Source organism: Cucurbita pepo, unplaced genomic scaffold, assembly GCF_002806865.2.
Source record: "Cucurbita pepo subsp. pepo cultivar mu-cu-16 unplaced genomic scaffold, ASM280686v2 Cp4.1_scaffold000193, whole genome shotgun sequence".
Lineage (NCBI taxonomy): Eukaryota > Viridiplantae > Streptophyta > Magnoliopsida > Cucurbitales > Cucurbitaceae > Cucurbita > Cucurbita pepo.
In genome coordinates, this window is record NW_019646460.1 from 23358 (window position 1) to 94930 (window position 71573).

Here is a 71573-nt window from a genome sequence, read left to right on the forward strand (position 1 = left end):
GACGATGCAGGATGATACAATGACGTACATGATGTTATTTTCTTAATACGATGTTATATTCCATATTAAGTTGAGAAGCATGTTGTGAATTTCATAGTGCATTACGACGATAATTATGCCTAGGACACAACCCTAGATAACGTTAATAATAATGATAAGACGGAAAGTTAATGCACATATATTACTTATTGTAATATAAGGATGGAACTAGGGTTGTGTCATGAAAATGTTTTAAAGACGAGAAACTATAGGGACCTCATGCATTTCTGTATGTACATAAGCATCAGGATACTTCTCCTTTTATGATGATGAGTACAGACGTGTATGCTACGATGATGATAGTGATCATGCCGAGTATGAAACTCAAGGGTCTGCTGACCTCCCAGACGTCGCTACAGACAACTAGCTCGACTATGATGGGTCCAGGAGTGCGAATCGCCTGAGAGATTCACACTCACATATGCAGGTCGTGTGTATGGAAGTACTGCACATTCAATTTAGTCGAAAGTAGAGGCTACTCTAGGATGTTTTTAATGATAGGTCTCTAGAACATTATTGCATGCGTTTGCATTTTTACGACTCCTATAATTGGGTCACTTACTGAGCATTCCTTGAAATATTCAGGTCTTATGCTTCATTTTTAAGGTAAAAACAAGGCGCTCATGTACGATTGACATTAACGACAACATCGCAATCAGAGACCATAACGTGTATAGGTTAAGATGCTACCTTCGCTTTTTGAAACATTTATTGATTTCCAAACTGAAAAGGTAAAAAGAAACACTCATCCACTTACCTTTTATTGTTTGCCCCTTGGATTTCCTTCCTCCAACTCAAACACTTCCCCCACAAACACATATGATCCAAACCAATACAAAATTAACACACCAAACCCCACAACAGCTTACACAAACATCAAAGTGGAAACTTTTCAGTCTCAAATTTATAGTCATAAGTGGTGACACCCCTGAATATCCCATCCTCCAAACGATGGCTCACCTGCCTTCCATCCTTTAGAGTGTCCTTTTGAGTGTACGAAAAGGGCACATCACAGCGAGCCTGAGTTACCACTGCACTGAATTTCACCTTTGACATCGGAGGTATGGTTATGGTCTCAGCTGTCTCTACAAATGACTTCTCCTCCTCCGTCGTTGCCTCACTGCTGCCCTTAGAAACCTCCATTGAAAGCTCAAACTTCAATTTCCCCACCGTTGGAATCTTCGCTGACACCTTCGTGGAAATCCCAAATGTCGACGACACAGATGAACTCCAACTGGTTTCCACCTTCTTCTCGTACCTGAATTTCATAACTACCTTGTCAGCAACCTCCGTGTTGTTAATGGCTACCCCTTTTGACACAGTGAGTATCTTCTTCCCATAAACCCTCGCATCATTAACACGATACTCCACATCTTCAATGCTTCTAGCAACAACAATCTCCACCACTTCCAAACGTGCAGTGTCTGTAATGGTCACAACGGCAGCATTAAGGCAATTGGTCTTTCCTTCCGTTGTGAGTCTCTTGCAGAAATGGTTGTTGCCTTTGTTGCGAAGAGCTACGATGTTGCTGTCCACTTTGACAGGCCAAAACAGAGCATTGGGGTTGTCCTGTCCTGGGTTTGTCGATTCACACCATATCCAATTCGGGTCTCGAACCCAATACTTACCGGAATTAACATGTTTGATATGAACATACCCATCTTGTTGGGATATGATTTCAAACACGACTGATGAATCCTCCACGTTAGAAGCAGAGAATTTGAGGTATTTTCCAGAGGGTTCGAGATATTCGCCGTTGTTACCCTTGAAAGCTACGTATTTTGGGAGTATGAATATGGAGTCCCAATCCATGGCGGTTAAGAGAACAAGATTTTCGTCGATTGTGGATATGTCTTGAATTGTTGCTGCTAGGCAATCGTTGTAGGGTGAAGGGTGTGATTCGGCCAGACATAGAAAGGTATTGAGTTGAACATGTCGGATGTAGTGTTGTTTTTTGTCCGGTAGGAAAATGGGTTCGAACAGAGTGCAGGACCATTTTGATTTGTCTTCTTGTTCTTCGTTGGCAATGGCTGCAATGTAGTTGGAATCCTCTGACAAACGAACCCAGAATTTGTTGTTGTAACAGCATCTTATATGAACCAATCCTGGCTCTGTTTGGGATGCGCGAATTGCAAATTTTGAATATGGGCCGACAATGTTGTTGCCGGAGAATCGGAGAAGCCCGTCGGTGTCGTCGCTTTCACTAATGTAGCGAAGGTATTTGTTGTTACGTGTGGATTTGAGGGAGAAATTCTTGGGGATTGCCTTCGCAATGGCTTCGTCATCGTCGTCGGAATCGCCGGTATCGTCTCCCACTGCTCTGTTTTCATCGTTCATTAACTTCTTCTCTGCTTCATCTATATCGTTGTCGTTGTCGTCGTCGTCGTCATTAAGTGGGTCGAAACCTTGTTTTGGGTTATTTTCATTCCTGTCAAATACTTCTTCTCCGAAGTCCTCAGTTTTCTCGCCGATGTTTTCAATGGCCTGTCCGGTAGCCTCGACGACAGTGCCTACACCACCGACGATTGGGGCCTTCTCGGCAACGTCCCCCACGGTTTCGACCAGCTTCCCGGCTCCTTTGATAACTCCCCCGAGAGTGTCCGTCCCAGCTTTCCCTAGTCCTCTCAAAAGATTCATCTTTTTTTGCTTCTTTTTTGTGAATGGAATGGTGCAATTGGTGCAATTGGTGCAATTGGATGTGGATGGAAGAGGGTGTTTATAGGGTAATGGGATGAACAATAATTGTATGGATTTTGGGTGCGTGTCCATATAATGAGTGATGGGTCAAGTAATAATGCATCAATTATTATTACTACTCTCCATATCCATCACGTGTTCAAACGTTAAGGCCAAAAGTCGACTTTGGGGGACCTCTCACCCTTTGGATATAATCACCATTCATAAAATTCAAAAAATGACAAAACAATGCAGCTGGCTACTTCAATAATTTTCTTCTTTTTTTTTTTTTTTTTTTTTTTAAAAAAAATTGGAATTTAATTTGGATTTTAAAGAAAGGTGAAAGTCTTACCGTCTCCTGATTTAGGGAATAATCATGAATTTATAATAAAATAATATCAATATCAAATCATTATGGAGAATCGTATTCTTACATGTGGTGAGAAATCCAGATGTACAAATGATAGTCTTCCATCTTTTTCTCTCGGCATCTCGTGCAAATAAGGTCTGTCGTGGGTTCGTTGCAGGCGCAGGTTCTTTAGCTAAGATATCCTAATATATAATTAACTAAGTTGAATCTCCTCCAAATTTCAAATATAATTTTATTTAAATGTATCTAATACATGTATCGAATATAATAAATATTTTTTTCTCTTTTAATATATATCTAATATATTAATATTAGTTTGAAGCCCTTTAATTTAAATCTTTTTTTTTTTAATTTAATAAATCTAATATATTAAATAAATTAAATCTATTTTCTCTCTATATTTAATATTAGATTGAATCTTTTAGAATTAGTATAAGCGGGCCAGAGAACTTTATAGATCTCTAAATAATTAATTAAACTCTTTAATTAATTAATTTTCGTTCATTAACGGTAGGTTACTCTACTATAGACTGGTTGCACTCAAATGCATTATAGGACAAGTTATGTTCATTTATATAATCATTACAAGCAAGTTAGTCGTTCATGAGTTGTTTATAATTTTACAGCTTTGTCAAAAGTTCGTTTTACTCCTATAATTACATCTTTCACCTTAAGTACCATTGATTCTCTAATAAACAATTTGTTTATGATCCAACCGTAAACCAAGTCTCTCTCAAGCCAATAAGAGAGGGAACCCATAGTTCAAGTCCTCGAAATCAATACTTAAAAACAACTCATCTACTTTTCTCATATGGAAATGAGTGAATTCCATCTTGTGATATTATGTGCTCAACTCCCTATTTGGTGTTCCCAAAATGACAGACATTTTTAATTGGCTACAAGAGTCGTTCTCACTCATGCAAATCAAAGGACAACTCTTCACAAGAAAGAGTTCATAACTCACTCAGGATTAAGATCGAGTCACATATGATAATCATGTGAAATATTAGTATTTATTAATAGATTTATAAAGAGAGATCAAATATTCTTGGTCGAGTCTGGTACAAACTCATTTTTAGGATACCTCACTCATATGTCTCCACATGAATGATTTTAGATCAAACCATATGTAAAGATTACAAAGTGGGTCGTGTTACTAAGATAAGATTCAATCTTATCCATATACTATCGATCCTTTAGGTTATTACTTGAACATGATCTTCTTGTATATCAATCACGTACTATTCAAGATGACATTAATAACTTTGAATTTTCATACAATTGATAATATTAAATTGTTAGTAAGATAATAAAAATTAAATAATTAATTAAGACCGAGCACAAATCACAATAGTATCTCTATTTTATTAGAAATAGACATATCTTAAATGAATTCTGTAAACGTTTAAGTCTCTATTTTATTAAATGAATTCTGTAAACGTTTAAGTCTCTATTTTATCACAAATCACAAATCACAACTTTCTTTTTTAAATGAATTCTGTAAACGTTTAAGTCTATGACCTCATTTATTAAATATCTTAAATGATTTTTTTCCGTGCATATTAGACATGTCATGCATATACTAGCATCTCTATTTTATTAGAAAAAAATATGTATGCATGCGTGAACCATGCATAGAGTAAGACTCCTATGTGACTACGAATAAGACAATGTAAGTTGCATTACTTACCCTCTTTGGAATTTCCCTTATTAAAGTGGAGAATACACAACTGAAAGTTGTTCAAGGTCCAACAAGCCCAATACTTCAGAACAATCCTAGTGTGGGTTAACTCGAGCCCACCCAACTCTAAGGCCCAATTGAGCCCTGACAAAGCCAAACCATGGGCCACTGCCCTATGTTGGGAACCACGGTTGGTCCAAACACCTTTCATGTGGGCTCACATACTTCTAAGAGTAAAAATTATCCTTACAGACTGACCCTCACGCATATGCTTGCTAGAAAAAATCTTAAAAGATCACCGGACGTAAAAATGCTCCAAATACATACTTAACTTTAGAATCTATATAATTTAGGTCCTATGTGCAACTCGGCCATTATTAATTTATAATGATTAGCTCGTGAAGAGAATATAGTCTTTATTTCATTCACATATTCCTATTTTACTCCACCCTCGTACTCCCTATAAATAAGATAACATACACGGGTGTGAGTGTAATTATTGAAATCCATCAACTATTGGCGGATGAAAAATAAACATTGGTTATTATTATTAAACTAAATTAGTTAATAATGATTTTTTTTTTCATTAGTAATGGATGATTTTTGAAATAATACTATACTTATGATAATTTTATTACAAAAAATAAATTTATAATAATGTTTATAAAAAGAAATATATATTTATAAATATTTTGGAAAATAGAGATATCATTTATTATTATAATTAATTGTTGCATAAATAAAAACGTGGGGTAATTGTGGAAGAAGATACGTGAAGGACACGCCACCTCAGCCAAACATGTTTGAGATTAAAAAAGTAAAAAGTAAATAAATAAATAAAAATGTTCTAAAATTCATAGGATTTGCATATGATGATGATGAGCTTTGTGGCCTTACTCAAAAATGAACAATTAAAGAAGTGAAACTTGTGGAAGGATAAGGAGAGAAAAAGTATTAGGAGTTGGCCAATTTTGGCCCCTTTTGAGTCTTTTTTTTAGTCCCTTTTTGCTTCTTACCCGACACCCCCTCTATTTACGTAGGAGCGCTTTATTTAAAAAAACAAAGGTAGCATGTAACATGAGTATTGTAAGAAATACTCGATAATTAATCTCGCGGTTGGAGTCAAGTAATGTAAACATACACATCTATATATATATGATGAGACCTATCTTGTGAAACAACGTAACATGATCTTGAGCTCTTTCCAGTAGAAGAAGAGTTGGATGTATGGTACTTCCCCACACATGATTCACGCACGGGTACATGAACCTACCAGGCAAGCCGCATACGTACCCCCTGGGTCTGGTTTTGTCGGACTAAACGCACTAACGTGTCGTCAGACACTAGAGAGGGAAAGACTAGCATGATATCATGACAAACGTAAATATAGAAGGCAACCTTAATCCTCAGCCCAACGATCAAAGGGATCCAAGCTTTTAATGAAGCAAGAACCCTTGGATCAAAGAAATTAACACCTCCTACAAAATTAATTAACTAAGATTTAAGGTCATTTCTTCACTTTGCTCTCCATTTCTAAGTTCTAAGTTCGTAACCTTCGCAGTAGCTTCATCGATGTTACCTACCAAATAAAAGGCTTGTTCGGGAAGACCATCTAATTCTCCGGAAAGGATTAATTTAAACCCTCTAATTGTTTCTGCTAGCCCAACGTATTTCCCCGGGGAACCCGTAAATACTTCTGCTACGAAAAAAGGTTGTGATAAGAAACGCTCAATTTTTCGTGCTCGTGCTACGGTTAAGCGATCCTCTTCGGATAATTCGTCCAACCCAAGGATAGCTATAATGTCCTGCAGTTCTTTGTAACGTTGTAAGGTTTGTTTAACTCTTTGCGCAGTTTCATAATGTTCTTCACCAACGATCCGAGGTTGTAGCATAGTTGACGTTGAATCTAAAGGATCTACTGCTGGATAGATACCTTTGGCAGCTAATCCTCTTGATAGTACGGTAGTAGCATCCAAATGTGCAAATGTGGTGGCAGGAGCAGGATCGGTTAAATCGTCCGCAGGTACATAAACNCTCTACTGCTGGATAAATACCTTTGGCAACTAATCCTCTTGATAGTACGGTAGTAGCATCCAAATGTGCAAATGTGGTGGTAGGAGCAGGATAGGTTATAAGGCTAGAATTAGATTACCTCTTGCAATTATAAATCTATAAACAAGATTTTGAAACTTGTTCTAAATTTAGTCTCTCTAGATAGAACTTCATTAAAACTTGTGCAAATGTGATGCAATCTACCACAAAAATTACTTGAAACATAGAAATGACAAAGATGATGCTCTGATTTCTAACGCGAACATCTCAACTTGAGAGATCAATTTCATTCATCACAAATCTGATTTTTACCTCATAATTTGTGGGTATTTATAGTCTCCCCGAAGTTAGTGGTCATGGTTTAATCCAATCCCCTTAAATGTAAGTCAATTTAACCGTTACAAACTTTATGAAATTAAAATAATAATAATAATAAATAAAGTTTTCTAACAACTCATGAAATGATGCTTGCAATTTCATCCGCTACTTCAACCGTGCAAATATTCACTTCTGAAGCTCCAAATGGTCCTTGCTCAATCAAATCAGCTTGTAACACATGAAATGATGGTTGAACCGAGTCTATCCAATTTTGTAGATGAAGAATGAATGTTTGTTGAATCTTCTTGGCATTGGATCGTGTAATAGGTCCAGTTTGAACATTTGAAACACCATGATTCTTATCAAATACCAACATGATATCATGACAAACATAAATATAAAAGGTACGCATCTGTACCAACATAACATAACGCAGAAGTATCCCGATGCACATGACATACATAAATGCATGAGGTCTCCCATGGTTTAAAATCGTAGCATATAATAAATCGTTTCGTTCTTCCTTTCATCCATGTCATAGTACACATATGAGTCATGTATGCATAGTAATTATCGTGACTTTCATCTTGCATCATCATATAATCTATAATATGGCTTCACATGACAAGACATAGTATTTCATTTCATCATATCATAACATAATAGAACATCACATGCATACATAACATGACATCATACGTCATCACATAGCATAACGTAACATTATGATGCATACAAGAGTCATGGGGCATGCGTCATCATACATCATACAATTCTTCCAACACCAATAGTAAAGTTACTTATTCGTTTGGCCATGGTCGGACTGCCTGATTATTTTATTCTATTTTTTTATTATTTTAAAATGACTAAATCTCAATTAAATAATTCTCTATCTTATGGGTAACCTTTAATGTTAAGCATAAGAAAAATGATTAATTGAGAGGTAACAATTCCTTGTCAAGTGTTTAGGTAACAATACTTAGTATGCAAATGTTTTTAAATAACTCTTTTTCAATATCGAAATTATACGATGTTTTAAAATGTCGAGATTCTATTTTTGAGAAAAAATGTCGGTGAAAATATACATAATATTTCAAAGTCCATAACTATTTTTTAAAAAAATATAAATATTACAAATTAGTGAAATTTCAATTTTTTTATTTAATAAAATCTTGACATTATTCTAAAATTATTAAAAAAAAATTGATCTTTCGAATGTAAATTTAAATTTTATATTTAATGGTACCTTAAACTTTTAATTTTATATCGAGGATTTACGAAAACAAAATTAAAAAATTAAGATATTTATTAATTTAAGTTTAAACATTTTTTTTTATGCAAACAATTTATAATTAAAACACTAATTTCTTTTGTTATTTTTTTTTTAAAAAATACTTTTTGTATATATATATATTTTAATTTATTGTACACTCAAAATACTTCTACAAAATGTCAAATTATTACCAACGATTGGTTGTCCCTAAAGCTTATTATCCAATAAAAAAAGAAGATAAATGGGAGAATATTTTAAGTCATATTATGGAAATTTGTTAAAAGCACCAAAAAAAAAAAAAAAAAAAAAAAAAAAAAAAAAAAAAAAAAAAAAAAAAAAAAAAAANAAAAAAAAAAAAAACATTCTTCTAAAATTTGGATTTAAGTGTTTCACTAATTTCTTTTTCTTTTTTAATCCTTTTTTAAAATGTTATTTCATCGACATTTGATGAATCGACCAAAGTTAACCATCGACATTTGATGGATCTAAGTGTTAGAGGAACACAACTCTCCATAATGGTATGATATTGTCCATTTTGAGCATACACTCATGATTTTGCTTTGGGCTTCTCCAAAAGGCCTCGTACCAATGGAGGGGGTATTACTTGATTATAAACTCTGATGTGGGACTTTCATCATCCAACACCTCCCCTCGAACAAAGTGCGTCTCTCCTTACTGGAGAGAGTATTCCTTAATTATAAACTCATGACCATTCCCTAAATTAGCTAATGTGGGACTTTTATCATCCAACACCTCTCCTTAATCGACGCTCGGCTCCTTTGGAGTCTTAGTCATTTTTTACTGCCTTTGAGGAGGCTTGACTCCTTTCCTTTTGGAGTCTTTTGTTCGATATTTGAGGATTTACCAATCTATTGACACGACTAAGTTTAGGGCATGACTTTGATACTATGTTAGAGGAACTCGACTCTCCACAATAGTATGATATTGTTCACTTTGAGCATAATCTCTCATCACTTTGTTTTGGACTTTCCAAAAGACCTCATTCCAAATGAAGAGAATATTCATTGATTATAAACCCATGATCATTCCCTAAACTAGTAGGACTTTTATCATCCAACACTAAGCTACATTGAAACGAACACTAATGGCGTGTTGAGAGACCAACTCTGCTTTAGAGATGGAGACACCAAATTAATGAAGAAAAAAAAAAAAAATCCCCATTAGAAATTGAAGGGAAGAACCAGTGGGTGAAGTTCAAATTTGTGAAGAACTTGTATGTTGTATGTGTATGGTGGGTGTCAGACACTGACAGCTTCTCTACTTAATCATGTCTTACTTTTCTGTTTTCTCTGTGAGATTTTCCATTTCATTTTTCACCATCCCCACACCCCATGTTCTTTGTCTCAATCTCTTAAAAAAAGGGTTTAAATTTCACCAGAAATTCCCAATTTTTTCCTTTTCTTTTCACATGGTGTTTTTGTTTCTGCCTTTTTGTGTAAACTGCCAAATGGGTTTGTAAGTGTAACTCGTTTTCTCATCTGGGTTTGTGAGTTTTCCTGTTCTTCCCTGTTCTATTCGTTCCATTTCTGAGAGCCATGTTTTTGGGTTCTCTGCGTTTTCTTCTAATTTGATATATAAGCTTTGTGTTCATCTTATTTGCTGGAGATTTGTTTGTTTCAATTTATTTTTGGTAATGATTTTAATTTCTATCTTAAGGGTATCCATTCATTTTCGTTTTGATTTGAGATTTCTAGGGTTTTTAGAGTGATGCCTTCTGAAGGTATCAACAATGGCGAATCTCGTTCCTGGAGTGCTTCTCAAACTGCTACAGCACATGAACACAGATGTGAAGGTTGCTGGAGAACACAGGTCGGCGTTGTTGCAAGTTGTGAGCATAGTTCCGGCATTGGCCGGCGGCGATCTCTCTCCGAATCAAGGTTTTTATCTCAAAGTCTCTGATTCTTCTCATGCCACATATGTGTCACTCCCTGATGAACATGGTGAACTGATTCTTAGTGATAATATTCAATTGGGTCAGTTTATTCACATCGAACGCCTTGAGGCTGCTTCCCCTGTCCCCATTCTTCATGGTGTTCGACCTGTGCCTGGTCGACATCCTTGTGTGGGTACCCCTGAAGATATTGTTGCTACTCATTCTCCTGGGTTTCTTAACAATAATCCTAATCTGAAACCTATGGACAAAGTCAAACCAACCCCAAAAGTTGGCATTGGCGTTAGTGGGGAGAAGGAGAAATCTGTGGCTGAGAGGCTCAATGGCAATGCCAAGGAGGATAAAATTGAGAAAAGAGCCTCACCCTTGTGTAGATCCAAGTCTCAGTTGTCGTCGAAATTGACAGTGAATATAGATGTGAAGAAGAAGCCTTTGCGGTCGATGCCTTCATCTCCGACGAGCTGTTATTCGTTACCTTCTTCATTTGAGAAGTTTTCGAACAGCATTAAGCAGCAGGGGAAGGTTAAGCCATTGGCTAATGTAACAACCAAGGTAGGAGCGGTCGAAAAGAACTCGATTCGTTCAGCTAGTCCTGTTGCCAAGAAGATGGGAATGGGACATCAGATCCAACATTTAGTTCAGGGCATTGAGGTTGGAGCCAAGGGTCTGAGGAAGAGTTGGGAAGGGAACAACATAGAGACAAAAAGAAGAGACAATTCGATATTAAGAGCTAGCAAACTTGATGCCAAGCCCGAAGCTCGGGTTACTGTAAGTTTTAGTCTACCCAATACGATCGTTGTTTCGTATTTGATTTGATGAGCTTAAAAGATCCAGCCAAGTCCATTGACTTAACTTATTTATATTTTTCAGACTCCTAGAAGAAGTACATTGAGTGACAAGGTAGCAGCAAAGTCATCTAAAGATGATTCTTCAAAGAAGAATGCTGCCAATGGAGCTCTAGATAATGAGGAAAGGTCGAATAGGAAAAAATGTTCGAATGGAAAGAAATCATCTTCAAGTGATGCAGTCGGGTTCCCCGGGAACTTGGTGAAGGTTCCTCTTAGTCATAGAAGATTGACTGAAGGGAGTGGTTCATGGGCTTCACTTCCATCATCTCTTGCCAAGCTTGGAAAGGTATGGAATATCTGATGTTTTGATAGCCAAAGATAAGCTCTTTTATAAAGTGTTAATGTATGTCTTCTTTTTGTGTTGCTTCTTCCCATTGTTCTTCTGTGTATGCTACAATAGGAAGTAATGAGGCACAGAGATGCTGCACAAACAGCAGCAATAGAGGCTATGCAAGAAGCTTCGGCGGCAGAGAGCTTACTACGATGTTTAAGGTATGAAAGCTTAGTTGGTGCTTCACTTGTAGCTCTATCTGCGTTGTAGTTCTTTTGTGAGATCCCATGTCGGTTGGGGAGGAGAATGAAATACCTTTTATAAGGGTGTGGAAACCTCTTCTTAGCAGACGCGTTTTAAAAACCTTGAGGGGAAGTACGAAAGAGAAAGCCCAAAGAGGACAATATCTGCTAGTGGTGAGCATGGGCTATTACAAATGGTATCAGAGCCAAACACCGGGTGATGTGCAAACGAGGAGGCTGAGTCCTGAAGGAGGGTAGACACGAGGTGGTGTGCCAGTAAGGACGTTGGGTCCCGAAGGGGGTGGATTTGGTGGGGGTCCCACATTGATTGGAGAAAGGAAAGAGTGCCAGCGAGGACGTTAGGCCCCGAAGGGGAGTGGATTGTGAGATCCCACATCGGTTGGGGAGGAAAAGTGTGCCAATAAAGCCGCTGGGCCATGAAGAGGGGTAGATTGTGAGATCCCACATCGGTTGAGGAGGAGAAGTGTCCCGATAAAGACGTTGGGCCCCAAAGAGGGTAGATTGTGAGATCCCACATCGGTTGGGGAGGAGAAGTGTGCCAGTAAGGATGCTGGGCCCTGAAGAGGGGTAGATTATGAGATCCCACACCAGTTGGGGAGGAGAAGTGTCCCAATAAGGACGTTGGGCCCCGAAGAGGGTGGATTGTGAGATCCCACCTCGATTGGGGAGGAGAATGAAACACCCTTTAAAAGGGCGTGGAAATCTCTCCCTAGCAGACGTGTTTCAAACACCTTGAGGGGAAGCCCGTAAGGAAAAGCTCAAAGAGGATAATATCTACTAGCGGTGGACTTGGGCTATTACATCTTTATTCGAAATGCTCGAAATGCAAGCCAAAGTTCTTTGGCTGAAAGCTGCTAGAGCTAATTAGAAGACAGAAAAGATTTGAAACATTCTTCTGTTGCCTTATGTTGTTTGTTTTGCAGTATATTTTCAGAGTTAAATACTGCTGCGAAGGAGGACAACCCACAGCCTGCGGTAGAACAGTTTCTGACCCTTCATGCTAGCCTAACCAATGCTCACATGGTAGCTGAATCACTTTCAAAAACTACTCCATCTGGTTCGACCAATGAGACCGAAGAAACCGCTTTGGAAGAACCAACGAAGGTCACATTAATGGCAAGAAGACAGGCATCTGCTTGGGTCCAGGCTGCTTTAGCCACCAACCTTTCATCTTTTACAGTTTACAGCCGTGATCCACCCTCGACTCTAAACCCGACCTTACGTCTATCTCAAAACCAAAAGAATACATCTGCAAATCATCCTATAATGGTTTTAGAAAACTCATCTAAGAACAGCTCGTCAAAATCCCAAGGGAAGATCCGCCAGATGATAAGCGCTAAACCCGTTGGATCAGGAAATCCAAGTCGAACAAAGGAAGGAGCGACGACACTCGGTCAGAAGGTGCAGCCTCAACCTCCAGCAGAATGGATAAGAGGAAGTGGGGTTGACGAATCAGTCGAGTTGGGTGAGACGTTACGAGTGCAATCCCAGGACTGGTTCTTGAGATTCATGGAAAGGTTCTTGGATGCAGGTGTGGACACTGCAGCCTTGTCGGATAATGGACAAGTAGCAGGAATATTGACTCAGCTGAAGAGTGTAAACGACTGGTTAGATGGAATAGGTTGTTGTAGCAAGGATGAAGAAGACACAGCTCACATTCAAACCGAGACGATCAACAGATTAAGGAAGAAGATCTACGAGTATCTTCTGATGCACGTCGAGTCTGCAGCCGCTGCACTGGGCGGGGGATCCCAGCCAGTGCCANATATCTGATGTTTTGATAGCCAAAGATAAGCTCTTTTATAAAGTGTTAATGTATGTCTTCTTTTTGTGTTGCTTCTTCCCATTGTTCTTCTGTGTATGCTACAATAGGAAGTAATGAGGCACAGAGATGCTGCACAAACAGCAGCAATAGAGGCTATGCAAGAAGCTTCGGCGGCAGAGAGCTTACTACGATGTTTAAGGTATGAAAGCTTAGTTGGTGCTTCACTTGTAGCTCTATCTGCGTTGTAGTTCTTTTGTGAGATCCCATGTCGGTTGGGGAGGAGAATGAAATACCTTTTATAAGGGTGTGGAAACCTCTTCTTAGCAGACGCGTTTTAAAAACCTTGAGGGGAAGTACGAAAGAGAAAGCCCAAAGAGGACAATATCTGCTAGTGGTGAGCATGGGCTATTACAAATGGTATCAGAGCCAAACACCGGGTGATGTGCAAACGAGGAGGCTGAGTCCTGAAGGAGGGTAGACACGAGGTGGTGTGCCAGTAAGGACGTTGGGTCCCGAAGGGGGTGGATTTGGTGGGGGTCCCACATTGATTGGAGAAAGGAAAGAGTGCCAGCGAGGACGTTAGGCCCCGAAGGGGAGTGGATTGTGAGATCCCACATCGGTTGGGGAGGAAAAGTGTGCCAATAAAGCCGCTGGGCCATGAAGAGGGGTAGATTGTGAGATCCCACATCGGTTGAGGAGGAGAAGTGTCCCGATAAAGACGTTGGGCCCCAAAGAGGGTAGATTGTGAGATCCCACATCGGTTGGGGAGGAGAAGTGTGCCAGTAAGGATGCTGGGCCCTGAAGAGGGGTAGATTATGAGATCCCACACCAGTTGGGGAGGAGAAGTGTCCCAATAAGGACGTTGGGCCCCGAAGAGGGTGGATTGTGAGATCCCACCTCGATTGGGGAGGAGAATGAAACACCCTTTAAAAGGGCGTGGAAATCTCTCCCTAGCAGACGTGTTTCAAACACCTTGAGGGGAAGCCCGTAAGGAAAAGCTCAAAGAGGATAATATCTACTAGCGGTGGACTTGGGCTATTACATCTTTATTCGAAATGCTCGAAATGCAAGCCAAAGTTCTTTGGCTGAAAGCTGCTAGAGCTAATTAGAAGACAGAAAAGATTTGAAACATTCTTCTGTTGCCTTATGTTGTTTGTTTTGCAGTATATTTTCAGAGTTAAATACTGCTGCGAAGGAGGACAACCCACAGCCTGCGGTAGAACAGTTTCTGACCCTTCATGCTAGCCTAACCAATGCTCACATGGTAGCTGAATCACTTTCAAAAACTACTCCATCTGGTTCGACCAATGAGACCGAAGAAACCGCTTTGGAAGAACCAACGAAGGTCACATTAATGGCAAGAAGACAGGCATCTGCTTGGGTCCAGGCTGCTTTAGCCACCAACCTTTCATCTTTTACAGTTTACAGCCGTGATCCACCCTCGACTCTAAACCCGACCTTACGTCTATCTCAAAACCAAAAGAATACATCTGCAAATCATCCTATAATGGTTTTAGAAAACTCATCTAAGAACAGCTCGTCAAAATCCCAAGGGAAGATCCGCCAGATGATAAGCGCTAAACCCGTTGGATCAGGAAATCCAAGTCGAACAAAGGAAGGAGCGACGACACTCGGTCAGAAGGTGCAGCCTCAACCTCCAGCAGAATGGATAAGAGGAAGTGGGGTTGACGAATCAGTCGAGTTGGGTGAGACGTTACGAGTGCAATCCCAGGACTGGTTCTTGAGATTCATGGAAAGGTTCTTGGATGCAGGTGTGGACACTGCAGCCTTGTCGGATAATGGACAAGTAGCAGGAATATTGACTCAGCTGAAGAGTGTAAACGACTGGTTAGATGGAATAGGTTGTTGTAGCAAGGATGAAGAAGACACAGCTCACATTCAAACCGAGACGATCAACAGATTAAGGAAGAAGATCTACGAGTATCTTCTGATGCACGTCGAGTCTGNTAGGTTGTTGTAGCAAGGATGAAGAAGACACAGCTCACATTCAAACCGAGACGATCAACAGATTAAGGAAGAAGATCTACGAGTATCTTCTGATGCACGTCGAGTCTGCAGCCGCTGCACTGGGCGGGGGATCCCAGCCAGTGCCACAGCAGATCGAGGCAACCGAAACAAAAGCAAGAAGGTGAGTGTTGTTTGAATCATGTACATAGCAGAAGCTAAGTGGCTATTTGTCTTCTCATCTTCTTAATTTATGTGATTTGATTACTGAAAGTATACGGATCTGGGTTTGTTCAGTTCAGGATTATACATACATTCAATTGTACATTCAGTTGTTAGTGAGAGTGCATATTGTTGATGTTCTTGAAGAAGCACATAATTTATTCCATTTGTTTTTTCTTTATCTCTCTCGTTTGGCCCGCTAGTAGGTATTAACGTCTTTGAACTTTTCATTTCGAGCTTTCCCTCAAGATTTTTGAAACGCATCTGCTAGAGAGAGGTTTTTATACTCTTATAAAGAATGCTTCATTCCCCCTCTTTATCGGAGGTGAGATTTCACCATACACCCTTTTCAGGGTCCAGCGTCCTCGCTGGTACTAGTTCCTCACTCTAATTGATGTATCTCACAATCTACCATTCGGGTCTTAACGTCCTCGCTGACACTTGTTCCTCCCTCCAATCACTGTGGGATCTCACAATCCACCCTCTTTTGCGCCTAGCGTTCTTGTTGACACTTGTTACTGATAAGCGCCAACAATGCTGGAATTTGCAAAGCTAGAGGTCCTTCTAGAATCCTTGCAAAACACTCACAGAGAAAGCTAACTTAACGGATTGATTCCAACCAAGAGCTGGTTAGAAGATGAATGACTCTTAGATCGAACTTGGAATCTATGATGGTCACTCTTAGATACCAAGACAATTCACTCCAGAATTAGCTTGATCAAAACTAATTCAATGAATCGGTTTAAACATCAAACCTAAAGCAAGGTTTGAAAAAGAATAACACCAAAAGGGTATCAAGAAAACACAAAGGTTTTTTCTGTATTCAACCAAAATCCCTCAAACATGAATATTACATGCCTTTAAATAGGCCTAGAAGATAACCCTAACAAAATAAAGTTCAGCCACCAACCACTAATAAATGCTAATAAATGCTATTAAATACAAATTGAAGAATATAAGGCAATTCATACAAACTATTAATAAATGCTATTAAATATAAAATGAAGCAAATAAGGCATTAATAATTTCCTTAATTGGTAATTCAACTACCAAAGGCAAGTCTTCTAATTACTTTCCAATATCAGCCACTCCATTATCTTCTTGATTTGATATGCTAATGCTATAAAGATTTTTGGGCTCAAAAGTCTTTGTTTCAACCGGTACACTAGCTAGCTTTTGAAGATGCAATGTATAGGCCTCTTGAATCTTCTTAACCTTGCTTCTTGTAATCGGTCCTTCGGGTACATGCACGTGATCAGTTGTTGGATTCATATCAGTTACTCTCTCCAATTGATGTAAGACCTCACAATCCATCTCATTCGGGCTCAGCGTTCTCGTTGGCACTTATTCCTCTCTCCAATTGATGTATCTCACAATCCACCATTCGGGTCCTAACGTCATCACTAACACTCGTTCCTCCCTCCAATCAATGTGGGATCTCACAATCCACCCCTTTGGAGGCGCAGCGTTCTTGCTGACACTCGTTACCTCTTCAATCAATGTAGGAACTCACAATCCATCCCCTTCAGGGCCCAGTGTCCTTGTGGGATCTCACAATCCACCCCTTTTGGGGTGCAGCATTCTTGCTAACACTGCTAACACTCGTTACTCTCCAATCAATGTAGGAACTCACAATCTAAGGCCTCAGCATCCTCGTGGGATCTCACAATCCACCCCTTTTGGGGCACAACGTTCTTGCTGATACTCGTTACTCTCTCCAATCAATATAGGAACTCACAATCCATCCCCTTCAGGCCCCAGCGTCCTTGTGGGATCTCACAATCCACCCCTTTTGGGGCGCAGCGTTCTTGCTAACACTCGTTACTCTCTCCAATCAATATAGGAACTCACAATCCATCCCCTTTAGGCCCCAACGTCCTTGTGGAATCTCACAATCCACCCCTTTTGGGGTACAGCGTTCTTACTGACACTCGTTACTTTCTCCAATCGATGTAGGAACTCACAATTCATCTTCGGACCCCAACGTCTTTGTTGACACTTCCTCTCTCCAATCGATTTAGAAACCCACAATCTACCTCTTCGGGGGCAGCGTTCTCGTTGGCACTCATTACTCTCTCTAATTGATCTCTAATTGATGTGGGATCTCACAATATTCGTAGTTATCCTGAGCATGAATAAAAATCATGTATATCACAATTACTAACATACCCTTCCAATATTTTTAACTAATTAAAAAAATAACGAATAAAAATTTAAAATTTTTTAATGATTATTTTATTTGATAGCATTTTTAATTTAATAATTATTCATTATTAAAATAAATGTGTCTTTTATAAAGGGAAATAAATAAATAAATAAATAGACAAAATAAGAGAGAGAAGAAAACTTCAAAATTACATTTTAAACCCTTCATTTCATCATTGAACTAAAAGGTTGTAAGCAACGAAGGGCGTCTAATATGGTAATTTTGTCATCTTGCTGAACAGCCAAACCGTTCCCCCAAATTTCATCTCCAAATCCCTATTTCCCTCTGCAAAACCTAACCCTATCTTCAATACAAGAATTCTTTCTCAATCTCAACCTCAACCTCAAATCCTCTCTCTCGTCGACACATTTCCTTTGCACTAATTCATTCGCTCTGCAAACTCGGTGACAAAAGCCCAAAGGTGAATTTAGTCTCTGTTTCTTCGTTTTTGATTACAATGCCGCTTCCTCCCAAACTGAGCCGACCACTACTGCACAGGGACTCGGACGTTGCGGAGATGTCTTCCAACAGCTTATGGGTTGGAAACTTGTCCATGGATGTCACCGATGCGGATCTCATGAATTTGTTTGCGCAGTTTGGTGCGCTTGATAGTGTTACTTCCTATTCCTCCAGGAGCTTCGCTTTTATCTACTTCAAGCATATGGAGGATGCCCAAGCGGCTAAGGACGCTCTTCAGGGTTTTTTTCTGCGTGGGAGTTCTATCAAGATCGAGTTTGCGAGACCGGTTTGTTTTTGTTCTGATCTCTGTGTTGTGTTGGGTTTTATTGGATTGGCGTATCTGTATAACATGACTGACGTGCCATTAATTACTCGCTTTGTTTTGCAATTTCTTGATTTTGATTTTGCTCTTCATTTGGACCCTTCCCGTTTGATAATGCGACAACCGTCGAGATAGGCGTTATCTTCCTATGATGAAGGTTTTTCCTTTTGTTGATATTCAATATCGAATATAACAAACCCAACACCGACATTCATGGCATAAATAACGATCAAATACGCATGTTTGAAAGAATCTTAATAATTGGGAGAACTTATCAATAATTGATATAGCTCAGGAGGATCATACGATATAAACCTTTCAACCTGATAGCATTCGGCTACATTAAAACCTTTCAACCTGATAGCATTCGGCTACATTAAAACCTTTCAACCTGATAGCATTTGGCTACATTAAAACTATGTATAATTTAATCACCAAAACGATATAAACCTTGCAATTATATCCAACCTCGGGAAAATCTGAATTTCTTGCTTAAGTTGTGGTACTAAAATTTCAAATTCTTCAAAAGTATTATATGATTCCATTGCTATTAAATGTTTAGAAGTAATGAGATTGGGGTGGGTGTGTTCTCTGGTGGTCTTTGTATATCCTTCCCTCTTAATTAAACATGTTATTGGTACTATCTAGAGAAGAAATAGGCTTAATTTTTTATGCTTAGCTTTTTCTTTGGTTTACAATAAGAATTTTCAGAAGGTCAACTCATATAATGTATGGAAGATGGTATCAGTGTAAAGATCAGGAAGTGCTAGAAATCAGTCTAGTAATGTTATATATTGGAGCAAATATTCGAGCTCGTATGTAGTGTTTATTAAGCGTGAAACGGATTGAAGAGCAAGCGCTCAAGTGCAACTTGGGGAAAAGAAGATACGATGGCTCCAACGAGGTTAAGCACACAGTGAAACAAATATGAACACCTATATACATGGTATTCAAACTAATATGAAGCTTTGGCCTGAGAGAATAACAATGAACTTTTTCAGACAATCAAAAGCAAGTTTCTAAGTATCATAGGATTTTCAATAACTAAAATCCATTAAGTCACGAAACTACAAAACGATGTTGCAAACCTACAAGTTAAAACTCATTACCACTAATTAGGTCATTATCTCAATTTTCCTCATCATTAAACTTCTTCCTCTTTAGCATAGTTTCTATTTTTTTTTTTTTTTTTTTTTTTTTTTTTTTTTTTTTTTTTTNTTTTTTTTTTTTTTTTTTTTTTTTTTTTTTTTTTTTTTGGACAAGATATGTATAGAGAAGCATATTTCCATGTTTCTCCACAAGTATTGGAAGGGGGGAGATAGCTTTGAGTAAGGTTAAATGAAGGACATGAACAAACAGTTTCTTGTTCAACTTTTTCTTCTTTTTATTATGCTATTTGCAGCTTTAGTTCATTAATAAACATTGCCCTTAAGCATCATGTAAGAGACCACAAGGATGGGTCAATTCTTCTCTTTATTTAGTTGTTGCCAATTCTACTAGTTGATGGATAATGATGAGAAGAATTTCAGGATTCAAGAAGTACCAAATTTATTAGGTTTAAGGACTTATTAGAATAGTAAGGGTTATGTATCTAATTGTGTTAAAATAGAAATTAGTCTTGGTGTCTTAGCTCTGCTAACTGTCTGCCTAAAAAGACATTTGACATGTTCCTACTTTGAGAGGAGTTCATTTGTGCAAGTGTTTTTAATTTGGAACACTTAAGTAGATAAGCTACTCCTGTTTGGTAATGTTTTCTGGGCATGCTATGCCTTCAAGCTTGATATTTATGCAATAGCCTTTCCTCTTAATATCATTCATTGAACAGCACTTTGACCTTGACCTACTGGCTAAAAATATAAACGAAATCTCCATTGTTTTGATGATTCCAGGATGAGACATTAGTGAAATTCTGGAATCTGTCTCCCTTTAACAAAATAAAATATAATAAAGATTCAAGGATGACACCTACGATTACTCGTGTTTTTCAATTTTGAGAGATTTTAACTTTGAAGACAAAAATACCATGAGGAAGCACTAAAGAAGACATCTTATATTTCATTAAAAAATAAAAAATAAAAAAATTAGAAGAAGAAGAAGAAGAAGAACAAATCTTAAGGGCTAGGGGTAGAGACAACCCTTCCCGCAAACAAAAGAACTGATGCCAATTTCTAATAATTTAAGGAAGGCTATCGGTACCACCAAAAATCTTTGTGGTTTGAACTCTTCCAAGAAGCCAAGTGTTATATACCATAGATAAAGGAATCTCCCAAGCTCCTCCTACCTTCAAATAGTCTATAAGATTTTGTTCCTTTCATGTCGTCCATATAGTAGATTTAACAGTGCAGCCCTATAGGATATTTGTTTTTTTCCCTAAAACAAGTTCCCATCAAAGCCTCGAGCAACATTTTTCCAACCTTTTTGAGGAGGCATATTGAGAGACCAAAGTATGAAGTACCCCTTTAATTTATTACTAATGACTATTTTATTTGGTTTGTGTGTGGTGGCAAATTTTTGATCAATAGATAATACTCCAGTAGGTTGTGTTGAAAATGTCATGTGATGCTTGTTTAGGGACCATGTTGGGAAAAGAGTATGACTGTACCTGTCTCTTTGGGCTAAATATTTTCTCAATGTTCTCATCTTTATGATATTGATTAAAAAAAGTAGTGTTTGTATTTTGGATCGGTGACATTTCTAGTCTACCCTCTTGGTAAGTACCTTCTCTTGAGTTTCCCAATAAAGTAGAAAAAGGAAGAATGTTTATGAGAGATTGTAATCTTTATTCTTTTCAATTTTTCATATTTCTTTTGGAAAGCCACACTTGTTTTTGCGAAATTTTCTCGTGTAAAGACTACTGATATATATGTATGTTATTCTTTACATATGTTGATGGATTATTCATGATTAATAAACTTGCTTTGATTTACAAGTTATGTTACATTATAAATTGGGAGTGTGACTATTCCCCTTTGGGATTGCTAAGCCATTGGTGAAGTTTACCATGCTTATACAATCTCTTTCTAATTATATTTTCCTTGGGCTTCTAACCATTGTGACGTTTGCTGCTCGTATCCTTTATATTTACGTATGATTTAACAGCCATATTTAACCCAGCGATTGTAAGTAAAACTTGTTAACTTAGATCTTTGGTCAGGTTGTGCCCGTCCTTTTTCTAAACATCAGCATTCTGTGGTTTCCACGTCTTCTGATAAAAATGTAGGATGTATGGTAGTCTCATTAGGTCAGTCAATATGTGAAAACACGTTTTTGAATACGCTATTAGACAAAACTTCTTTAGGTCTATTGGAACGCAATATTGTTTTTATTTTTTAAGAAGTTTTGATGTTGAATAGATGTTGGGTAGTTTCTAATGAATCCTTCTTGTTTGTATACCTTGTCTAAAGGAATACATTTTTTTAAAATAAGAAAAATGATCATAAATAATTATTTTTATTATTAAGTTCAATTAATCACTCCTCAGCCTAATGGGCCTGTCTAGTAGTTCCATGAATCACGTATATTCTTGGTGTTTCTATCAATTCAATTTCTCATCTTCAACTTTGTGTTGTATTGCCTTTAGTTGCTTAAAGTTAATCTTGTATCTTTTGGGTATGTTATTGAGAAAAATTCTTTTATTTATTCTTTAATTTTATGCATGCATGCATGTCATTGAGACGCATCCATGCATTAGGTTTCTACTGGTTAGTTCTAGAAACTGGAATTGACAATTTTTGTTTTCAGGCCAAACCTTGTAGGAACTTGTGGGTGGGTGGTATTAGCCCAGCTGTTTCAAGGGAACAACTTGAAGAGGAATTTTCCAAATTTGGTAAAATTGATGAATTTAAGTTTTTGCGAGATCGGAATACAGCATTTATTGAGTATGTTCGATTGGAAGATGCATCACAAGCTTTGAGAATTATGAATGGAAAACGCATTGGTGGAGACCAGATTCGAGTTGATTTTCTTCGGTCACAGCCAATGAGAAGAGTAAGCATGTTCAGAATCTCAATGAACATCAATGTGCTCTATTAAATATGTTTGCAGCATTTACAACTAGTTAATTACTTTTTGTATTGACTTTACCCTTGGTTTTTTACTAAACCTTTTGAGAAATTTTTTTTTATTCATTTTGAAATTAGTTCATGTGACCTCTTCTTTCTCTCGCTAATGTAATTAATCTGAATCTCTTTAGGATCAGTGGCCTGACACCAGAGATGGGCATGGACAGCTTCAGGGTAGAAATGTGGGGATGGGTGATTTCCAATCTGGTTATAAAAGACCACTGGTGAGTCTTATTGACATGTGGCCTTATGTAATCATTGATGTTTTACCACTATGTATAGTTGCTAATACTTTACAAATACAAATATGTGGAAGCTTTTACGTACCTGTGCACATTGTTTGTGATAAAGTAACTACAAATGTACCTGGGTCCTGATGTTATTTTCTAAGTTTTGTTCTTAAGATATGATAAAAGACTAATTCTACATCGGATAATCTTTTTCTCACTTTTAAAAGCTTCTCATGGATCAAGATCATCAATACAATGAAATTGACCCTTTGATTGACCATCTTAAGAACCATCACATATGGGGTATTCTTCTCACTCCTACAGATGGAAATGAGGTAGCCATTTTGTTAGCCACCCATGCTTGTTGAGCGATCCATTTAGAAGTTTGGTTAGAATCATATCCATTTTGGTCCGCCGTTCTCCACCCTCTCTCCCACGTGATGCCAGTGGATTTTCTGATTTTTGCTTCATTTTGTTCTTGTATTCTTCCTCAAAAGGAGAAAAAAAAAAAAAGAAAAGAAAAGAAAAAAGCTCACTTTATGAATTATAGTTAGTTTATTGTTATCATAGCAATATAACCATTTGATAATCGTTGCAGCATGCTCAATCTTCGGAGTTGCGTAGAGATGGACCTCCCAGTAAGGTTTTGTGGATTGGTTATCCTCCATCTGTTCAAATTGATGAGCAAATGCTCCACAATGCGATGATTTTATTTGGTGAGATAGACAGAATTACAAGTTTCCATTCTAGGCATTTTGCATTTGTAGAATTTAGAAGTGTTGATGAAGCACGGCGTGCAAAGGAGGGTCTACAAGGACGGCTTTTTAATGATCCTCGGATTACTATTATGTTTTCAAACAGTGATCCGGCACCTGTGAAAGAGAACCTTGGCTTTTATCCTGGTGGTAAAGAGACTAGGCCTGATATGTTTTTCAATGAGCATCAAATCCGTCCTCCACAAATGGACCTGTTGGGACATCCTCACCCAATGGTGCAAAATAAGTTTCCTGGACCACTGCCATCTAGTGGCATTCTTGGACAAAATACGGCAGTAAGACCACCGCCCTTCGGTCCTCCACAGGGTATCTCAGGCCCCCCAGAATTTAATGACTTGATGACATCTCATAGTTTTCAGGATGCAAATTCAAAAAATATGATTGGTCCAAATTGGAGAAGGCAATCTCCTCCGACACCAGGGATACTTTCTTCTCCAGCTACTGGTATTCGTCCACCTCCACCGGTCAGGTCCACTCCAAGTACGTGGGATGCTTTGGATGTAAATCAATTCCATAGGGATTCTAAACGTTCAAGGATAGATGGTCCAACATCCTTAGATGATGCTGCTTTTCCTCCAAGAAAAATGGATAACCGGAGCATGGGTTTTGATCAGCAATATGGGGTTCGTCCAATAAGTGATGGAGGTTCTTCTCTTCCATATGCCAATGCTCCAGCAAAGACTCCTGCTATACCTATAGTTGCAAGGGCTCCAGTTAGTGGTCGTGGCCAGAGCCATGCTGAAAATGATTTTGTATGGCGTGGAATAATTGCCAAGGGAGGAACGCCTGTTTGTCATGCTCGTTGTGTTCCAATAGGCGAAGGAATAGGAAGTGAGCTGTAAGTATCAATTTTCTTTCTGATATTTTTTAAATAAAACTTTCGTATTAATATTAGCTTCTCACTTCCGTAGGATGATTCTCATGCCATGTAGTTGATTAATTCATGCGGTATCTGGGAACAAAATGTTTTGGTGCACACCGCTTGTACAAATATTTTTGAATGCTGTCTATTTAAAGTATCTTTTATCTTTATCTTTTTATTTATTTTATTTTTATATATAAACTGTATTTGTACAAAAAATGGGGCCTGCTTACATGGGATTAATAGAAATTATAAAAGAACTCAAGGACATAGTTGTACAACCTACAAAAACAAATCATGTTCAAGTAAGCTCGTGGTCAATTGAAATTATAGAAAAGAGCACCAATTGTTGATAATATGAAACAAAGGATAATCACAAAAAAGATTTGATGAGCCAAGTCCTGAAGGAACCTTAAATTCTCCCGTTTCTTTCTAATTATAAATTCCACACAAAAACAGGGAGTCTACCTTGCCAAAGTGTTTATGATCCTTACTGGAAATGGAGATCCACACAAGTTTCCTAAATCATGGAGATTATTCCGATAGCGTGCTTAAACCAAGACCCTATCTTAGAAGCTAAAGGGAAATTCCACATTCTTGGTTTCTTTAGAATTTAAACCAAGAATCCTGAAAATAACTGTTAAATGAATTAGCAGATATTATAGAACAACCTATACAATTGAATGAATTTAAACAAAACAGATCCTGTTCAAGTAACCCCATGATTAGTACAAATTGTAGAAACGAGCCCCAATTGTTGGTAATAGGAAACGAAGGATGATTACAAAAAAATTTGATGTGTCCAATCGTGAAGGATCTTTAAATTCTTCCGTTTCTTTGCAAGCATAATTTCCTCACAAAAACACAGAAACTACCTTTTGCCAAAGGGGTATATGATCCTTACTGGAAATGGAGGTCCATACTTGTTTCCTAAATAATAGAGATCATTCTGATAATGCTTAAATCAGCACCCCATCTTAGAAGCTAAAGGGAAACTCCACATTCTTGGGTTCTTTAGAGTTTAAACCAAGAAATCTGAAAATAATTATTAAATGAATTAGCCAGATGTTTGCTGCATAGCTTTGTTATGGACGGAACATTGTTAGAAAAGCTAGTTTGGATGTGAACTTAAAAATTCCAACTAAAGATCAATTTCTAGTTGGTACAGGTGATGGTGTTTGGAATCTTATATTCTCACTAACCATCTATTTTGATGTTTTTGTCTACTATTTGGCAGTCCTGATGTAGTCAATTGTTCAGCAAGAACTGGGCTGGATCAGCTCACTAAACATTATGCTGAGGCCACTGGATTCGACATCGTCTTTTTCTTGCCAGATAGCGAGGATGATTTTGCATCCTATACCGAATTCCTGCGTTATCTAGGTGCAAAAGATCGTGCAGGTGTTGCTAAGTTTGATGATGGAACTACAATGTTTTTGGTTCCTCCTTCAGAGTTTTTGAGAAAAGTCTTGAAAGTTTCTGGTCCAGAACGGCTTTATGGTCTTGTTCTCAAATTTCCTCAGGTGTCTATTAGTGAACCTACTCACCAACAATCATATCTACCCATGCCTACATCTGACTATGGTGAGAGACAGCAGGTTTTGTCTTCACAAACTGAATATGGGTCAGTGCCTTCAAAGCAGGAGCAACTTCCGATGGATTATAATAGGGTTTTGCATGATGAAATTAAGGAGCCCCCAAAAACACTTCTGCCCGCAAGTGAGCCATCAGCAGTTCAGCCATTGCCTCAAGAATATGTTGCTAACAATAATACGGCTGCAATCTCACAAGCTGGGTTAACATTAACACCCGAGCTTATTGCTACCTTGGTTTCCCTACTGCCTGGTAAGTCACAGTCATCTAGTTTAGAAAGTGCCAAACAACCGGCAGCCTCACCACAACCTCCAGTTCCTCCTGTTGTTTCTAATAAAGGGGCTACATCTGAGGGATGGATGGTAGGTCATCAATCTTCTGATCAAACCGGTCAGCCATTTCAGCAAATGGGAAATCATTATAATCCTCAGAGTCACAGCCTTTCTCAATTTCAACCTTATCCACCTCTCCCTCAGACACCTAACCAGCTTGCACCACAGGCCACGGGAACCACCCAAATCCAAGAAGCTGCTGTCAGTCTGCCACAGCAGCAGCAGCAGCAGCAGCAGCAGCAGCAGCAGTTACCTATTCCTTACAGGCCTTTATCTACGTATTCTGCCCCTCCTGAAAATGCACAAGCTTCTGGTCTGCCCTTGGTCAATCCTCAGTATCATCATGATAATTCGCAAATTAGCCAGAGAGGTTATGGGTCGGTCAATGGAGTTGACACATCTGGCTATGGTGCACCAGTTATGCAGCAATCAGCAAATACTGTGACCTTATCTAATCAAGGTCAGGGTTCTACGACACAGTCACAACCTATTACTCAATTAGCATCTGATAGGGTGAATTCCGAGCCTCCTTATCAGATGCAGCATTTGCAATCTGCAAACCTTGGCACTGGCACTGGGAGCAGTGATGCTGAGGCAGGCAAGGACCAGAGATATCGATCTACACTCCAATTTGCTGCCAATTTACTCCTCCAGATTCAGCAGCAGCAGCAGCAGAAGCAAGCAGGCTGGGGTTCAGGAAATCAATAATGAGCTGCCCCTTGCTTAGGTAATCCCTCATACTTTACTTTTATTCTTTGATGGCCTAGCTCTTTTAGTAGATATTTGCATGAGCTCTGATTGGTTTATGATTTTCTATTTAAATGCAAGTTTCTGTTGGCTGAAATAGAGTATGTTTTAATTCGTATGACTTCGGGTTCTTTAGCATCTTTTATTATAGCTGGTATATGATACATGATCCACTGCTTTAACTTTTTGTGTAGGTTGTTTAAAAGTTGTGCTAGTGTTTAGGATTTTAATTAGGTGTTATTGTTGTCATTCTGAAGTTGCTGATTAAAGAGTTTAGAATGACATTGCTGATTGAAGAGTTTCGTGCATGATCTAATTATCTTCATCGAGGTTATTTCTTCCTAATCCTAGGCATTTGTTTAGGAATTTTGGGGGTATCTAACTTCCTCTCATTTTGTGCTTTTCAATATAGACTTAGGTGTGGAACTTTTTATGGAACAAAATAAAACTAGTCAGTAGGTGACGGGAGTGATAAGAAAGCTCTCCAAGTTCTCCTTCTAGATACAAGAAATAGCTAAATCCTGAATTTGGAACAAATTCCAAGATGTACAAGTTCCTACCACCACCTAGGAAATTGACTTATGTAACCATAAAAACTTTTAGATTTTAGTTTCCATGCTTCTGGAAATTTCATTCAGCAAGTAGTCGGGAGATTGATTGATGGTTTGTTCATTGTTGCTCTATGGTTTTTGGAGGTCATTTTTGGATGTGTGTTTCCTTATTTTCTTATACATATTTAAAATTTTAAAATCTAATCTAGATTTCGTGAACTGATTTTAGAAATTAGCAAATAAACCCACAATGTTGTTACTAAAAATACTTGGGCCCCATTTGATAACCATTTGGTTTTTCAAAATTGAGCTAAAAAATTCTACCTTCATGTATTGATTTCTTGGGTTTGTTATCTACTTTTGTATTTTTAAAATCCAAGCCAAATTTTGAAAAAAAAGAAAAAAGAAAAAAGTACTTAAAAAAATTTCTTTTTTTTATTTTTTTTTATTTTTGGAATTTAGCTAATGGTTCAATATTTTCTTAGGAAAGAAGAAAACCGAATTTTTAAAAATCAAATGGTTTTCAAACGAGGCTTTAGTTTTGAGTTTATAAACATTACTTCTGTCTAGGAGTTTCTTTGTTTAGTTATCTATATTTTAAAGATGTTTTAAAAATCTATTCCAAGTTTTGAAAGCTAAAAAAATTACTTTTTATTTTTGTTTTTGAAATTTGGCTTAGAATTTAAATCTTTTCTTAGGAAGGATAAAAATCATGTAAAGAGATGTAAGACAAAAAAACTATAATTTAAAAAAAATCTAAGAGTTAAGCAGATGGGCTTAGTTTCTTTAAAAGCAGAGAAATGACATAGAAAACGAGCTCTGGTCAACTGGGTTGGTTGAGTTAAATCAGATAACGGATTGAAGCTGGTGGCAATGACATAATCTTTAGATTCAGTGTGGTAATTGAAGTTTAGGAACCGGTAGATGGTTAAGTAATTTGATTTCATAGAAGTCCAGTCCATTGTGCATATAATGAATCGTAATATCACAACCGCCTCCTGTTATTCTTTGAGATATATGTTATTAATTCTCTCTTGAAGGCATCTTGATTAGTATCATGCATTCATATCTTTATTGGCCATGTCTGACACGCTTAGTTTTACTTATTTGTGGCCTATTAGCTATTTTTCTGTGAAAACTTTTGCCTAGTTTGTTAGCATCTGTAAAACTTTATGTAAGCAGGATTTTGTTTTGAGGGTAGTAAAATGTTTAGTCTTGTACAATACTTTTAATGTGTAGCTGACATTCTTTTCCATTACCTTTATGAACTATGATCCAAAATGCATACAAATGAAACATAAAAGTATTTAAATACCAATTTTTGAAGGATACATGTTACTTTATATCTTAATCGAGAAGCTCAATATGAGAAGTTATAAAGTTCCAATTTTCGTTCCACCCTTAATACCATTACACGTTGGCCCAATGGTCGTTAAGATGTAAGCTTAGTTTCTTTGCGGTTATGGTACAAACCGTAGTGACACCTACGTTTGATTTCGAAATATCTTGAGTTTCTTGATACTAAATATTATAGGTTGAAACGAAGATTCATCAAAGTTCACGGAAATTTTTATCATTATTTTGTAAGTCTTGGTGTATATATATATTCATCACTCTTAGATTGAATAAACTCAACCAGGAGCACTATTTTGATCTCGTGTAGAATCTTTAGCTTGACAGCCTTACCTTCGTAAACCAACCTCCATTACTCTATATCCTAGAAGGCAACAGGAGTTCCTTTCACAATGATTTACGTAACATGAATTAAAAAATATCGATGCGAATTTTCAGAATTTCGACTGCTAGTTCGTGAGAGTTCCGTGTAAGCATAAGATCTTCTTTGTTCACAGTTGGCTAGTTTTGACAATGCTATCTCGTTGTTCTGACTTGTTGATTTACATTAAACAAAAAAACAAAAAAGTTGATAAAATTTGTGTTAGCTAGCTGCAAGTTTTCGTTTGCAATTGTTCCATTGTATTGTGCAGGGGGCAACCGTTTTTCCTTGTTTTTATGAGGTAAGGTTTTAATGCATCAATTAGCTCTGGTAATTGCGTACGAATTTTATGGAGGATATCTTTTGCGCCCATCGTTATTAGCTTGTTTCTTTTTCTCCTCTGTTTTTTATGCTGAAAAAAGTGAGATTTTGTGAACATTTTGGAGATCTTGTTTTGCTTCTGAGCAGGACTTGGTTCTACCTGGAAGGGAGAAAGAAATAAATCCCTTGAAAACTAGGAAACATGGACTTTCTCTGTTTAGAATAGTGTTCGTCGTACACGGTGCACACTTAGAATGTTTCGAACTATTATATGTGCATGATTTTGATTGAGAGAAGATAAAAGTGTTGAGTGGAGTGATTCAAAGTCGAGACGAGTATTAAACCGGGTTAATGTATAGCAAGTGCTGAACTATCTTTCGGGCCTAACTTCTCTGCTTTTGAATCTCGAAAAACATAGCATTTAGGAGTAAATTTTCGATATTATAAAAAGGGTATTGTATCGACCTTTAATTTAGGTAGGCATGTGCCTGTTTGTAGTGATGAAACTGTGATTCTTTTACCTATCAAAGTTGAAATGGTTCAAATGTTTTTTTTTCCCTAAAATGAAGCGAAAATGCATGTAGGTAAATTGCGAGGGTGAAAGGGAAACAAGTTTAGTTATGGAATTCGTTTCAGAAGAAGTCGATGGCTGGACGCACGCGCTCGTTCTTGCACACCTTCGTTTTCTCCTTTCAAACTAATGTACGTACGTGTCGCATCATGCCTTTCTCATTTGCCCGTTCATCAACACCTCGTGCGATTGTATTATCAATTTTTGGAATTTAAGTTTTCTACAATCTATGTAGCATAGTTTAGTAGTTTTTACAAACATTACTCTTAAACTTCCACAATTAATTTTGGTTATTGCTGAAGATGGCCTGAAAACCCACTTTCTAAGTTGTTATTTCATGCTTCGCCTACGCCACCTAACCATACCATTAGTGTTTACTTTATTTTTTTTTTAATTTTATGGAAATATGAGTTTTTCTTGGTTACCTATTATTGGTAAAGGATATGTGAAAAGTGGAAGAGTTTGAAAGTTAGTTGATGGGTGTAGTTTGACTTTTAGTTATTAAAAATTTTAGTCTATTTAGTTCAAAATTCTTAATAATTTAATTTATAACAATTTGGTTTTTTGGGTCAGTACTTTTTTTCGATTTAAAATTCTCATGGCGATCGACCCATTTTTTCTTTCTTTTGAATATTTTTCCTAAGTACGATTTACTTTGAAGGTTTGTCTCCACATTTTGGTGAAGTTATTGGTTTGGAGTATTGCTACAAATAAACTAATAGAGTAGTTAACCTAGTTCTAGTAGTCACACAATACGAAGGTGACACAAGAGGGAGCAACCCTCATGCTTGCTGACTCTATGTGGTCCCTTGCACTGCTCTGGCAAGAGCACGACTAACAAGTTAGTTGATAACTTCTTAATCGCACCCACATAGTGATCGTAGGACACTATTAAGTGCATCCACATCCTACTAAGATTGTACATGCTATAGTGGTTCTCATAACAAGTAGTGAATCTATTATAGAAGATTGTCTAACAATCCACCTATAACTATCATGACGTACAAACATATGACATACAAGAAACATAATATAACACCTTATATTATATGATTTATTTAATTGCATGCTATAGCATGAATCATATGAACTATACTGACACCAATATGTTAAACTTAAAACTAGCACTTTACTATGGTTGATATACTTAAAAAGTCCAACCAAGTTATTTAAGTTCAACTTCTAACATGGTTAAGACAGGGGAGAATAATAAAACATGACATTCATGTATTACAAATAATTATTGAATAGACTAAACCAAACCGCTACTTACACGTATCGGTATTGTGTTTTTACACAAAAAAAAAAAAAAAAAAGTTTCCGAACTTACTTTAATTTCTCTCGATTTCTTCCAAAATGTCCTACCATAAGAGAATTAGAAATGTCATTGAGATTGAAATAAAAAAAATAAAAATAAAAAAATAAAAAAAGCAAAAAGAAGTTGTGCAGGCGAGAAACTCATCCTCATGCGCTCATACACATGCCCACATGCTAGTTACACGTGAAAAGTCCCATGCGTCCGAACTGCTTGACATAGTTAGATATTTCTGGTATATTTTAAATCTCTCAATTTTCTTCTGGCTAATATCTCAACGTTCTTCGGCAAAACTTCGAACAAAGTTCTTTCTTTAATCTCTCTCAATTATCTACGATACCTCGACTATCTTGAATGTCCATACATCCTACAACTTTGCATCGTCAGTTAGATCTATTGTTATCAATGTGATTTTTGATTCTTATGTCATAGTATTTATGGCTCGAAAATATTGTTTAAGGTAAAAAATAAAGTTCTCTAGAGGCTTGACATCTCGAATTCCATAGTAGGATTTGAGCTTCAAGACTTTTACCCTGTTATATTGGACCGCATCCTCTATTAGGGTTTGGTTCCCTACGGCTCTCAGGGTGAGATTTCGTCTAGCACTCAAATATGCCACTTCATTCTAAACTACATCAAAGACAACTTTTACATCTTCCGAAAGTTGTAAGATTGTCTAAATGATTGCTTTTAGGGAGTTGTCTAAATTCTTAGCATGGCTCTTGATGTAGGCAATAGAGTCGGTTGAGCTATCCATACGCTATGAAGTGCCCGTTCTGATGGGTTTGTCTTGTAGGATCTCAACCTTCAACATCAAGGTTGGGCATCCCATCAAGGCAGCTTGTGCATTAATGGTATCAACTTTATTGGTAATCTCCTTCATGAACATAACTACCACAAATAACTCCAACAGAGACAACAAACAACTCTCGACCAACAAAGGCTTCCTGTCTTTTTCAAACAAACAAAATAGAGTACAAAAACAGTCTTATATCCTTAATGAAACACTCTCTCTATTTCAAAGTAGTGCATTTCTGATGTCCCTGATTTGTTTGGTGATCAATTTTGTTGGTTTCAATCAATTTTGAGATCAATCGTTGAAATTGATTTCTTAAAATAAGAGATCAATTCAACACTCATTTTTAATTATCAAACTTGAAACAAATTTTTATTAGAACTACAAAATATAGGTTGTATTGTAGCAATAATTTAGTACGAGTGGATATTACCGATCCTTACCATTTAGAGCTGGTTTGTGCATTCGACTATTAATCGAATTTCATAAGCTTGAATTGAAAAGATGGTTACTCAAATTAAAAGTTTGGTACTGTCATTACATTAAGGCCCTATGTTCCCATCCAATTTTTGTATTCATTTCCCCTCAAAATGATTGAAAATGTGAAGAACTACATGAACTACTCGATTGCCTTCGAAAAATTTATGAAAGGTCTCTTAATAGATCCCCGAATGAATATATCAAAAAATGGCTCAAGACGAAACTAAAAGGATACATCAAACACCTCTAAAGTTTAGATATGTATTACATTCAAATAAAATTTAATTACATTCCAAACATTTTATATAACCTTAAGCAAACCATTGAACATTTAGTAACAGCGCAAATATTTTCAAGTTTAACAAAACTATAGGAATTCTAACAAAAATTTTGCAACTATCCAGACACCAAATCAAAGCCAATCTCTGACTCTCTATATGCTAACTAGACACGAACATAGTAATTTAACCTTAAGTTCATAAGGATGTTTCGCCAATGACTAGAAATGCATTTAATTTGGAAATTTTGAAAGAAAACAACTTGAAAACACCATAAAAGAAACCAAACTATTCCCACTGAAAAGCCCTTTAAAAATCATCAAAAACTCTAAACAAGGGAGCTTGTTGCTAGGCAGTGACATCAAATGTTGAACAATAATCCACACAACACTTGGCTAAACTACAAGAAAAGGGAATAAATAAATAAATTAAATAAATAAGCAAAGATGAAATTTCAGCCTCAAGCAATGCAAATTATGATACATATGTGAATGACAAATTAAATTTCTGTATAACTTCTTGGCTGGACCATTGTTGTTAATCCATACAACCGATAATCCCCGGTCAATTCAATCCCAAAGAATGGAAGAATTGCACACCAGTAATCATGATAAAGCCTTGCTAACTTGAACAGATCTCAAACAGAGGGCATCTCGAGACCGAATATATTATCCTGGCACAAACAACAGGATTCGATGGTCAACTTCAACATCTTAAGTATGCAAATGACTCCTAAAAAATCATACAATCTCGACATCTCCTGTTGGCAATGCATTCATCTGCAAGGTCCTACCATTTCCAGCTGAAAGAAATCGAACAGACGGCAATGAAGGGTCCGTCACAGATTCAATCTCCAGAAAGTCGAAGTCGTAGGTGTTAGATTTCTTCAAGCTAAATATAAAGACAAGAACAACCCATCCTAGCATGGAAAGTGCCCAGAAGTTATTCATTCCGTGGATCAAACCCCAAGCTATAGCATATCCAACAATTATTCCAGATAGATGTCCAAGAAAACTTGCTTGTGGGACAATAATGGAAGTAAAGATCAGTGATTCAAATGGTGCAAAGCTGATGGGTAACGAAAGAAAGCCAAAGAGTTCCAACTTCGAAGATGGTTGCTTCATAGAAAGTATAGTCATCCACCCGAAAACAACACAAGAATATCCAACAGCGGTAACTCGTCGAAAGTATTCGAGCTTAAACTTTTGAATTAAGAGATGGTACATTCCTAACACTAGGATACCAGAGAGTATGACCAGAACAAGAGTGTAGTGGAGATAATATGCAACACCTAAGCCCATATGCCCAAGCTGTTCTAAGACCCCAAGACTCCAAAGAGCACTCATGTTGAAAACCAAATGAATAACACTTATATGAGAAAAGGCAGAAGTTATTATCCTCCAATGGTGTCCTTCCATGGCAGTTTCATAACTCAGCCCCACATGTGAATATCCAATGTTTTTCTTCTGAATGTAAAACCATATAGCACAGCAAATCCCTATAATCCCACTTGTGGCTGGTTTTTCAAGAATCTCGTAAAATAAAGGCCTCCCCATCTGAAAATTGCCCTTCAAAACTCCCCTGTTTACACAATTCCTAAATCAATACTACTCATACAGAGACTAAAATTTCTTCATCAGAATCAGAAAATGAACAAAGATTTAGTACCAGCCATTAAGTAACTTCTTGAAGTATATCAGATCAAAAAAAAAAAAAAAAAAAAAAAAANTTCACAATTTCTTCATCGAAGCCCAATCACGAAATTAAGAGACTGAAAGGCAACCAGATCGAGAACAGAACGACAAAATCAAAACAGAAGAATATCCAAGAAATAAAAGGCACCACTCGAGAAATTTCTGTCGGTGAGAAGAAATTCAAATCTGCGACAGAGGAGAACCTGATCGGAAATTGGAGAGTTGAGCAATGAGCGAATGCGAAGATTCAGATTGTATTATCGAGGGTGAATGATTCGAGGAAAGGAGGAAAATTAGGGTTTCGGGAAATTTCTTACTTGGGAGCACACATTCATGTTCGTGAAGGCTCTGGAAGACTTGGCTTGCTCCCAAATGTGCATTTCTCCCTTTATTTCACCTTTTCTTATTCCTCATATTAACATTCTTAATACTCTTTTATTTATTTCTTTCTTTCTTTCTTAAGTTCGTATCGTGTCATATCCATTTAGGCATGCTTCATTGGATTTATTACGTATATTTTAGAACGTTTCAGTTAAATTAGTATTAAAGCAATCGAGTTTTAGATGTTGTAGACTTGTCTAGGTAGAGAGTCGTACATTCACTGTGCCCTAGCGCTACGACATGCCTAGTTTTGACCCGGTAAGTAAGTCAAAATTTGAACAGTGGTTAAGTCTCATGAGATCGTACTTCAATTTTCATTTTCTCGATTAATTGACGTGTTAGGATGAGTTTAATGTCTTTTAATAGACCATGGCTCCTAAGAGAATGATCGATTGACGGGTAATACCTAAAAGGAGTAGAAAGAAGGTGGCAGTTGGCACTACAAAGAAGATCTCTGAGGTTGAAACGATCAAACCTCAAGAGGCAACGAGAGAGAGCCTTTAGGTGTCAGTGCCTACCCCAGAGGTGCCACCGACATAGCCTATTGTGACTTCCATGCTAAAGTCCTTATAGTCATTTATGAGGTTTACATGTATATGCTAGAAGATAAGACGTAGAAGATGCTCAGTCTTGATAGAGGGCTAGTGATTTCGTCCCAGTTTAAAGAGGCATATTTCCTGAAATAGTATCTCGTTCTTGCCAAATACAAAAATGAGATTCTAGATATGGGGTAGGGAGATAGAACGGATGAGGAGTACAATATGGAGTTTAACAGGTTGGCCAAATTTGCTTTAGACATCGTAGCCATAGAGAAGAAGAAGACAAATTATATTATCTAGGGTCTCAGAGACAAGGTCTAGAGCTTTGTGATAGTCCAAGCTTCCTCCGATTGCAATGTTGCGTTGCTACCCTAATAGACATGCACATGCATGAGGGAAAGCAGACAGAGATGGTTCAAGCTTCCTCAAGTTAAAGGAGGAGATCAGATAGGAACTGCTCTAGGTTTGACCGACATTTTCACGGACATTTAGGTAATTATGGTCAGACACTAGATGAGGTAGAGCAACATGAACGTGCCTGCTAGCGCAATAGAGTATTTTGGATGTGGCTAGTCAGGCCACAAAGCTGCATAGTGTCCATACCAAAAAAATCAAGACGCCAACCCATTGGTAATGTAAAACTGAGAGGTTGGGAAGCTCAGCAACATAGCCCAGCAATAGCCCCTACGACTATGACTAAGAAGGCAGATGAGTCCGACACAGTGGTAATAGGTACGGTGCCCATCTTTGATCATTTAGCATTTGCGTTGTTTGATTCTAGTTCCATGCACTCTTTAATCTCTAAGAGATAGATTGAACATGTTCACTGAGAACTAGAGCTTTATAAATCACCCTATTAGTTTCCACACTTGTGGACAAGTTGTTGTTGGTCACTCGTAAAGTTAAGTAAGATAGTGTGACAGTTTTAAGATGAGTCCTAAAGGCAACACAAATTGTCCTGAGTATGCAAGACTTCGAGATCACCCTAAGGATGAGCCGACTAGATGAAAACCACGATTTGATACACTTAATGCTTGAGTAGTAACCTTTAGACCCTCGACAGGGGAGAGCTTCACGTACGAGGGATTAGTTCCAAGAGTACCATTAAAGTTATTACCTTCTTGAAAGCCAAGAAGATGATTAGCTACGATGCATGGACATTTCTAGCTAGTGTCACGAATATCAACAAAGTACAGCGAACAATATCTTTAGTACCACAACTTTGGAATTGAGCTTGAATTAGGAATCACATTGATCTCAAAAGCAACCTATAGAATGGCACCCGTGGAAATAAAGGAACTAAACGAATAGTTGAAGGTGTTGCTAAATAAGTCTACATATGACCTAACATATCATCTTGGGGAGCTCCCGTGTAGTTTGTAAGAAGAAATATGGATCTAAATGTTTGTGCATATATTAGAGTGAGTAAAATAAGGTCATTATCAAGAATAAGTACTCTTTATCCGTACTAAATGACTTGTTTAACTAGTTCAAGGTGTCAGTATTCTCTAAAATTGACTTGAGGTTAACTTATTATTGCATGGGGATTAGAGAGGAGTGTTAAGTTATGGAGTCTGTATATATGGTAAATGACATGGATAGTAAATGACGATATCTAGTAAAGTTATATATGGTAAATAGTTATATATATATATATATATATATATAGTAAATTGAACTATATATATATATACACTTTAGATAGTGTTTATACATACTTGAAGTCATCAATATAAATCTAAATCTAATATTTCTCATTGCATTTTCTCTCTCATATTCTTTGTGCTCACCTATATCGAGTGTGAGTTGTTGTGCTGTCTTAACAACTGATATCAGAGCTATGCAAAATTCACTACAACCTGTGAAGATGAAAAGCTCAAAGATTGAAATTGAGGAGTTTGATGGATCCAATTTGAAATATAAACATTGAAAATTATCTGTACTAGAAGATCAGATGGAAACTAAGCTACATAATCGAAGTAAATAAATTATGGAGCTATAAGGATCGAGATAGACGAACGTCTCGCTTGAAGGAATTTGCCAATATCATAATCTTTTGGTGAGTACCTTTTCTACTTGGTAATGATAACAAAAATTTTACAAAATGTGTCTTTCACTTATATATCCATACTCGTAATTAGTCAACGTGGAATTCCAAACATTCTTAACGTTACACGATATTTATCAAATATTTCGTTAATAGATATAAACATGCCCAAGAGGGCAGGAGTGTCAAACATGCATTCGACGGAAAACTAAATCCATGATTTAAAGTCCCTTGTTGATTTACCAAAATTAATATATTTAATTATTTAATTACAATAAATCAATAGTAATTTATTTAAATATATTTTTTAACTCATTTGGACATAAAAATTTATTAAATAAATGAATTAGTTATTTACTAAATTATTAATTAATTAGCTAAAAATATCTTAATTAGAGTTAGTGGCTTTTGAATAATTATAATTACTTATTTATTAGCACTAATTTTAATTAGCTCATTCATTAGTTTATCATGTCTTTAAAACATAATTAATTGGTTCGATTTAAAATTAAAATTAGTAATAAAACATATAATTATTTTTTATTTTTTTAGTAATAAGTTACAATAATTATATAGAATTAATCTGATTGTAATGTATTAAGTAAATATTTGCAATCAAAAGTTTATATAAATTTATTAAAATAATTTATTTGAATATAATTATTAAATTTGATGACAGACTAAACTAAAAAAATCTAAAATATGGTAGATATTAAATTAGTTAAAATTATTTTAATAATTTAACAAACATTAATTATCTAAAATTAAATAAAGTAATAACAGAAAAAAAAAAATATATTATGATTTCAAACATATCAAACAAAGCTTTAAACAAACAACCCTTTTAATCTTTACAACATGAGTTACCATTCTTTAATATAATCTTATATTTTTCATATAAGATCCAAAAGTTATAATAAGGTAATAAATAAGGTACAAAAGCAAAAGAAAATGTTACAAAGACTGAACGAATATTCTAGCCACAAGATCAGAGCAAACTACTATAACGCATACTATCAGATGTCCATGTCGATAATACTATACATAGACATTTTGTAAGATTATAAACTCTATTTTTCACAGGCATACCAATTCAACATCTGTGCATTTCTTCGTTCATCCAAGATCAGGAACTGTAAAAAACTCCTCATCGTCTACCATCTCGATCCTGGGCTTTTTGTATGACGTGCTCGACTTCGTCGGTCTGCATGTGAATGCACTACCTGCGTGTGAAGTAGGAAGCTCCGGAACTTCAGCAGCAGCTAAAGCTTCTTCAGGAACCTGCTCGCCAAAGAGGCCCATTTCTGCTAGCCATTCTAACTCCCCAAACTCTAGTTGTTCTTTCTGCTGCAGTAATGAAACTTGGGGATAAGTGTGACAACCCAATAATCATGATTACAAGAAGTAACTATAAATCAAGTGATGTAATGCAATTCTTCGTGAAAAGTTTGCCTCTGTGTTAGAAACGGTAAGGAACAGAAATCTCTAAAGAAACTACAGGCATGGATCCAAAACAAAGCCAGCCAGTGTTCTATTATTGTTTTGGAGATTCCGCTTCCCATTGGAAATACAGTTTTGCATCAGAATAACCAAATTTTGGAAAACGGTGCACGATATGAATTTAAACTAACAGATGTTGTGAGATCCAAATGAATCAATTTTTATAAGGGTGTGAAAACCTCTCCCTAACAGATGCGTTTTAAAAACTTTGAGGGAAAACCCGAAAGGAAAAGAAAGCCTAGAAAAGACAATATCCAATAGCAATGGGCTTGGGCCGTTACAAATGGTATCAGAGTCAGACACCAGGCGATGTGACAACGAGAAGGTTGAGCCCCGTAGGGGGTGAATTGGAGGTTCCACATCGATTGGAGATTGGAACGAGTATCAACGAGAACACTGGGTCCCAAAGGGGATGGATTGTAAGATCTCCCACATCTAGTTTGGGGAAGAGAACAAAACATTCTTTGTAGAGGTGTGAAACCTCTCATTAGCAGACGAGTTTTAAAAACTTTGAGGGAAGCTTGAAAGAGAAAGCCTAAAGAGGACAATATTTGCTAGCAGTGGCTTTGGCCGTTACAGATGTTTAGAAACTTTATGCTAAACTAGTTTCATCTTTGGGAGAAAATGCCAGAGTACCTCTGAACATATGCAGGAAGGTTCAAAAAGTTATGGTTTCTAAATATGTAGAATTAATTAAACAGGAGATGTTGGTATAAACTACATTTCACTTCATCTCCACTATTTTTCATCCAAAGAAGAACAAAAAGCTCACTTCCTTTGTTGCAGTATGATCAACAAAAAACAAACAAATGGATGCGTAGAAGGTGAAGTATCTAGCTTTTCTTTACCTTGTCAGAGGACTCAAGATCAGAGAAGTGGAGAAAGTCATCAACAGCCCATGGGGATGAGAAGTTAGGAACTTGTTGTGGAGGAATTTTAGCAGGAACCTGAGGGTTCTTCGGATTCGGAGGTTCCATCTTCACCTTGTCGACGTCCTTCATGCAACTTGAGCTCATAGCCACTCTGATTCCAGTGGCTAGGAACCTCTGGTGGTTTGCTGAAAGACTACCAGTTGAGTGAATTGGTTCATCACAATCTTGACAAAATAGTGCTCTGTCTTCAACACAGAAAATGAAAGCCGCCTTGTCCTGATACCGAATGAGATATAGAACACTCAGCATACCGAACGACATCCCTCAAGCGAAATTTGAATATTTCAATACCGACTCTCTACAATTAAACTACTTGAATCTAACAAACAATGATGATTTATAACAATCAAAGTATCATAAGAACAAAGTATGATTACGTATTTGATTTTCTTGGTTATTCAAAACAAATACCAATTCTGGATCTTGAAGCCGTTCAAAAATCAATCTCATTAGCATAAACTGGCAATCCAGGAGAGTTAATTAATCAGATACCAGAGGAAATGATTATCTAGGCAACAGCAACCACGCAGTAAAACGACTAGACTTGAATTGATATCATATCATGTCATATGTTACAGAAAAAATTTGCCATAACTTATAAGCTTAAATCTTTTAGTATAGAGATAAATTAACATGGCATCGGTATCAAAGATTCTAAATCCGAATCCCTATTACTAAAATTGAAGTAAAGACTGAAGATCCTGTGTTCAAACTTCTTTCACTTGTTGAGGCTCTTACTAAATTTCAATCTCACAAATAAACTTAAACCTTTGGATTTAGTAGTGATTTAAGTAAATGCTATTGAGATACTCATCGACGCACCCGAAATCGCTAATCTACACTCATTATATCATACCATTCACCATGAGATGAACGAAACTAGCAAATAAACGAGCAATAAATCAAAAGTAGAGCATCAAAAGATCGAAATTACTTGGCATATATCGCATTTGGGGAGCTTGGTGGAGAGGCACTGAAGGAGAAGCCTCTGGTGTTTACTCGCAAGCTTATTCGCAGCATGAACTTCAACATCGCATTTCGCACAAAGCGCCGCTTCATCCGCACAACAAATCACAGTAGCAGGAGCTTTCTCACAAACATCACACTGTATTTTCATCTTCACACTCCAGATTACCACCGCGATTCAGAATAGATTCCCGGAAATCCCTCTTCTCCCGTTTCCTACTCCGAGATCATCAACTCCACGAAATTCGGAGGAAAAGCAGCAACTCAAAGCACCGCAGTGCCGGTAAAACACTGCCGCCGGATAAATCCAAGAGAGAATCGAAGAGAAGAAAAATCGGGAAGGAAGGGGATAGAGAAAGAGGAAGTATATGGTGGAGGATTGAAGAGAAAAGAGGAAGGGCAGAGATTTTGGGAAATGAAGATGAAGAAAGATGGTGAAGACAACAAGGCGGAAAGGAGTGGAGGCCATTTGTGTGGCTGTGGAGCTTGATTGGTGTGTGGCTGTGGAGCTTGATTGGTGTGTGGCTGAGGAATTTGGAAGGCTAAGACATTCCTTGTCTAGAGATAAACCATCTTAAAAAAAATTTACATAATTAGGCCTACCTTATATGCTATGAAACTTCCATTACTGATAAGTTTATATGAATTTTCTTCGGAAGGTTCATGAACTCGCCAAAATCAAAACGAGTTCTTCTTTCTTTTCTTTAATCATAATATGGAAAAGAGGTGGTGGGACATCTTTTGTTTGTGCTTGGTGCTAAAATTTCCTTGGTTTCCTCGCTCTTCGTTCTCTTGCTCTTTTATTCTTGAACTTAGCGTTCTCGGTTGGTGGAACGTACTTAACAGAGATATAGCATGTTCATCCATGACTTTTGTGAATCCCTTATATTACATCCTTCTCCATATCTGAAAAATCTTAAGGAATCACTGACTCTTAAGAAGGGAAGGTAGTCCATAGAATCGACCGCCGCTTGTATTTCAAGTATGAAAGTATAGATTTAATTCTTCAACTATTCGATAAGCATATGTTGTTAAAGTTTTTTTTTTTTTTTTTTTTTTTTTCGCTAAATGAATAACTTTTGTAGAGTTTCTAACTTGATTAGCTACATTAGTTGGATCGATTATCTCGTGATTGAGTTTAACTATATGGCTCCACTTGGTTCATTACATTTTCCAAGATCGGTGCAAAAAATTTGTTTGGTTGTTCACAATAATATACGCAAACATATGCATTCACACGTATCGATAAAGGAATGATTGTCGTTTGGAGAAACCATATTTTCAATTTTTTTTTTTTTTTTTTTTTTTTTTTTTTTTTNCCAATTTGGTTACAGTTATCTCGATTTGGATTAGAAGAATAAATATAAAAAAATTTCGTGTTCTAGGACATATTATTATGAATTGACATCAAAAGGGTCGAGAATCGATCAAAAGTGGCAAAAAATCGGCCAGAAATAGAGGTAAAAAAAATCACAAAAGAAGGAAAATGAGGAAATTTTGGCCATAACTAGCTTTGAATCCGAAATCGGAACGTGATTTAATGAATATTAGTTCCAGATGGTTGAGTGTGATCTCCTTAAAGAGTATAAGTAGCAATAACATAATAAGACTAGGGTGTTAGAGACAATTTAGCTAGATGATGACCTAAGACGGAATGCCTCCAGTAGTCCCTAATGCTCTTCGATCAAGCTAGAATAAATGAGTCATAATAGAGAACCCTGGAGACATGAATCCACGTCAAAGCTACCAAGCCACCCTAGGGACCTAAAAGACCACCACAACAACCTAGGAAGACAAAGGTAGCGTCCAAGCCAATAGTAGTTGGTACGACATCTACAAAGCTTCCATTTCCCTTTCCACTCTAGTTTCAGTATTGTCGAGCTAGGTATAGGACCGATTAAGGGTGTGTGACCTAAAAGTTCAATTGGATTACCTTTCACGGCAGTTCCATTCTAAGACAAATGTGGATGAAAGGGTGGCAACCAAATCATATAAAGTTTTAATATAGTTAACCAAAATCACTCGACACGTAACGTCTTTCTATTATAGAAATTATAAACGAGAATATAATAGTGGTGCCCAACTTTGCTGCCCACTACAAAATTTCTTTAAGCTATAACTTTAATAAATCATAGAATCGGAATCTAAATTCGGCACTAGATAACTTCAACATTTTCTTACGACATGGTCACGATTCAGAATTTAGATTCGGGATAGCCTCGACGTTCCTTTGCAACATGATCATACGGTCACGTTACTTAACCTTAAGGTTCTAAAAGTAGAGACTATTCCCACAAACCAGCCACATAATATTCTTAAATGGATCAAGATTCAGAGTTCATATTTGGCACGTGATGGCTCCGATATGCTCACATGATCACGTCATTTAATCCTCACTTTTAAAAGCAAAGCACGTTTAACCTTAGAGTTCCTATAATTGAATCACTAAAAAGGAAGGTGCAACTTGTTGACATAGATAGTAACTTTCAACTCTTTTAATCTTTTTTAGTCGTTGTATCCTAAGGTTTGCTTTCATTCGAATATAGTTTCGATTTATTCATGTATCTCTTTCTTACTCACGTGTCACATGATTTATGTCTGACTCGATTATTTATACAAAACTTGATATTATGAAATTACTCGATTAAGATAATAAATAAATTGATAGTATTTGAATGATGAATGAGCATATAAGTTGTAGGATGCTTATCCACAATAAAGGAAGTGCAAGAAATTAAGAGGAAAATGATATAGCAAAAGAAAAAAGAAATGGAATCTTTTTATATGCTAACTTGAAAAAGAAATGGAATCTTTTGTTCCCGATAATGTTATAACTTTAACCTCAAAATTGTGTTCGAGATTTAAGAACTTTTCAAGTGGTAGAGTCTGATGTTTAGTTATGGATTGAATTTGTAACCGCTAGCAGATATTGTCCTTTTTGAGCTTTCCCTTTCGGGCTTCCCCTTAAAGCTTTAAAACGCGTGTGGTAGGGGATGATTTTCACACCCTTATACATGGTAGAGTTTGATGTTTAGTTATGGATTGAATTTGTAACGACCCAAATCCACCGCTAGCAGATATTGTCCTTTTTGGACTTTTCCTTTCAGGCTTCCTCTCAAGGCTTAAAACGCGTGTGGTAGGGGAAGGTTTCCACACCCTTATACATGGTAGAGTCCGATGTTTAGTTATGGATTGAATTTATAACGACCCAGATCCACCGCGAGCAAATATTGTCCTCTTTAGGCTTTCCCTTTCGAACTTCCACTCAAGACTTTAAAACACTGGTGGTAGGGGAAGATTTCCACACCCTTATACACGGTGGTTTGTTCTCCTCACCAACCGACATTACAGAATTTATTTGATTTGTAATTAATTGAAATCAGCTATAAATAAATTCTACTAGTCGTGAAGTTTTCCATTCCTGTGTCTTCACTTATATGTCCCCTTGCATCTTCTCTCTCTTATTCTTCATTCGATCTCTAAACTCTAAAAATATTTAATAGATTATGAACTTTTTGTTGTACTGATTTGGACATTTTCTCGATTTTAGCTTATGTTATTTACATTTGTAAATTAAAGTTATAAAACTTTGTGTGTGATCATGTGAAAATGGGTGAAAGGTAGTCGAAATAATACAAGAATGAGACAACGAAAAAGAAAAGACGGAAACTTTTGTCATCCAACACACAAAGTTTAAACTAACTGTGAGTAAGTAATACCTAGGAGGATATACGTATAAACCAATGCATTCAAAATCACAACTTTTTTTTCGTGTGCACTAAATAGTAACTTGTACGAACACAGATTTGTTGGGTATATATGAATGAAAATAGATCGACACAATGAAAGTAATAACAAAATGCGATGAAATAAATTAACAATGATATTGAGGTCAAGATTCGAGTGTCAGTTACCTTGTGCTACACTTGTTTTGATGATGAAAGATCCTATTAAATCTCCAATGCATTTCTCACAAAATTAGTTATTGTAACGACCATAATTCTAGTGTATGTGAGACTGGATCGTTATTACATGCATATCATGACCAGCGATGTGTCGCTTTAGAAGCCCGACATCCATAGAGCAATACACTGTATAAGTACATCAGTCTTCTAATTCTTTCATTCTTTGCTACTCACCTTTCGACTTACCTCATCAAGATTGACATGAAAATCTCACTTATTTGCTACTCAATTTCGCACTTTCGTTCTTCTTCATTTCAGCTCTAGTTTGCAGTTTCATCGCCGGTTCTTCATTAAACTAAATTTTTTTTGAACAACCTTACAGCCCAACTCAAACCCAACTCAAAAATTAAAGATTAAGTTGGGATACCGATCCAACCATCCTAAACTTTTAGATTGGTCCAAGAAAATCCCTCAACCCAATCCGACCTGACCCATGTACACCTCTACGAAAAGTATCGATGAAAAAATAGTCTTCCATGGTCCCCGCAAAAACCAACATCCGACCAAAGATCTCGTCTTTACCTAGGAAAAAAATGCGTATTTCATTAAATGACTCATTCTTCTCCGAGCCACATACAATAATCAAGTCATACTACATTCAACATGACTTATGGGACCCTATTTCATGATCGGGACTCTATTTTCATTCCTGAGTGTAGCTAGATGCATAATATTTCTCTACGCATGATTCATATACATCGTAAATGTACATGTTTGTATAATGAATGATTGGAGGAGTAATCTATAACATCCTCTTTCTTTAAGAGGGACTGAAGCCACGTATATAAAACACGAATATGAGTGAAATAGTTACATATATTAGTACCCAAAAGAAATACGTGACAAAGGCTACATAAGCATGAAAAATATAAGGAAAACAAAATAAAAACTGACTTGGATCTACCCGTCCTCTATAATCGCACGACTTTATTGCAAAATGAAATACAAAAGATTAGACGAATTGACTCCCGAGAATGATGTCATCTTTAATTATGCAGCTCTCGAACGCTCCCCAACTTTGATGGGCAACATACAAACACCTGAAAGAGAAAGTGTATTTATATATTTTATATATTAGTGAGAGAAAAAAAAAAAAAAATTAAAATATTGTCGGTCGAGCATTACATACATGCATGTGTTAAAAATGAGGTAAAAAAAAAAGAAAAAAAAAGAATATAACCAAACAAAAATGAATAAATTTATTTATTTATTCATTTTTGTTTTGTTTGATTGTTCTTTTTGAAGGCTCAACTCACTTTCTCCCTTTCGCCTCTTCTTTTCTTGACGTTTCTGTGGTTTTGTTTTCAGGGCTTTCATCTCCTCTCAAGTTGGCCGCACATGCAAAAGAGAGAGGTAATCTTTCTTCGATTAAGCTCTGTTCGCCTTTCTTTTCCACTGATTCATTTCGATTTTGCGCTCTTTCTTTCTGTGCCTTGCATTCTTCCAACGAATATTTTGAATTTTCGTAGTTTGAATCTCCAACGAATTCAAAACTGATGCATGGAATAATAATCGATTTTCACTTGCAAGTATCCGATTACATGGCCTTGGGTTTGATCGTATAACTGTGTATGCTTCAGATAATTTATTCCCGTTTCTGTGTTCTGTGTAAATGATATTCAATAACCCTTTTTCCTTTTTGTTTTTGGCGTTTTCTCCTCATACATTATTCTTTATTTAGATTTTCTTTTTCCGTATTCATATAATCAAATACAATCCGTTTTCTGGGTCGGAAAGTTGACAATTTTTACCTTTGTTTACACTTCTTGCGTTGCTACTGCTGCTCTAGATATATATATATCCCTTATGTCGGAGCTCTTTTGGTTTATCTTTTGGTTTTTTACTGATTTGGCTATGATTTTGTCTAACATGTGTACGGAATTATGATTGAGCAACCCAATCGTGAATTTAGGGATTGGTTTCTGTTACATTCATAATATGTGTTCTCTTAGCAGTGTAATTTAACAGTGTTTTGTTTACTTCCCTTTTGTTTTGTCAGTTGTATGCTGTTTTGTTTAACCGTTTATTTCCTTCTTAAGGTGTGTGTTTCATCATAATGCTTCGTAAAGATCCTGTTTCGAGATTTGTATTATTGTGGTTTCTTCCACTGGCTATTGATTGCCTTCGCAGTTTTACCATTTCAGCTTGTTAATAGCTTCTCGATTCATAAGAACCATAGAATTCCACATCTAATGTGCCTTAAATATTTTTCTAGAGAGGGAGGTCTCATTCAGCTTGTTGTTATATGTACTAAATTCTATTTAAACTATAAATAGTTATCAACAAGTTTTTTCGTTCTTTTTTAGATAACAAGAAATGTAATATTTTTAATGATAAGTTGAACTTTCACTGAGAAAAAAATGAAAAATACAAGGACATACAAAAAAAGAAGAGAATTTCACCAACAAAGGGGGAAGCCAGGTCCCAAAATATGAACAAGGGCTCCAATCCCATATAATAAGGACGGGCAAATAATTAGGGAAACATATAGTCATCGGGAATCAAACGTTGCTAAACGATCTCTTGTCCCTTGAAGATTCTGTTGTTCTCTCACACTAAAATCTCCACAAAATTAAATAGACCCCTGGCTTGCCACAGAAAACAACCATTTTACACGTAAAGGCAAGTAAAGAAGAAGCTCCACAGTCGTCTTCCTACAACTCTACAAGCTAACAAAGTTGAAACTGAAAACCTCAAGGAAACCACCCCAAACAACTTCGGGAAATCACACCTCCAAAGTAAATAATTAAGATCCTCCTGGTTTCTTGCAAAGAATACAACAAAGAAGCCTAACCAAATAGGAACCGTTGACCAAAATTTGATCTAAGGTGCTAAATCTTCCATGCATAACTTGCAACACAAATAACTTAACCTTCCACATGGAGGAAAAAATAGTCCTTTGACAGAGAGGGGCTAGCCATACAACAAAAGGAGTTGCAAAATAAGCTTTTCTAGGGGGCTAGGACTCAAAGACGGACATCCCCTATATGAAGCATGAAACAAAAGTCTGCGGGATAACAAAGCCAACACATCTGTCATTTCTCTATTAGTCAATGGAAGACAAACCCGAAGAAGGAGAACTGGAGTCTCAGCCAGAGAAAGAATAGGGTTTGTTGTATGATTTGTCGATGAAGACAATTGATATAAATAGGGAAACAAAGGACATGAGGGTCTATCCCCAACCTCCTAACCTCCCAAAAGTAAGTATTGGTCCTATCTCTGATCACGTCAAAGACAAATTGGGACACGGTAAATAATTATTCTCATATGTAATGTCAATAAGTAAGGAGCATGGTACGTGCCAAATAGACCATGCCATTTTCAAGGAAGGAAAAAAAAAAAAAAAAAAAAAAAAAAAAAAAAAAAAAAAAAAAAAAANTAGCTTAGTCAAATTGCTCTCTGATTAAGACAATATGATCCTCTGGAGAGAATGGTTGAACCTCTCTCAAATTGGCTCTTCATTGAATCATTCCCAACTTTTGTAAAGATTTGGCTCTAGAGTCATTGATCTTGTTGAATGTTCTCCTTAGAAGCTAGAATACTTTAGTTTGGCTAACATGTCCGTGCTGACAACTTGGACACTCCAACACTTCTTCCTTATGTATCAGGCTTGATAGTGCAATAGATGTGTTATTAGATACTAGTTATGCCAAGTGAAAATAGGTCCAACATTTGTTAGACATGCATTGAACACTTGTTAAGTAGTCATTTTTCTTTTTGATAGTGAAATATATCAAACCATTTTTCTAAGCATATAGATACATAAACTCATTTCACGTCGAATTTCCTATTTTTGTATAAAAACAATATATAGTTTAATAAATGTGTCCTTGCCATATTTATATCCTAAATTAAAAAAATAAAAAATGACGTGTCGCCTAGTCTATACCGTGTTTTATATTTGTATCTGTGCTTTGTAGATGTTCTTTCTTGCTCACTCTATCAATAGCGCATGCTGATTCCTTTTCTTTTCTTTCTTTCTTTCTTTCTTTTTTTTTTTTTTTNAATGAGTACCTATTTTCCTATGGACTTTTAAAGGGAAGTGTGATTGATATCTGTTAGACCAAATAGAATCATGAACCTCTTTTATATATATCAATGCATGGCTATCATTTTAGATTTTTTGGGGGAAAAAGGCAATGAAAGTGCCTATAAAAGTTTATTAGAATGAGAAAAAGTAAAGGCATCATTTCAAATTTCCAACATTTTTCAAGCAGAACAGAAAAAAAAAAAAAAAAAGAGGNAAAAAGGGGGATTTAAGAATTTTCTTAATAAATATACTATGCCTCCTTCCGCAACTATATATTTGGTTTTCTCCTTCCAAAATATTAAAGGTGAAATCAAGTTATTGTTTAATCTCACACAGTGTGCCTACAAGAAACCCAAAAAGTCTGACACCTCCATATTTCTTTGCACTCATTTTAGCTGTACCCTTTTTGCCTATTCTCTTCCTTTTTCAGGGTATATCAACATTTTACTAAGGTCTCTCGCTTTTCCTCTGGGTGTTCTTTTTTGTGCTCTTGTCTATTTATTTTATCATATGGAATCAATTTCGTTTTGCTGATGCTTAGGCTTTTGGGGATTCTTCAGATATTCGTTCGCAATCCCTTTTTGGATAATCGTATTGGGTGTTCTTCAGATACTCTATAATAACTAAAGAATATGTTACACAAACTATAAGGGTAGGATTTTATAAAAGGGGGGTAGAGTAGATTATTAACATTGAGCTTTGTAGTTTGTTCAGCTGAAGAGTAGCTCACCCAGTAGTCTTAAACTTCTATGCCTTTATAGGAGATGATAATTTTATTAGGAGAGTTGTCTACTAGGGAATACAACAAACTCCATGTAGACTGCTTTAATTTGGATTTTGAACGTAAACTTATTGATTCTCCAACTGCAAATCCCTTCTAGTGAATTGAATATTGTAAAATTCTATTTTACTATTGCAATGCTCTTTATGCAGGAAACTGAATATCCTTGCTCCAAAGTTTCTTTTAATAGAGAATTGTGAGTTTACTAAGGAATCATGCAATGTTTGCTATGTTCATCTTTATGCATTTCCAATTTCCATCATTATTCTTCTCACCTGTCCTCTACGCTTGTTGGTCGGTTAAAATTTCTGTTTCTGTCAGTACATTGGTTGTTTTCCTAATGCGAGTGCTGTGTTTGGGGAGGGATGTACTAGGGTTAGACAATTATCCTGTGAGAATAGTCCAGGTATGTCCAAGTTGGCCTAGACACTCATAAATATAAAAAAATTGTTAGAATTACATGTTTACCTAGTTTTTTTATGGTGCTGTTAGTCCAATGAGAAAACGGACCCTTCTCCCTGTTCATTTCCCTTCCCAAATTCTGGCATTTGAAGCAAATGATATTTGATTCACTTTAGTGCTGACTTAATAACTGCATAAAATTATTTTGAGATAGTAACTAGGTTAATGAATTTTGATCAACAAACAATATGCGCTGCAAATTACATTGGTCAATGGTTGTTAAAATAAAGTACATTTCACGATTATGGTATCCCATGTATATAGTTTGCATTAGTTTCCGTGTAACTAACCAATATCGTTATGAAAACTTAATTGCATAAGAGTGTTTCTACTGTTGGATCCTTTCAAATGCATTGCTTGTGAAGGATGTGTTTGTATCTTTCCTATAGATCTCCCCGTCTTTTTTATTGGAAATCGGAAATGGATAACTTATTTGCATGATCTGAAGCACCAAGTTCCTTTCGAACTGCCTTCTGCCTAATGAAGTTCTTTGGCATGTTGAATTGATTTTGAAAGTATGATTTTCAGTGACTTCATGTTTTTGTAGTTCAAATTTCCTGACTGATTGTTCTGAATGCGTTTGATTTGTATCACGTTTCTCACTTTTTTTTCCCTCAAATCTTTACCTGTGTTTTTACACTTGAAATCCCTTTGCAATGATTTGTGGGTGAATTTATTTGATTTTATTTTATTTTAAAATTACTAAGGAATTGTTTTAAGTTACTTTGGATTGATGGGGTAAGAGATGGAATGTTAGGTTTATATATGTGATGGAATTGATCATCCTTTCAGCTGCCTTAAAAAGTTGAGAAGACATATTAGTCTTATCATGAGCTAAATGAATCATGATGCATTGTTAAGTTATACATGTAGTAGGCATCGTTCTCATTTTAAATTCTTGTAGGATTAAGAATACTATTCAGAACCGAGATTTTATGCCCTTGCCTATGAGCCTATCCATGTAAATATGATTGTTTTAGCTCGTTAGTTTGTGTTTCATATTTTTATTTCGATATCTTTGAGTTCTCCTGTAAACATTTTTTCTTATTGAATCTCAGATGGAAGTGCAAGATCATGGTCACATAATTGAAGTATGTGGGGATGTGCAAGCTGTAGGGCCTAGCATTGTGGGAAGTAAAATTTGTGGGGATGCACCCTCTTGTGGATTTTCTGATGCAAAAAATAGTTCAAATGATGCAAAGGAGCGAGCTGCATCCATGCGGAAGCTTTTCATAGCAGTTGTTCTCTGCATTGTTTTTATGAGTGTAGAAGTAGTGGGAGGTATTAAAGCAAACAGTCTTGCAATATTGACTGATGCTGCTCATTTGTTGTCAGATGTTGCTGCTTTTGCCATTTCTTTGTTCTCACTCTGGGCCTCTGGTTGGGAGGCAACTCCGCGTCAGTCATATGGCTTCTTCCGCATCGAAATTCTTGGTGCTCTCGTTTCCATTCAAATGATCTGGCTTCTTGCTGGAATCCTTGTTTACGAAGCTATTGTCCGACTTATCAATGGTCCGGGTGAAGTCAAGGGGTTGCTCATGTTCGCTGTGTCTGCATTCGGGTTAGTTGTTAACATAGGTATGGCTCTGCTGCTAGGTCACGAACATGGTCATGCCCATTCTCATGGTCACAGTCATGGACATGGCGAGCATGACCATGGTCATGGCAAACATGAACATGGCGGTGAAGGTCATGGGCATCATCATGGGATAAGTATTACTACGCACCACCACCACCACCATGAAGGAGGAAAGGGAGCTGCCAGAGATCATCATGCTCACAAGGAACCAGTAACCACACCCTTGCTTGAGGGTTGCTGTGAAGATGGAAGAAGTCATTCACCAAAGGTTATCAAGATGCAAAAGAAGCAACGAAATATAAATGTACAAGGGGCTTATCTTCATGTACTCGGAGATTCGATCCAAAGCATTGGGGTGATGATCGGCGGGGCAATCATATGGTATAAACCCGAATACAAGATTCTTGATCTGATATGCACCCTGATTTTCTCTGCAATTGTGCTGTGCACAACAATTCAAATGCTTAGAAATATCCTGGAGGTACTAATGGAGAGCACGCCGCGAGAGATTGACGCAACAAAGCTCGAGAAGGGTTTGTGCGAGATGGATGAGGTAGTTGCAATACATGAACTGCACATCTGGGCCATAACTGTTGGGAAGATTCTATTGGCATGCCATGTTATAATAAAGCCGGAGGCTAATGCAGACATGGTATTGGATAAGGTTATTGATTATATTAGAAGAGAGTACAACATAAGCCATGTCACCATTCAGATAGAGCGTCAGTAGATAAATGGTAGTAGGGATCTGTTTTGGATTCTCAAGTATTAAATGTTTTCATCTTGGTTTCTTTTTCATCCTCTTCTATCTCATAAGAAGGAAAATGAGTTACTATTGAATGAAAGTTTATTATGATCGTTTAGATGTGCTTGTACAACTTGGTATTAAAATAGCAAAGGAGGAAGACGACTTGGGCACTTGTATAGTTGTACGTGTCTTCGATATTGATAGTGGTTCTCTCCATTTGAAAAACAAAATAGTGGTTCCTACAAATACAAATGGTTCTCAATTTGAAAAATGAAAGATAATTCTAGGGTTCTAGGGTAGGGCAGGCTCTCCAAATTTAGAGCATGCCCAAATCAATTCTAGGTACTTAGTACTTAGGATTTGATACCAAGATCCAATTCTAGAGCAGGCCACAAAGATGCAATATAGGGTCGATATTGGAGCAGGCCACAAAGATGCAATATAGGGTCGATATAGGGTCGATAAAGTAACTATAATTGTCAGCCCAAAGATTCAAGCTTTTGTTGGAGCAAGAAGCCAAATTAACACCTCCCGATACAAAATTTGAATCAGATAACGCTATCTAGAGTAGGCTACAAAGATGCAAGAGCAAGAAGCCTTGAATCAAAGAAATTAACACCTCCCGATACAAAATTCGAATTAGATAATGCTATCTAGAGTAGGCTACAAAGATGCAATGTAGGGTCTGATAACAAATTGACAAGGTAACCATAATCATCAGCTCAACGATCCAAACTTTTGTTGAAAAAAGAAGCTTCGAATTAAAGAAATCCAAGCTTTTGTTGAAGAAAGAAGCCTCGAATTAAAGAAATTAAACACAACTATCTAGAGTAGGCTACAAAGATGCAATGTAGGTTAAACATAGCTATCTAGAGTAGGCTACAAAGATAGCTATCTAGAGTAGGCTACAAAGATGCAATGTAGGTTAAACACAACTATCTAGAGTAGGCTACAAAGATGCAATGTAGGATCTGATACCAAATTGACAAGGTAACCATAATCATCGGCCCAACGATTCAAGCTTTTGTTGAAGAAAGAAGCCTTGAATTAAAGAAATTAAACACATATGGATACAAAATTCGGATTAACTAAGAGATAATGGTAGAATTATATTACCTTTAAGATCAAAGATGTAAAAGTAAGATTTAGAATCCTATTCTAAATTGAGTCATCCTACCATCGAACTTGATAAAGACTTATTGAATGACTCACATGCAATCTAAATGAGATCTCAATTTCATTCATCCAAAATCTAACTTTTACATAATAGTTGTGAGTATTTATAATCTCTCCACTAAATAAATTTTCAATTCTTCCCATGCCCCAAGTTAGTGACCATAATCTTATCCTCATCTCTGTAAATCTACACAAAAGAAAAGTCAATTTGACTAGTAACTTCCCCTTTGCCCATTACTAGAATTATGAAATTAAAAATGTTAAATAAAGTTTTCTAATAACTTATTAATTAAGTACAATTTATAGCAACTTCATCCACTAATTCAACCATGCAAATATTCACTTTTGAAGCTCAAAATGGTCATTTCTCAATCAAATCAGCTTGTAACATATGAAATAATGGTTGAACCGAGCCTATTTAACTTTGTATATGAAGAACGTATGCTTATTGAATTTTCTTGGTCTTAGATCGTGTAATAGGTCAAGTTGAAAGATTTGGAACAGCGTGATCCTTATCATCTTCCCCCTCTTTAAAATGATTCGTCTTTGAATAAAAAAAAATCATCATGTACATCAAAAGGACTCAAGTCAGCAACATTGAAAATAGAATGTACTGAAAGTTCTCCCGAAAGATCAATTTTATAGGCATCGTTATTAATTCTTTCAAGAACTTGATAAGGATCATCCCATCTTGGATGGAACTTTGTTTTCCTTTGAGATGGGAATCGCTCCTTGCGAAAATGTATACAAACTGAGTTACCGGGTTGAAAAATGACTTCCTTCCCTCAAAGCAACTTTGAAATTTTGTTCCTCAATTCTCTCCTTCACCTCTTGGTGCAATGTGAGGTGAAATGTTTTGATCAAATCAACTTTACTTTTGACCTTCACTCACAAAAATATGCTTCACTCACAGAAATATTAGAAGGAATAAGAAACAAATCAAGAGGCACGAGTGGATTAAATTCATAAACAACATCAAAAAGAGAACAATGAGTGGTACTATGAATTGTTTTATTATATACGAACTCTGTAAATGACAAACATTCGTTCCCAAACTTAATATTCTTGGAAATAATAGCCCTAAGCAAGGCTCCTAATATTCTATAAATCACCTCAGTTTGTCCACGAGTCTGAGGATGTCATAGAATTGAAAACAACAATTTGGTACCTAATTTACCCCACAATACTTTCCGGAAGTGACTTAAAAATTTAACATTGTTGGATGATGGAAGTCCCACATCGACTAATTTAGGGAATGATCATGGGTTTATAAGTGAGGAATACTAACTCCATTGGGATGAGGCGTTTTGGGGAAGCCCAAAGCAAAGCCATGAGAGCTTATGCTCAAAGTGGACAATATCATACCATTGTGGAGAGTCGTGTTCGTCTAACAAACATTTCTATCCTTAATAATTATTCTAGAGATTTCATCCCTAACCATTATTCTATACTACTCTCCTGAAGAATAAATCAGCAATATGTTTTGGATTATGCAATAAAATAAGTCATTTTACTAAATCTGTTTAAGTCATTTTACTAAATTTGTTTACCACAATAAAAATACTATCTTTACTTTATTTAGTGTGCTCCAAATCAAGTACAAAATCCATAGAAATATTAGTCCAAGGTTCGTTAGATACATTCAAAGGAGTATACAATCCGTTTAGTTGTGATCTAGATTTAGTTTCTTTGCCTTTAAAACATTGGCTACAAACTTATGAACATCATGCTTCATCTTCGGCCAAAAGAAGTGTTCATGCAACCTATTATAAGTTTTATAAATCCCAAAATGTCCGCTACCACCATGTGTTTCTCTTAAAAACAATATCTTATAAAGCAGTTAGGAACACAAAGCTTATTTATTATTATTTTTTTTTTCTTTCTTCTTCTTCAAGACAAGATGTATAAATAGTTCAAAAGTTTTGATCATCTCTATATAATTCTTTAATATGTTTAAGTTCAAGAATTTTTGTACTAACAGAACTAAAGAGATTTACCTTCTACATAATGCATCAGCTACCATATTATACATGCCTTGCTTATAATTGATGACATACGAAAATATTTCAATAAACTCTACCCACTTTGCATGCTTACGATTCAGAGTAGATCACAAATTCTCTAGGCCATAAGTAATGTTGCCACGTGCAAACTAAAACAAACAATTCTTTATCATAGGTAGATAGTTCAATGCTGCCCCATTTAGTTTTTTCACTAAAATACAGATGAGGGTTTTCTATCGTGCATCAAAACAACACCTATGTTTAAACCATTTACATCACACTCGATTTCAAAAGTTTTATTAGAGTCAGCAAGACAAAGACAAGTAATAGTATATTGGTTAATTTCTTCTTAAACTCATTGAATGCATTCTCTTACATTTTCCCATTTAAAAACAACATTCGTTTTCATTAAGTCATTCAATGGTGTAGCTATGGTGTTAAAATCTTTTTGAATCTCTGGTAGAAAGCTAGCTAACCCATGAAAGTACTGATTGAAAAATTAGTTAGGACTTAAGCTTTCTCTTTATATATTTCATTCCATTCTTTACTAATATGGAGTCAACAAAGTTAACTTTCTTCCCATGCAAAAACTACACTTACTAAAATTAGCAATCAAAACGGTTCGTGCGCCACATTTTTACCATAAATTAAAATATCATCAAAATAAACTGCTTTCCTAGATATTTTCTAGGAATATTATTAGCACATAAATGTAGTAGTAGCTAAATGCTTTCCTAGATATTCTCTCGAAATATTATTAGCACATAAATGTAATAGTAGCATTAGTTAACGCAAAAGGCACTATTCATACCATTCACACTTAATTTTGAAAGTTGTTTTCCATTGAAGTTGTTTTCCATTCATTTCCTCTCACCATTCATATGTTTCCATTGGTTCCTAAATTCTAATTTGATAGATCTCAAAAGTTAACTCTTCTTTTAATGCAAATAAAATTTCTCTTTTTTAAATATAATAAAAATCGTCATGCTTCACATTTTCCGATAAAGTCTTAGAATAAATTAAAATATCATCAAAATAAATTGATTTCCTAGATATTCTCTCGAAATATTATTCGCACATCAATGTACTAGTAGTAGCATTAGTTAGTACATAATGTACTGGGAGTAGCATTAGTTAACCAGAAGGCATAACAAGCCATTCCTACACTTAATTTTGAAAGTGGTTTTCCATTCATTTACTCCCTGCACTCTAATGGGATGATATACAGATCTCAAAAGTTAACTCCCAAAAACTACACTTACTAAAATTAGCATAAAATTTCTCTTTTCTAAATATAATCAAAACCGGCATGCTCCACATATTTAGGTGAAGTCTTAAAATAAATTAAAATATCATCGAAATAAACTGCTGTCCTAGATATTTTCTCGAAATATTATTTACACTGGTAGTAGCATTAGTTAACCGCATAACAAGGCATTCATACAATCCACATCTAATTTTGAGAGTTGTTTTCCGTTCATTTCCTCCCCCATTCTAATTTGATGATATCTCAAAAAAAATCCCCATGCAATTCATCAAGCATATCGCCTAGGAATAGGATGTTGATACTTTACAGTGATTTTGTTGATGACTCTATTGTTCAAGCATGCACCAAGTTTCATTTTTTTTTTTTTTTTTTTTTNACTCAAACTTTCTTGTAAATAGCCCTTCTCCATGAGCTTTTCCACTTCTCTCCCACTTGCCTTTGAATTTCTTTAGTCTCAGTAGGATTGACTCTATAAGCTGACTTATTAATAATGACAGCCCCAGAATCAAGTCTATTTTATGTTCAAATTCCTGTAAAAGAGATTGAAATACACGTCAAAACCAAAGTTATTATAGTTAGAGATCCAACATCCTTTCTGGTACAAAGATGATATTTTGTGAAAACAGTGTCTTTCTCACCTCTCCAACCCTAACCAAATAACTCACTTCCTTTCTTTTTCAATTACATTTTTTTTTCATTCTTCTTTTCACAATTTTTTTCTTTTTTTTTTTCTCTATTTTTTCACTTAATTATTGTCTTTCTTTCAAATTTTTTTCCCTCAAACTTTAGTTGATTAGCAAAGTTGATTAGCAAATACATTGGCAGAACTCAAAGGTACAAGAATAATTTTTCTACCATATTTTATAAAAGAATACCTATTCAAATAACCATCATACATGACATTCCTATCAAATTGGCAAGGTCGACCAAACAATATGTCTCCAACAAGCATTGGTAACACATCACAGAGAACTTCATATTTATATTTTCCGAAGTAAAAGATATTAAAGCTTGGGAAACTACCTTCATTGTACCACTATCATCGAGCCATTAAAGCTTGTAAGGTTTAGTATGGTATTGGGTTGAAATTTGCAACCTTTTGATCAACATGGTACTTACTATTGGTGCAACTTCCACTATCAATGACAAGACTACATGGAGTCCCCTTGACTAAACACCGCGTGTGGAACAAGTTGTCTCTTTGATTATCAACATCATTCTCAGTATCTTGAGTTTTAAGAAGTCTTGTAATAAGTGTCAAATGACTCTTATCTTCCAATTCCTCATCTTTCTTATGGATTTATTCAATTAGCTCATTGATCTCACCTCCATTTTTCTCGTCTTGGTTCATGATTGTACAAACAATAGTTAAATATGCTTAGGATCTCACACACTCAATTCACTGATTTTACACTCCGGAACACTCGTGTTTATTCCACATAGAGGTAGGTTATTTGAGAAAATGACTAAATTATGATCAAGGTAAGCTAATACATGGATAAAACAATTCTTATTGTAGGGAGCTATTCAAGACAATCAAGATAAGTTAATTATGAAATAACATCAAAATAAAACAAGAAATGATCAAACATATAAGGGGTATTAGAGGTATTGGGTAGAATTGCACATTGAAAAGGAAAGATCATTAAGATTTTGACAAAATTCCGTTGTAAAATATAAGGATGATCTAATTTTCCTTTTTATGGAATTCGGGAAAATTCAGAAGACATCTTTGAGTTTAAATTATGAAAGAACAATATAAAACAGGTTATCGATTTAAATGGTTTAAGAAAAAAAATGTGAATTAGAATTTATTTGATCTTCAAATAAACATGTAAATGGTTTGGATTTATAACTAATATTAAGAACATAAGAATTTTTTTTTCTTACGAGATCTAAATATAGAAGAAAATAAGAAGAAAGTGAGAAGATGACAAAGAAAGGTAGAAATGGCACAGACAAATTTGAACAAAAAGAAAAAATACCAAATTGATAAGAGAACCTTAATCCTCAGTTTAATAATACAAGCTTTTGTTGAATCAATAACCAATAAAAGAAATTAACACTCTTTTCACAAAATTCAGATCAACCCAGAGATAACACTAAAATTAGATTACCTCAAGATCAAAGATCTAGGAGCAATATTAGGAATTTTACTCTAAATTGAGTCGCTCCATAATCAAGACTATTGAATGACTCTGATGCAATCTAACATAAGAATGGTATGAAACCTAGAAATGACAAAAGATGATGCTCAAATCTTGAAGGGTAAAAGTCTATCTCAATTTCATTTCTCCAAAATTTGACTTTTACGCGTGGATATTTATAGTGTCCCTACAAAAAAAAACTTCTAATTCTTCCTATTCCCAACTAAAAATTTATAGCCATAATTTAATTATGATCCCCTTCCATCTTCACAAAAAGAAGTCAATTTGACCAATAACTTCCACCCTTTCGCCCGTTTTAAGAATTATGAAATTAAAAATGATAAATAAAGTTTTGTTAACAACTTATCAATCAAGTGCAATTTATAGCAACTTCATCCCCTATATTTCACCATGCAAATATTCACTTTTGATGCTGCAAATGATCATTCCTCAATCAACTCAGCTTGTAACACATGAAATAATTGTTGAACCGAGCCTATCCAATTTTGTAGATGAAAAATGAATGCTTGCTAAATCTTCTTGGCCTTGGATCATGTAATAGGTCCAGTTAGAACATTTGAAACACCGTGATCCTTATCACAAGGTCCATCAAGTCTTTCGTGCAACCTGCGCACAGGTTGGGATACTCTCATATGTCTCAAGCTCAAAAGTAATCTAACAAGTATGCAACAATTTTCGCTTGCAATAGGGGACCTCTCAATCTACCTATAATTCCATACATGCCTACTACTAAGGTTAGTTGAGTCTCTTAGTGACACCTAACAATGCTCCATCTTGCTACACCATTACAAGCTAGAACAGTGCGAGGTCAACTCTCTAGTAGGCAGGAGTAGAACTTTCTTAAGTATCTTAGTACTAGTTGGAAGCTCTCTTAATGAAACCTATCAATGCTTCCTATCTTTACGCCATTCCAAACTAGAATAGTACCCAGTATCCTATTAGGTTCAACCTGAGCTACCTTAGTAGTACCCTCTAATGTGCCACGATCTTAAGTTGGTGACGTTTCATACCTATATACTAAGTAGACCTTCATTAGTCAAGATGAGTTCACGATTAGATATTTCGTCCCAACCGTCTCTACATAGACCTAGTCGACCATGTCATCATAACGAACTCTAAATGTGGTTCCAGGACCAAAGAAGTAAAACATAGGCTAACGCTCGCTAATAGGTCATACATAACCTCTTGGACACATAATATCTGGTTCATACATAAATTGAGGCACACATAGGTATTCCAACCTCCTAATATGCTTAAGGAGTATAGTTGGTATTAAATCATAACCTCATATCCACACATCATACATGCAAATCAAGTAAAGTACGGTAAATCATAGCATACCATAATTCTAACAAAGCATTCAAATCAATCCATATCCACACATCATACTGCAAATCAATTTTACATACAAATTAATTTTACATAGCTGAAGTCCTAAAACATGTGCTCTAACTAATTCATCCTTAAATCATAATTTAGGACTTAGTTAATCCTTTTCTCATACTTAATTCATATTTGATTTAGGACTTAGTTAATCCTTTTCTCATACTTAATTCATCCTTAAAATATGGTAAAGTTCATATGTTTGAGTCTTAGTCAATTTCTACAGGTATTTCTTTCTTAAAAATTCAAATGGTTACTTACATGGTTCTCTCCACTCCTAGTAAAGGCAAAAGATGAACTTCAGGAAGCTTCAAATTCATTAAAAAAAATGAAGGATATCAATCAAGAAACTAACCATTGACTGTGTGTGGTCATCTTTCCGAACTTTTGTGCATGTCATTCTGTTTTCATTTTTTTTTCTTTGAAAAAATATTTTATTTATTTCTTAAGAAGCCACCACTTGTGACCCAAGCCATATTTTATTTATTTCTTAAAATGTAGATGCTTAATATTCCTCTATTTAAAAGCTCTCCTATCAAATTTTTCTTCGTGCTTCTTTTATTTGTTTCGACATATTTTGATTTTAGGCTATTTTCAATAAGAGACCTACTGAATACAACCTTTCGAACAAGATATGGCCACTATGAGTTTGTAGTGATGCCATTTGGCCTCACCAACGCCTCAACTGTATACATGGAGTTAATAAATCAGATATTCAAGGAGTGTCTAGACACATTTGTTATCATGTTCATAGACGACATTCTAGTATACTCAAGGACAATTCAAGAGCACCAGGAACACCTCCGAAAAGTTTAACTATCTTGATGGGAAACAAGTTGTACGCCAAGTTCTCCAAATGTGAATTTTGGCTTTGACAACTCATTCTTAGGACACATGGTGTCAACCGATGTGATTTCAGTGGACCCCACTAAGATAAAAGTTGTCACTTAGTGGGAATGCTTGACTACAGTTATAGAGGTATGGAGTTTCCTGGGGCTAGCATGCTACTATTGAAGGTTTGTACAGAACTTCGCTAGAATAGTCTCACCTCTTACACAGTCGATAAGGAAAGATGTACCTTTTGTATGGAGTGAAGTGTGAGACCAGCTTCTAGGACTTGAAACAAATATTAGTGTTAACACCCGTGCTCAAGATGCCAGGAAGCTCATGGGGATACGTAATCTACAGTGATGCTTCCAAGAAGGGATTAGGGAGCGTACTGATGCAACATTGTAAGCTTGTTGCATACCTATCCCGCCAATTGAAAGAGTGAGAAAAACTATCCCATGCATGTGCTAAAATTTTTCGCGTTGGTGTTCGCATTAAAAATTTGGCGACACTAACTTTATGGAGAAAAGACCAAAATCTACCTTGACCACAAGAGCCTAAAATATATCTTCACCTAGAAAGAATTGAACACGAGGAAATGAAGTTGGTTGGAATTAGTGAAGGACTATGATATAGATGTCCAGTACCACCCTAAAAAGGTACCATGGTATAGATGCCCTAAGTCATAAAATGACACTTTCATCAGCCTGATCACTAGGGTGTCACGAGTACAGACAGATTTTGAGCGAGGAGATGTAGTTGTAGTAATTGAGGGAGTCATAGCACAAATGGCTCAACTCACAATGCAATCCACGCTCAAAGAAAGGATTATTGACTCCCAACAAGAGGATCCCAATCTAAATAAGATATTGAGTCAACTAACAACGAGACCATTGGACAGTTTTTCCAAGTCATCAGATGGTGGACTACTCTGTCAAAGACGACTATGTGTCCCAATGGAGGAAGAATTAAGAAATAATATATTGACTAAAGCACACAACTCGCCATTCTTCACCTGAATAACATTGAGGTGGTACCAAGATGTAGCAAGGCCTAAAATAGCACTTTTGGTGGTGAAATATGATAGAGAGGAATTGATGAAGTGTGCGAACAACTAAAAGGTTCTAGGCAGAAAACAACTAGATTATTGCAACCCATATTTATACTAGAGTGGAAGTGAGAAAATATCACTATGGACTTCATAGTGGGATTACCTAGCACACTTCCTACAATAATTAAGGTAATTGTCGACAAACTAACAAAGTTAGCACATTTTCTACCGGACAAGGCGACATATACAGTTGACAATTGGGCTCAATTTTATGTGAAGAAAATCGTGAGGTTGCATGAAGTTTCAGTGTCGATTAGTCAGACTGAGACCCCCGCTTTACGTTGGCATTTTGACGTGAACTCCAAAAAGCATTGGGTACTCACCCTACTTTAGTACTGGCTTCTACCTCCAAACGGATGGTCAAACAGAGCAGCAGTTGAATTAAATTTTAGAAGACATGCTATGAGCATGTGTTATGGACTTTACTGGAAGTTGGGACAACAAGCTACATCTGATGAAATTCTTGTACAATAATAGCTTCCAAGTAACTATCGAGATGTCATCGTTTGAAACGTTATATAGATAATGATGTAGATCTCCACTATGCTGGGAAGAAATAGGCGAACGAGAATTAATGGGACCCGAATCAGTCCATATTGCGAATGAGACTATACTGAAAATCAGAGCAAGGATGCGCACCACACAAAGTAGACAAAAGAGCTACGCCAATGTAAGGTGTAGGAACTAAAATTCGAGGTAGGGGACATGGTATTTTTGAGAGTGGCTCCTTTGAGGGGTGTTCTGAGGTTTGGACGTAAGGACAAGCTAAGTCCTCATTTTATTGAACCTTTCAAAATCCTAGAGCAATCGGTTCGGTAGCGTATAAGTTTGCCCTACCACCCTCCCTCAAGCGTACACGATGTATTCTAGGAAATACATGACGGACCCTGATTGCTTGTGGATGTATATAATAAAATGATATAAAATTCACAAGAATAAGTGCAAGTATACACTATCACAAGTAGCGTAAATTATCGATTCCACAGAGAACCTATCTTTTTGGTTAATTTAATCGCTGAAAATTAAGTGAGTTTTTAGGTAACATTCAAATGGGTGTTGGTGAAGTGAGTTTTTAGGTAACATTCAAATGGGTGTTGGTGATTTTAACCAGTTAAACAAAACTAAAACAGAGTGCCAGTGCTGTCGAAAAACAGAAAATGATGAGAAAATCAACTATAATGAGGAAGGTTCTGCTAAGAGAGATTAAATAGATAAGTTGTCGAGTTTTGTGGTGGATTTTAGTTCATTTTAATAAATTTCCAAGCCCACTTACAAGGGTCATGAATGGTGATTATTTCCATAATCGTTTTAATTTCTATTAACAAGGCTATAAGAGAAAAATTCTTCCCAACCCTTCTATTACCCTTCAAGTCTCCTTACTATGGAATTAGAGTATTAAAAAAGATTTCATTGCTCCCTCTCTTCTCCCGAATAAGAGAACAACTATGTATGTAAATTAGTTAATTAAACACACATGTAAATCATTAAAAACAACTCTTTAATAAACTAAAATCATACCGTCAACATACTTAAACTATATAAAACTCTCTTGCCTCCCCTATAAAGTTTAGCTCTCCATACAAGGTGAATTAAATAGAGGAATCCGCATCTTCGTCATGTAAAATTGATGGAATAAGAAAAGAGAATAAGAAAATAGAAAGTTATCCCGGTTTGTTGCTGTTCGTCAATGGAAGTTTCCTCCTCTTGAGCTCTCACGTCCACTTCTTTGCCCTAATCAATTCTTCTTGGTCTCATTTTTCTTCTGCTGTCAACATCTACTGGATTAGGGTTTGGTTTTCTTCTTCTTCTCTGGTTTCACAGCAGTTCACTGCAGTAGAGACTGCTGCTGTGTAATTCGATTTTTCTCCCAAAGTGTGGCTCCACTCCTCTTGGTCTTCCTTTTCATTTTATATTGAGCATGAGCTCCCCCTTAGGGCTCAAAATGAATAAGTTGTCCACGTAGGATGTTCTTCATTAGATAATCAATGACCTACCTTGACCTGCTAATGTAGATTTAAAACTTCCCTGTCATCCTCATTGATTTCCAGATTTGCTACTCCCTCATGGTTCAGCATAAATATCTGAAATTTTACCACATAACTCAATTAATTAAATGTACAATTAAGATCGATTTATGTCAAATCATATTTTTTTTTTCATGTTGGACCGCAATACGATTTCATGCTCACTAAGTAGAAGAAATTGGGTAAATAATGAGAAAATGGTGAATACAAGTGCCATATTAAATACAGAAAGACTTGATATGACTCTACTTTTAAAGAATTATCACACCCCACACACGTGACAAACTACAAACCTCTTCATATTGACAAAGACCTGAGCTACGGAGAAAAATGGTAAGAATCTTGGCCCGAGAAGTAAAGGCCTTATGCAATAGGAATATTGGCTTTGTCAAAGTACTTTGGCGGAACCACCAAACAGAGGAAGCCACATGAAAGGTCAAACAAAAAAAAGTTCCTTTAGGGGTATATAATGTAATGACTTGTAAATTTAAATAAAAAATTTAGCGAGGTCATTGTAAACCGGCGCCAAAATTCTCGTTTCCATTCTCTAGCAACGCTCAAAGAGAGCTTCCCTTGAATCCCACAACATAACCAACCCTCAACCGTGCTCCGGAGATCACCTTCAAGGAAAAAGAGAAGGAACAAGAGAGAGAGAGAGAGAGAACGAGAAAGGTGAGTTTTTCCAGTGAGAGGAAGAGAAACATTGCCCTGCGAACCACGAACAAAATACTTAAGGAATAACCGGCCAAAGCTCCCTAGTGCACTCATGGTAGGGTTCTCAATCACAAACATTCTAATCCTCCTTGGTTGCGGTCGGATCTCAAATTTTTGTCTTATATACTCTAACACAAAAGAGCTACACATATAGGTACGTATGAGGACCATGGAGGTTGGGAGCAAGAAGGGGGAAGAGACGACAAGATTTGAGACGGAAGAACTGTTAGTGAAATAGGGATTGATTGAATGATTGATGAGAAGATTGAATTATGAAGAGCAAGAATGCTCCATATTTATACAGAGAATACAAAAGATATTCAGAAAATCTACCTAAAAATCTGGAGAAAATCTGGTAACAAACCAGTAAATAAATCAAAATAAAATCTAATCAAATCAAAACTAAATCAAATAAAAAACTAGATCTAACTCCTAACTGAGATTTAATTAGATACTAACTGACAGCAATCTAAACAAATACATGATCTTTAACACTCCTCCTTGTTTAGATGCTGTGAACTCCAAGCTTTTTTCTAAACACCCATCTTGCTCAAATTATTTTTCTGTTTAGAGGTCGATCAACCAACTCCCAGATTTTGTTTTTCTCGATCACTGAAAGCTCCTCCTCGGACAGGTGCATCATCAACCAAAGCATCTTGTCGTTCATCTTTAGACTCTTCTAACATGCTACCAAAGATTAAATTGTTTGGTGCATTAGAAATCAGATTCACCTTCGTCAGTTCTTCCCAATTCCATTGCTCATTTCCAGCAAAATGAACATCTTGGCTCACAATAACACAACTAATGTGTGGTTCAAAAACTCTGTAAGCTTTGGATATAGTGCTATACCCAACAAAGATGCTAACTTCTGACTTTTTGTCAAGCTTATCACGCTCGACCTGTGGAATGTAAGTGAAGCAAAGACACCCAAATACTCTAAGGAACTTTAAAGAAAGTTTATAACCATACCAAACCTCAAATGGTGTCAAGTCCTTCACAGCTTTTGTTGAAATTAGATTTTGCAAACACATAATAGTGTTTCCTGCTTTTTCCCAAAAACGTTTTGGAAGATCCTTCTCATGAAGCATGCATCTCGTTATCTCCATTATGAATCTATTCCTCCTTTCATTGACGTCATTCTGTTGAGGAGTGTATGGTGCTGTCAATTGATGTTCAATTCCAGCCTCTTCCCAAAACCTGCTAAAAGTTTCTAAAGTGTACTCCTTGCTATTATCTGATCTTATAGTCTGAATCAAGCATGCACTTTCATTCTTAACTTTGGCTTTGAATTTCCAAAATACACCCGCAACTTCTGATTTTTGCTTCAGCAAGAATATCCAACACATTCTCGTTAGATCATTAATAAAAGCAATGTAATAAAGATTACCATTTAATGATGGTGTTCGCTGAGGACCACAAAGATCAATATGAACCAGCTGCAGTTTTTTCGAGACTCTCCATGCCTGTTTAGGAAAGGGTTGCCTATGTTGCTTCCCAAAAATACAAGCACGGTAAGGAGGCATGTCATCATCAATGTTAGTGAGTTCTTCTACCAACTTCTTTGACTGCATCTGAAGCAAACCTCGATGATGAAAGTGTCTAAGTCTTTTGTGCCAAATCTCAGTGGCACTAACTCTGGATATAAAGGCCGTCGGATTTAGAGCAAAGCTTTTTCCTTCCATTTTGACATTGAACAAGTCTTTGCCACTAGCATCTTTGATCAAGCACTGCTTATTCTCAAACAACACTTTATAGCCTTTATCAAGTAACTGACCAACACTTAAGATATTTTGATCAATATTAGGCACAAATAAAACATCTGGAATAAATTTTGTACCTTCATAACTTGTTATAGCTACTGTGCCTTTACCCTTGACTTCCAAGTGTTCACCATTGCCAATCCTCACTCTCTTATCTTCTTCGGTGTCTCTTAATTCCTCAAAAGACTCCTTGTCATATGTCATGTGATTTGTGCACCCACTGTCAATCAACCAGCTCTCGCTTGATTCTTTGCTTGAGGAAGAAGTGACCATACACAATTGATCTTCTTCTTCTTCTTCTTCTTGATCAACTACCTGTGCATCTACTTCTTTCACCAGATCTTTGGCTTTGCAGATCACAGCTTCATGTCCAAGTTGATTGCATTTGGAGCAGAAGGCGTCAGGTCTTCTCCAACACTTGTATGGTGGATGACCTTTCTTCTCACAATGGCGGCAAGGTGGATAGGATTTTTTGAAACCTCCTTCTTTTGTCTTCTGATAATTGGCAGATGAATCTCCATACGTCAATTGATTTTTGAAATTTTTATTGTTTTTATACCTGCTGCTGTCTTGATGCTTAACACGTAAGGCACCTTCAATCACTCCTTCTTGCCTCATAGACCTCCTTTGCTCTTGTGCTTGTAAAGCATTCAAGAGCTCTGTAAGAGAAATCTTTGACAAGTCTTTGGTGTTCTCCAGAGTAGTAATGGTGGCTTCAAACTTCTCTGGAACAGTGACTAGCAGCTTCTCAACGATCCTTGAATCATTTAAAACAGAACCAAGCAATCTCACCTTGTTGGCAATACTGAGAAGTCTGTCAGAGTACTCTTTCACCGACTCTGACTCCTTCATCTTCTGCAACTCGAAATCCCTAATCAAATTTAGGGCTTTCATTCCACGAATCCTCTCATCTCCTTCATATTCGGCCTTGAGATAATCCCAGATTTCCTTTGCTGTTTTGAGGGACATTATTCGCATGAAGATCATTTGTGATACAGCGGCAAATAGGCAAGCTTTCGCCTTTGATTTCCTTGTCTTCTTTTCCTTCTGTAATTTGATTTGTGCTACAGTAGGATTTGCTGGAAGCGGAGGAACCTCGTAATCCTCTTCTATTACTTCCCAAAGATCCAAGGCCTCCAAATAAGTCTCCATACGAACTGCCCACATTTGATAATTGTCTCCATCGAAAATTGGTGGTGCAACAGCGGAAAAACTGGATTCTCCTCCCATTTTGATCTCACAGATCCCTTAAGAAGATAACTCTGATACCAATTGTTAGTGAAATAGGGATTGATTGAATGATTGATGAGAAGATTGAATTATGAAGAGCAAGAATTCTCCATATTTATACAGAGAATACAAAAGATATTCAGAAAATCTACCTAAAAATCTGGAGAAAATCTGGTAACAAACCAGTAAATAAATTAAAATAAAATCTAATCAAATCAAAACTAAATCAAATAAAAAACTAGATCTAACTCCTAACTGAGATTTAATTAGATACTAACTGACAGCAATCTAAACAAATACATGATATTTAACAAGAACCATGAGAAATAGATGTCAGAAATGACTCTGGGAAAAGAGAGAAATTCGTCGATGTTTTTGCAAGAATCGGGTAAGGAAGACGAAGTTCATGGACTTCAGGTCGGATCTAGATTGGATATCCAAAAACCAACCTCCTGAGAATCATTTTGCCCTTGGCCCAGTTTCCACGCACCTGCCGTCCAAAATCGACCCCACGCCATAGTACCCATCCGTAGTCAGCATCCATAACCCGAGTCCCATTTGCCTCGGCCAAAACCTGCAGCAACCCAACCTCAAGGCCTGCGACTCGCATACCTGTAACAACTCGTGCCTCGACCCGACTCGACCTGCACACGCATCAGTGTCTTATTGCACCACGTGTCACACCTACAGCCAGACACCCCTTCGGCTTACATGGCTTAGTCGACTCAGCTTCGGCCCGACTCAGCTCAAGACACAGTCCTTCAACTCGGTAAAGGATAATTTGTCCATTTTCCACTTATCCAACCATCCCAAAGCTGAATTTGACAATGTTTAAGGTAGTTGATAAGGCAACCCTAATCCTCCGCCAACGATCCAAGCTTTTGTTGAAGCGAGAACCCTTGAATCAAAGTAATTAACACTTCCTCATACGAAATTTGGATCAACCCATAAGGATAGAATTAGATTAGGTCTTATGATGGAAGATCTAGAAGTAAGATTTGGAAACCTTGTTCTAAATTGAGTCACTCCACAATCGAACTTCATCAATGCTTGATTGAATGGCTCGAGTGCAATTCGACCACAAGAATTGCTTGAAACTTAGAAATAACAAATATGATCTCGGATTTCTAAGGGAAACGTCTCAATTTGAGATCTGTATTACATTCATCCAATTTTACATAACATATTGTGGGTATTTATAGTCTCCCGATTTGTGGACGGGATTTATTCCCGATCCCCTTTTAATCTCCACAGAATAACTCAAATTGACCATTTGACTTTTACATAATTTATCAAATTAAAAATAGTTTTTTCTATTAAATGTTGATGTGGTTGAGTGGCTAATGTGACAGGTTCAAAATCAATTTAGCTTTTTGCGCATAAGTAGGTCCATTTGGAACCCCTGAATCTACATTTTTTTTAATCTTCTTGGCAACAGGTCTGAATCGACATTTTTTTTAATCTTCTTGGCGATAGGTAGGTTTGAATCCACATTTTTTTTTAATCTTCTTGGCAATAGGTTCTAAATAGACATTTTTTTTAATCTTCTTGACAATATGTCCATTTGGAACCCCTCTTCAAAAGGATTCGTCCTCAGACAAAATCAGATCAAATTTGCCTGATTCTAAGGAGTATACATTTTTTTTGCCTGATTCAAAGGAGTATACAATTTTTTCTTGGCCTCCTTTTTCAATGTTTTGATCAAATTTGTCTGCTTCACTCACAAAAATAATGAGAAAAAATCATCACCTCTCTGATCAAATCTGCCTGATTCAAAGGAGTATACAATTTTTTTCTTCCTCTCCTTTTGCAATGTTTTGATCAAATCTGTCTGCTTCACTCACGAAAATACCTGATTCAAAAGAGTATACAATTTTTTTTTTCACCTCATTTTGCAATGTTTTGATCAAATCTGTCTGCTTCACTCACAAAAATATTAGAAAAATTTTGTTTCATAAACTGTATTAATCATGAGATGTACCATTAACGCACCACCATGTGCTTCTCTCAAAAGCAAATCTTTTATAGAGCATTTAGGAATACAAAGCGTCAAAAATTTATGAAACAAATAATAATCATCCGTAGCTTTCTTTTTTGCAAGACAAGATGCATAAATAGTTCTGAAATCTTGGACATCTCTATATAATTTGGTAATATACTCAAGTCCAAGAATTTTTGCACTAATAGAAGCAAAGAGATCGTACCTTTTAGATAACACATCAGCTACCATATTATCATTACCTTGCTTATATTTGATGACATACGAAAATGTTTCAATAAATTCCACCCACTTTGCATGTCTACGATTCAGTTTGCTTTGACCCTTCACATGCTTCAAACTCTCATGATCAAAATGGATCACAAATTCTCTAGGTCATAAGTAGTGTTGTCACACATGCAATATATGAACTAAAGCAAATAATTCTTTATCCTAGGTAATATATTTTAACGTTGGCCCATTTAGTTTTTCATTAAAATATATTAAGTGCTTTCCATCTTGAATTAGAACAATATTTATGCCCAAACCACATTCATCACATTCAATTTCAATAGTTTTATGAAACTAACCAAAACAAATAATGGTTTGCTTAATTTCTTCCTAAGAAAATTTGATGAATTCTCTTGCATTTCTCTCCATTTAAAAACAACATTATTTTTCATTAAGTTATTCAATTGTGCACCTATGGTACTAAAATCGTTTATAAATCTTTTATAGAAGCTAGCTAACCCATAAAAACTTGTAATTTTACTTGCACTTTTTAGTGTTAGCAAATCTCTAATGACTTTAACTTCTTTACTATAAAGCCATGAACTTTTTACATGCAAAAGCTACCCTTATTAAAATTAAATTTCTCTTTTCTATGTCTAATCAAAACTAACTTAACATGCTCTACATGTTCAAGCAAAATCTTTAAATAAATTATAATATCATAAATATAAACAACGTTTTTCAGATATTTTCCCAAAACATTATATATTAAGCGCATAGGTGTACTAGTAGCATTAGTTAACCCAA

General features: G+C 36.3%; 6 protein-coding genes and 1 long non-coding RNA gene across 13 annotated transcripts; 4 read left to right on the forward strand and 3 right to left on the reverse strand.

The window, feature by feature from the left end:
* Positions 1-915: 915 nt before the first annotated feature.
* On the reverse strand, positions 916-2676 carry LOC111784387. The gene has a single exon (XM_023665094.1). It carries the CDS (start codon positions 2674-2676, stop codon positions 916-918), a length of 1761 nt encoding a protein of 586 aa, XP_023520862.1.
* A 6998-nt stretch (positions 2677-9674) lies between these two features.
* On the forward strand, positions 9675-15836 carry LOC111784393. Of its 2 annotated transcripts, XM_023665104.1 has the most exons (6): positions 9675-9916; positions 10125-11089; positions 11192-11455; positions 11570-11661; positions 12627-13467; positions 15583-15836. In XM_023665104.1, exons 2-6 carry the CDS (start codon positions 10160-10162, stop codon positions 15619-15621), a joined length of 2166 nt encoding a protein of 721 aa, XP_023520872.1. In that variant the 5' UTR covers positions 9675-9916; positions 10125-10159; the 3' UTR covers positions 15622-15836. The 2 variants fall into 2 exon arrangements, with proteins under 2 accessions (XP_023520872.1, XP_023520871.1); XM_023665103.1 differs by having other exon boundaries at positions 9676-11089; positions 12627-13324; positions 15440-15836.
* Positions 15837-18050: 2214 nt separating this feature from the next.
* Positions 18051-30726, forward strand: LOC111784392 (flowering time control protein FPA-like). 4 transcript variants are annotated; one of them, XM_023665100.1, is made up of 6 exons: positions 18051-18606; positions 22384-22629; positions 22835-22927; positions 23532-24547; positions 25809-27223; positions 30414-30726. In XM_023665100.1, the coding sequence occupies exons 1-5, from the start codon at positions 18319-18321 to the stop codon at positions 27202-27204; spliced, it is 3039 nt and encodes a 1012-aa protein (XP_023520868.1). In that variant the 5' UTR covers positions 18051-18318; the 3' UTR covers positions 27205-27223; positions 30414-30726. The 4 variants fall into 4 exon arrangements, with proteins under 4 accessions (XP_023520868.1, XP_023520869.1, XP_023520867.1 ...); XM_023665101.1 differs by lacking the exon at positions 30414-30726 and adding an exon at positions 29977-30070; XM_023665102.1 differs by lacking the exon at positions 30414-30726 and having other exon boundaries at positions 18053-18282; positions 18360-18606; positions 25809-27364.
* Positions 19928-20572, forward strand: LOC111784395. Its single transcript, XR_002813531.1, has 2 exons — positions 19928-20197; positions 20325-20572. It is a non-coding gene; the product is annotated as an uncharacterized LOC111784395 (long non-coding RNA).
* Positions 30727-33596: 2870 nt separating the features above from the next.
* On the reverse strand, positions 33597-35365 carry LOC111784391 (RHOMBOID-like protein 13). Of its 2 annotated transcripts, none has more exons than XM_023665098.1 (2): positions 35167-35365; positions 33597-34850 (listed from the first exon to the last, which is right to left on the reverse strand). In XM_023665098.1, exon 2 carries the CDS (start codon positions 34823-34825, stop codon positions 34010-34012), a length of 816 nt encoding a protein of 271 aa, XP_023520866.1. In that variant the 5' UTR covers positions 34826-34850; positions 35167-35365; the 3' UTR covers positions 33597-34009. The 2 variants fall into 2 exon arrangements, with proteins under 2 accessions (XP_023520866.1, XP_023520865.1); XM_023665097.1 differs by having other exon boundaries at positions 35281-35350.
* Positions 35366-38756: 3391 nt separating this feature from the next.
* Positions 38757-41916, reverse strand: LOC111784396 (B-box zinc finger protein 24-like). 2 transcript variants are annotated; one of them, XM_023665106.1, is made up of 3 exons: positions 41297-41916; positions 40279-40578; positions 38757-39274 (listed from the first exon to the last, which is right to left on the reverse strand). In XM_023665106.1, exons 1-3 carry the CDS (start codon positions 41477-41479, stop codon positions 39047-39049), a joined length of 711 nt encoding a protein of 236 aa, XP_023520874.1. In that variant the 5' UTR covers positions 41480-41916; the 3' UTR covers positions 38757-39046. The 2 variants fall into 2 exon arrangements, with proteins under 2 accessions (XP_023520874.1, XP_023520873.1); XM_023665105.1 differs by having other exon boundaries at positions 38757-39277; positions 41297-41910.
* Positions 41917-46519: 4603 nt separating this feature from the next.
* On the forward strand, positions 46520-53063 carry LOC111784388 (metal tolerance protein A2-like). Its single transcript, XM_023665095.1, has 2 exons — positions 46520-46646; positions 51625-53063. Exons 1-2 carry the CDS (start codon positions 46632-46634, stop codon positions 52873-52875), a joined length of 1266 nt encoding a protein of 421 aa, XP_023520863.1. The 5' UTR covers positions 46520-46631; the 3' UTR covers positions 52876-53063.
* The last annotated feature ends 18510 nt before the right edge of the window (positions 53064-71573 follow it).

Excerpts from the sequence above, each read along its gene's own strand:
- LOC111784387 (XM_023665094.1), bottom strand. The coding sequence starts at position 2,676 with ATGAATCTTTTGAGAGGACTAGGGAAAGCTGGGACGGACACTCTCGGG.
- LOC111784393 (XM_023665104.1), top strand. The coding sequence starts at position 10,160 with ATGGCGAATCTCGTTCCTGGAGTGCTTCTCAAACTGCTACAGCACATG. Across the intron at positions 11,090-11,191 it reads AGCCCGAAGCTCGGGTTACT|ACTCCTAGAAGAAGTACATT; the intron begins GTAAGTTTTAGT and ends TATATTTTTCAG. Across the intron at positions 11,662-12,626 it reads AGCTTACTACGATGTTTAAG|TATATTTTCAGAGTTAAATA; the intron begins GTATGAAAGCTT and ends TTTGTTTTGCAG.
- LOC111784392 (XM_023665100.1), top strand. The coding sequence starts at position 18,319 with ATGCCGCTTCCTCCCAAACTGAGCCGACCACTACTGCACAGGGACTCG. Across the intron at positions 22,630-22,834 it reads GGTCACAGCCAATGAGAAGA|GATCAGTGGCCTGACACCAG; the intron begins GTAAGCATGTTC and ends GAATCTCTTTAG. Across the intron at positions 24,548-25,808 it reads GAAGGAATAGGAAGTGAGCT|TCCTGATGTAGTCAATTGTT; the intron begins GTAAGTATCAAT and ends ACTATTTGGCAG.
- LOC111784396 (XM_023665105.1), bottom strand. The coding sequence starts at position 41,479 with ATGAAAATACAGTGTGATGTTTGTGAGAAAGCTCCTGCTACTGTGATT. Across the intron at positions 40,579-41,296 it reads CCAAATGCGATATATGCCAA|GACAAGGCGGCTTTCATTTT; the intron begins GTAATTTCGATC and ends ATTCGGTATCAG. Across the intron at positions 39,278-40,278 it reads ATCTTGAGTCCTCTGACAAG|CAGAAAGAACAACTAGAGTT; the intron begins GTAAAGAAAAGC and ends TCATTACTGCAG.